This window comes from Anser anser (assembly GCF_964211835.1).
Source record: "Anser anser genome assembly, chromosome: 3".
NCBI lineage: Eukaryota > Metazoa > Chordata > Aves > Anseriformes > Anatidae > Anser > Anser anser.
In genome coordinates, this window is record NC_139722.1 from 100,598,910 (window position 1) to 100,670,998 (window position 72,089).

General features: G+C 38.2%; 1 protein-coding gene across 4 annotated transcripts; it reads right to left on the minus strand.

The window, feature by feature from the left end:
- Positions 1-13,990: 13,990 nt before the first annotated feature.
- Positions 13,991-40,602, minus strand: LYPLAL1 (lysophospholipase like 1). Of its 4 annotated transcripts, none has more exons than XM_083829446.1 (5): positions 40,548-40,602; positions 36,469-36,568; positions 26,447-26,616; positions 15,674-15,789; positions 13,991-15,071 (listed from the first exon to the last, which is right to left on the minus strand). In XM_083829446.1, the coding sequence occupies exons 2-5, from the start codon at positions 36,513-36,515 to the stop codon at positions 14,832-14,834; spliced, it is 573 nt and encodes a 190-aa protein (XP_083685572.1). In that variant the 5' UTR covers positions 36,516-36,568; positions 40,548-40,602; the 3' UTR covers positions 13,991-14,831. The 4 variants fall into 4 exon arrangements, with proteins under 4 accessions (XP_083685572.1, XP_083685573.1, XP_083685574.1 ...); XM_083829447.1 differs by lacking the exon at positions 40,548-40,602 and adding an exon at positions 40,205-40,531; XM_083829448.1 differs by lacking the exon at positions 40,548-40,602 and adding an exon at positions 40,200-40,531.
- Between the last annotated feature and the right edge of the window lie 31,487 nt (positions 40,603-72,089).

Consider the following 72,089-nt stretch of genomic DNA (forward strand, 5'->3'; position numbering starts at 1 on the left):
AAATAGCTGGAAATCTGTTTCTCTCACTCTATTACCAGGATTTTTTATTTTTTATACATATTGGATTGTAATTCTGTTAAAATGAATTCAGATTCAAAGAAAAAATTAGGTTGGAAGGGACCTCAGGAGGCCACCTAGTCCAAACTCTTTGGAGCAGTGCCAGCTTCAGAGTAATACCAAGTTGTTTGAGGTCTGCTCCATCTGAGGTTTTCAAAAAACTTGGAGGTTTTCAAGCCACCTTGGGTGCCTCACCACCCCCTGAGCGAAGTATTTCTTCCTCATCTCTAATATAAATCTACCCTCTTTTAGTTTAAAACCATTCCCCCTTGTCCTGTCATTATCTGTCCAAGTAAAAAGTCACTCTCTGCCTTTTTTATAGGCCCCTTTAGAGTACTGAAAAGCTGCAACGAGGTCTCCCCAGAGCTTTCTCTTCTCATGGGCAGGGATACCACCCACTATATTAGGTTGTCCAGGGCGTCATCCAACCTGACCCTGAACACCTTCAGGGATGAGGCATCCATAACTTCTCCCGGCAATCTGTTCCAGTGCCTCACCAACCTCCGAGTGAAGAATTTCCTCCTAACTTCTAATCTAACTCTCCCCTCTTTTACTTTAAAACTATTCCACTTTGTCCTATCATTATCTGCCTGAGCAAAAATTTGTTCTTCTTATTTTTCAAAAACTCCCTTTAAAGTATTGAAAAGCTGCAATGAGGTCTCTCCAGAGCCTTCTCCAAGCTGAACAGCCCCAGCTCTCTCAGCCTTTCTTCACACGAGAGGTGCTCCAGCCCTCTGATCATCTTTGTGGCCCTCCTCAGGACCCACTCTAACAGCTCCACATCCTTCTTGTGATGCAGGCCCCAGACCTGGATGCAGGACTCCGAGTGGCAGAGCAGTGGTGAACAATCACCTCCCTCGACATGCTGGCCACCCCTCTGTTGACGCAGCTCAAGATGCAGTTGGCCTCCTGAGATGCAGGTGCGTGCTCCTGACTCATGCTGAGCTTTTTGTCTACCAGAACCCCCAAGTCGTTGTTTGCAGGGCTGCTCTCAGTGAGTTCTTCTCCCAGTCACAGCCCAAGGAAATGTACCTGCTGGCCATGTAGCACTGCCAAAGTCCCAGCAACCTTGACAACTTGAAGAGTTCTCACAGAGCTGAGGAACAAAAGTCTGGACAAAGTGGTTAAATATGAACCAGCAAGGAAAATATCATAGCCCTCAGTTGTTCATACCAGGAACCTCCACAGGTGCATGAGGATGTAATAACAACAACAATAACAAACAAACAAACAAAAAATCATCTTCAAGGAGGCACCCAAAACACCAAAGCAAGGGTACATTGCTTTGGTTATGCCCTTTCATAATCTTTCATAGTCTTTAAGAACAACACCATGGGGGCCAAATGAGTCACACTGAAAATCTTGCAGACTAAGGGCTGAACCAACTGCATACATCTTTTGCACTGAAGTAATTTAGAAAATGGTTATAAATAACCCACATGTTGGTCTTTGGCTTCCTGTAGCCAGTGGCAGTATGAGAAATGACTCCAGGAATAATTCCAGAAAAAAGCCCTGTCCACTTGGTGACAGCCATTCTGCCTTTTGCTTTCACATCACTTTGAGATAAAATAGCTCCTGGTTGGAATATCCCAGTGTACTGAAATGCTACAAGAAATTACAATGCTACTCTATTTCTCCTGCCTTAGGAAAGGAAAACAATCTTAATATTTTCTTCTTAGAGTACCTTTGCATATGCTTTTTTTCAGTGGGTTTGGATGTAGTGTGGAAGAATATTTCCATTCTGCAGACTAACATTGTAGGGACCCTTATCATTTCACATTTTGTGAGCCCCATAGCCTCTGTTCCAGCCCCATTGGCTGAATATTTCATCCATACAGCAAAACTGTAACTTTCTTCATGCCAACATAACATTTCCTAGCATCCTCTGCCCTGGTAAACAACACTTTGAGTATCTTCATTAGTAAATCTATTGGCTGAATTAAATGAACTGCCTAGTCAATAGGAAAAAGTCCAATGGCAACATAGGAAGTCAGGAAACACTGGGCAGATCCAGCAAAAATTACTGGGGGGAAAATCAAATGCCTGTACGGAAAGTGTTGTAATTTAGTTTTATTCCAGGTCTAAAAGTGGAAAAACTTAAAGCTTCATTCTACTTTACAGCGGCGCCGTTCAGGGTCTGCCAATGTTTCCATTATGAACTGCAATTTTCAGGGGTTTATAACTCAGCCATAAAAATTTGCTTTGGGATGAAACTAGAAATAAAAGCTTTCCAGCCAAAAACTAATCCCTCCCCCATCCCCCCCCCCCCGTTTTTTTTTTAAAGAAGATAGTTAAATAGAATTTATTTTTAAGCCCATTCAGTTTAAAATAATAATAATAGTAATAACAACTTTGACAGTTTTTGTACTAAGTCAAAACACATTAATTTAGAAGGATCTGGGGTTATACTGGATGACAAACCAAACACATGTCAATACTACTGCACTGCAAGAAGGTAAAAGTCTTTTTGGTTTGTGTTAAAAAATTGAGCATCATTCCTAAGAGACAGGCAGTAGTTACTCTATGAAATTTTGCAATGGCAAGACCTCATCCAGAGCACTCTACCCAATTTGAGCATCATGTGTTAAAAAGGAGTAAGCCGCAGAAGAACAATAAAAATGATACAGACCTACAAAACATGACATATGAGGAAAGACCAAAGAACTTACATTTCAACTAGAAACAGAACAGCAAGGAATAAGTGGTAACAGTTTCCCGATACACAAAAAAATGTACTAAGGAGGATGGTGATGAGATGCTTTCCAGGTTCATTTCATATACAGTAATAAAAATGTAAGTTTATCTGCAAGAAAGAAGTTTTAAGTTACACGTCTGTATTTTATTTTTTTTTCCTAAATACATGGTAGTGAAGTCATACAGTGGAATCAGCCTCATCTTGACCTGGTCATATTACTTAGCAAATATTTCTCTTGAGATTGGATAATCATTTTGAAGCTGGTGGTGAAACATAGCACTCAAATATAGTTCACTCAAATATATACTCCTAAATTGTAAGACCAGCTTAAATATATATCATTTGGTATTTTTTCCCCTTTCCTTTGTATTTCTAGAGTTTTTAGAGAACATGTCCAAAGTTTCCCCACAACTGTAAAGACTGAAAACTGGACCATACTAATAAGCGAAATTCTTGCATAATCACAAGTCTATAGGAGTTACAGCTTTATGAAATACAGCATAAAACCATGAAACTTGAAAAACAAACAAACAAACAAAAACCCAAGAGTTTCTAGCTCTGCATGTATCCCATTATATAGTTGTTTTACTTTTAACAATTTATTTAGTACAGAGAAACTAGACAGAACAGTTTCTCTCTCTCTTTTTTTTTTTTTTAGAGCTTGACTTTTGTTTCACTCTGTTATGTTAAATTAATATAATTTCAAAGATCTTTCAGCTAGTAATCTTCCAATCTTGACCTAAAAAATTATTTGGTGTATAACCAAAACTCCAGAATCCTCCCAGATTAATCTACACTGAACAGAATTTTGGAAACAGAATTTGGGAAACGTTTTTTCAGTCTTTTGGTAGAGAATTAGGAGTTTGTTCTCAGATTATTAGCAAGAAATATTTGCTGGCTTCTAGTCCTTTCTGTGGTAGCTTATTACAAAGTCTGTAGTTAATGGCAATCTCAATGCAGTGTAAAAACATTGATTTACAATTTAAAAGATTATGAAGCTTTGAAAAGCTTCTGACTAGGTTTTATATTTGGCAGAAGGATCAGCGGACAAAGCTTTTTATTTTATGCACATCACGTAAATTTTAAATTTTGCTGATTCTTTCCTAAGCAGAAGCTTATCTCCAAGTGGTGGTTGGGGAACATATAACCTTCTGCCCTTCTCAAAGTCTTGTGACATTGTCTAATCCCCCTTTGGCCCCTGTAAGTATTACGTCTTCTCTCAGCTGATGTTACAGGCCCCAGGGTCTTTCCTCTGCAGGTTATTCACTGTCTTTTCTGTCCTCCCTCACCCTCTCCAACCATGTCCCATTGAAGTGAACCATGCCTGTACCTCTGATATTTGCTTCGCAAGTATTGACTGTCAAAACTGAACACTATTCCGGCTCAAAATATTCAGACTGCTTTTGATTAAAGAAACAACACAAAACAAAACAAGCAAACAAACAAAAAACATAAATCCCTGAATTTTCATTAATGACAAAAAAAGAAGGATAATGTCATTTTTTTCCGTTCCCATGCATGCTGCTATGACAGCAACTCACTCAGTACACCTTTGTTTGCACCGCGGGATCCAAACATCCTCAAGACTGTGATGTTTTGTCTCTCCAGGCACGAGCCACGGTTTCCATGTGGAACCACAGGCCTACAAATAAGATTGCAGACAGACTTGGTGCACTCATCTGGCAAAAACATGCCCTAAATTTTTGTGTCACCAAACATGTGAGGATGGAATTTGGATTTACGCAAAACCACACAGATACGTATTACTGCTATGACCTGTTGGCTCTTGGAGGCCAGAAGTAATGCCCTGCACCACTATGAGGAGCATGCAGCCTCCAAGGGGGCCCTGAACCCCTTCACAACAGAGCCTTTTGCCAACAAGTCACCTCTCACCCTTGTGCTGGCTTCCTAGAGGAAGAATGCCCTGCTCTTGGTACTACGTGGTAGAAGTACAGCACACGAGACTCAATCCCCAGACTGCTTTACCTCCTCATTCCATCCTCACCAAGTTTTTAACAAAACACCTAATTCCTTTAGCTGTACAGAACTCTTAATTTTTCGGCACTTGAGGTTCCGTAGACCACATCTCACCTTTAACTAAGAGATTTTCAGGAGAAATAACAAAATGAATCAACACTGTTATAAGCAGTCCTTGGGTGGGTTACAAGTCAAGCTGCTGATGGCTGAGTAAGTTTAATCACCTACAGAATGCAGTAACCTCCCTGAAATAGCCCCAAATGTTATGAAATGGAATTTGTACACAGAAAGCAAGGAAAACAGACCTTTTAATTTACTGGACTTACAGCTACAGTTATGACGATAATGGTGGGTCAGAATGTTCCCGTTACATCAGTGTCTCTATAATTAGCCCCTAGTTTTTGTTTTTGAGAGAGCAAGAACATCCTCCAGCTTGCCACTGGCTGCTACATTAATCACAACACAAGTGCCCCTCTCTGTCTGCCAGCTTCTTGCTACCTTTTCACCTACAGTTTCTCAGGCCTTAGAAATCACCCCACTGGACTGCCTCTTTGACATCCTCTTCTACATGATGTATGATGCAGGAGAGCTGGCTCCTCAGCCGGCTCGGCGTCGAACCCCCAGCAGCTCCACTAACGCCAGCTCCTTGGCTGATGCACATTTGCACAGTTCAGCTGATCCCAAAGGAGCTACACCAGTTTACAGAAGGAACTGGCACAGATAATGCTGCTCTACTCCGTATAGCGTTAACAGGTCCTCTAATTATTTATTGAAAGAACATTTTATTTTTCTGCTGTGCTCTAAAGCCAAGTCCTTCCCAGGTGGTCTCAGTCCAGTGCCTGGAGCTGGATGCTGAGCTATTTTTGAATGCTCGTAAGTCCTGCGTGCCACAGTCAGGTAGTGTTACCAGGTTTGGCTAGCTGGCCAGAAGTTAAAACGTTCAAAGTTCTGAATGTGATGCTGGGCACAAATACGGGAACACGACTTGCACTGTTTAATGGTCTCAGTAAACCAAAACACAATTTTGGCTACATGAGACATCAGCGCACGCAGATGTTATACATGTAAAGCATTATACCATACTCACTTGTGGTTATAGCACAGGAGGGAGTTGACATAGTAAAATGAGGCCCATCACTCTTAGCACCACTTCAACATTTAAGTACAAAGGGAAGGTTTTAAAGAAATTGCAGTGAGGTAAGTTAAAGTTAAGTGACTAAAGTTAATTACAGTACAGTGATTTCTAAAGCCCACCTTAAAGCAGTGACTGCTATGGAGGAACAATATGCAAAACTCTGACGTGTATCTGTTTCATTACAAGAAGGGAACAACACTGATTTCAAATACTGCTACACAAGTAGTACGTGTATGTATGCAACGAAATGTCTGGTAGGGAAGGATCTATGCTATTACTTCATCTGTATGTGTAATGTAACCTACTGTGTTATCCCATTAAAATTCTGTGGTTGAAAAGGTGATGGCTGAAGCAAAGTGATTGGGAAGCAAAACTTTCTCAATATTGCTTCCTTTCAAAGAACACAGATTGTGATAATTAAGGAAAAAAAAAAAAAGCAGTGCTTTCTGAAAAAGTATTTCTTCAGAAATAGTAATTCCTACAGTAATAATTTAAACATTGGAAAAAAAAAATCCTTGCCTTTTCTTCAGTTTTTCTCCCTCCTTTTCAATCAGTTTCCACTGGTAAAAAGGAAAGAAATAGAAGGGAAATGGAGACAAAATCCTCAAAGGAATGAAAAAAACTTCATGGATTTTGAAGATAAAGCAAAACTCTTTTCCAGATGGAAAGTGCAGAGAAATGAGAGAATAAAAGCTTTAGTCGAGTAAAATTTTTATGAAAAATAATTAAGAAAAAAAAAAAGATTGTTGCACTGAAAAAAAAGTCTTTTTTTTTTCTTTTTTTTTTCTCTCTCTCTCATTTTTTTTTTTTCTTTTTTCCCATCAATACTATTTGTAGCATTTCAAAACCTCATACAATAAGAGCAGCCAGCCTGCAAGTCTGGAAGGGAATTCAGCACATTATTGGTGGATGATTTCAACATAGCCACAAGGGGAATGCATTTAAAGATCCATATGTTTGGTTGGCACCAAATCAAGTTCCATTAAATAACACTGTATTCGGCTACACAACAAATTTACTTACCATACATTTCACATGAGAACTAATTTGTTTGATAGGAATATTGCTGATGTTTATATTGGTTTACTGTAATGAAAACAGTATTTTCCAAACTATGAACAAATGCATACCAGTAGTTTTACAGTGGCTTAACCAAAGTACTGGTAGTGCTTCAAGAAGGGAGTTTATACAATACGTATGTTTCTCAGTGCTGCTCATGCCAAATGTAGTATGGGGTTCTGCTATGAAGAGGGAACCTTCTTGTAATACCAGCAGAGCAGACGTGATTTGCATGCTCATGGTGGGGATAGCTGCTAACGCCAAATTCAAGAGCTTGCTGTAACCATGTTCAGAAATACCAAACAGGTACATCTAGTCTTGGTAGAGTGGAAGCACAATACAATCCTCTCCTTCCTCATGAGGCTCTACAGAAATTATGAAGGCACTGTTTTAGCTGAGCATCAACATCCTAAATTTTAGATATGAAACAAAGGCCTTTACATGAAAACACAGAATTCACATACTGTTTCCTATCTGGTCAACAAAGCTGCCAAATATTTTCACATACAGAAAAACACTGGTGATGGAGTTGTGCTATAAAAACAATAGAACATCTTGAGGATTTCACTTAATAATTCCATGTGGTCTGGCATTAATCAATTGGACATCTTCAGAAAAAACATATTTCCTTAGTGGGAAAAAAACAGTTCTTCCAAGAAAGTCACCTTCAGTGTTTCACATGTTTATATTTTTGCTTAGAGAAGCATCATTTAAAGAAAACAATTGAGAAGGAGCCAAGGATGATTTAATGGTGCTCTTACTGAAACCTCTGCAAATTGTCTTTTTTGTCAGCTTTCGATATACAAAATCTGCCTTGGCACTTGTAATCTTAATATCACATTCTTTTCTCTTCACCAGGACAGTTCTGGCTTCTGGTTATGAGTCATGCTAAATTATAAATACAAACAGAAGCATGGACCACATTGTTTCCAAATAATATGTCAACATATTATTAAAAATACAGGCAGCACCATCCTTCATTTTTGATCTGGTTCATCACTGAGAAAATTATTTAAAATTAGTTCATGGCATTCCACATCATCTTCATATACGCTGCAAGTGATGTCTCAGTATAAAAACCTTTCCCTGTAATGAAAAATCTGCATGGTTTTCTGAATGTAAATCTGACGTACTGTGTCATGGGACCAATTATTCCTCCACAGGTTGCCTGGTCAATAGGACAGGGAATCTACTTATAAACAAGCTTTGTCTTCCTTCCCAAACCAATGGGGAAGGAAAGATGACAGTCCAACAGGCACTTGCAAAACCTAACTAAAAAAATACATAAAAAATGCATAACAAGAAAGGATACCTCCAATTTCCAAACCCTGAGCTCCTCATTGGTTGTTTATTTAGACTGTAAACTTTTCAATACTAGAAAGCATTCATTTTTCTCAAAGGTGCAGGACCAAGGCTTAAGTCAAGATAAGTCTATGGTTAGAACCTGATTTAATTTCTGCGTATTTGGAAAAAAATTATTGATGGCAGTGCTGTTCTCACCCAGAAGGTCATCAGTCAGCCATTACTATTTCCGCGCTGTAAACATAAGGAAGGGAAGCTTAATTTTAAGTATAAATTAAGTTTTCTGCCAGAATGATGCATCACATTAACCTGCAAATTGGTCTACCCTAAACTTCAGGAAAAAGTAAACCTAAAGGAGAGACCTTTCTCGGATATAGGCTTACCTTAACTGGGCTGAAGATTAGCAATTAAAAATTGCTAACTGAAATTAGCATGAAATTCAGCCATGAAAGGGATGGATGGTCGAGCATTCAACCATTCTTACTGCGCTGGAAGTATTAAATCACTGCCTTTGCATTTTTGGCATAGTACCGTGACCAAGATTCATAATTATTTTGGCTGCCCCCCACAAGACCTTGGCTACATTAAGAATTTCACCCTAAACCTTCCAAGCTAAAACAAAACAAACTCCATCTTTGAAGTCAGACTTGCTACTCAGATCCATCAGTGGGAACCATAGGCTCTAAGGCAGCAGAGGTTGTTCACATGCTAGAATACTAGTATTTGGCTGAAACACACTCCAGAGAGGATTTTTAAATTTAAGATCAACTATGACAGCAGGTAAGCCTAGCAGTCTGATTTAGTTCTGTGTAGTTCAAAGGTCATGAACCAGCAGAAGTTGTATTTTATAAATTCCTTACTGTATACATGACAGTAGCATCTCACAGAATCATAGAATATCCCAAGTTGGAAGGGACCCATAAGGATCATCAAGTCCAACTTCTGGATGGACTTGATGGCCTATTTAATTCAAACTACAATACGATGTTTGATGTCTACTGTATATGTTCTGACAAACACCTTCAACTACATCAAGAGAGCACAAGCAATCTATTAACAAATCTTCTGCAGTTTTCTTCTGAGTATCAGTATCAGAGTATTAGATTATTACTCCTTCATGTTGCATTTAATTTAAAACAATAAGCGCTTTGCAGAATCCTGTGCAACATATCCTCCAACCACAAAATACCGGCCCCATGAAGTAGTGGAAAAGTTGTAAGTGTACTCTGGCCTATTTTGACTGTCTTCACTATGTTTTAAGGCCTAGGTCACAAAGTCTCATTGGCTTTGTTCTCAGGCATCTAACTTCCTCATTGCTAGCAATTCACGATCCAACAATAATGTGTAACACTCAATACACAACTTTTTTTGAGAACCTAAATTAATAAGGAACAAGCAACCTTTGCTTGCATTTTCAAAGGAACCTATGGATTTACAGAAAGAAGCCACAAATAAATAAATAAATAAAAATCATGTGCCTCCACACCAAGGCAGCATCTACAGCCCTCACATACATAACAGAAGAGTGCAATTTCTGTACCTCAAATCACTCACAAAAGCTATCTTAATCACCCTTAGGTAAGCTAAGGTAGTCAGTCAGCTACACCCTGGGGAGTAAGGGGCCTTACTAGATCCAAACCATAGGCACTGCTAACACTTATTTTTTTTTAAATCCAGAGAAGATTTTTTTAAAAATCTGCCCGAGAGGGGGCAGGTCAGTATCCCACATGCACAAGAGTTTATTCAAACTCAAAGAGTTTATTCAGTAGTCTGAGGCAATATACTCTGTCTCCTCTACTTCAACTGTAACAGTTAACTACTCTCTTAAAAGAGAGATGGAGAATAAGCAGAACTCATTCGCAGCTACTCACCTAAGCAAAGAAAATCTGTGATACCTTCTCTCTTCCAGTGAATACAATCTTCCACTGAATACAATCAATACTAAACAGATGTTTGATAAATGGACTATATAGGTAACATGTTAAGGCCTGGCACACAGGTGAACATGCACAGATGGGCATGGGAATTAAATCCAGGCATATCACATCTCTAGTTAAAACTAGCCATTGTAATACAGAATGGGGGTGGGGACCCACTGACTTTTCCTTCTGGCTCTCATTTGTAAAGACAAATATTCTCACTCACCACTCTGTACAGGAAAAACACTTGTCTCCCACATTCTGGGTGAGTGCTACTGATCAGCCGGTAACTAAGACATGAACAGGATGCAGTGAAGTCCCATGGCAGAGCACAGAGACACATTTGAGCATGCAATCTGATCCTGAAAATAGAACTGCCAGCTGTTTCTTCTACATAGTGATATCAGATTCCCCCAATGGAAGGGGGTAAAAAAATATTAAGAAAGTAGGAAACGGAATGAATTTGTAATAGCATTACTTCCGTTCTCTGGAGTACCTTTAACTATCTGCATCACAAAGATTGACTCAAGTCAGAACAGTCACGGAATAGGTTTGTCTTCTAAGTTTTCTCAACCTTCTTAGCTGTCCCAGAACGTGTGCTAACTGGAAAGTAAACTCCCATTGCTTTCCTCCATCTATGTCTTAACAAATTTTATTCTGTCATAGCCCACTAGGTTCCCATTTCCATGTTTTGCCATCTGGATCTCATCTTTATAAATACAAGTTACATTCACCCACTTGGCTCACTTCATCTGTAGAGACTTGTTAAATAGCTTTAAAGATGATTTACTAAAAAAACTAGAGCTAAAGGTTTAACAGGAGAAGAGATTAAGTAGAGAACTTCTTACTTTAATGTCAAAGTTATGTTACCAATGACTTTTGGCTTCCCACATTGATCAGCTGATTACTGCCTCCTTTACATTTGTTCTCTGGCTCCGCATGCTTGTTCTAGCGCACTAATTACTCAAAAGGTACTCACAGCAATAATTGAGACACAGATTTCAAACATTTGAAATACAACTGTGTGATATCAGAAAATTAAGAAGAGTCCAAATACTGGGGCTTTGTTTCTGAAGCAGTACAGAACACCCTCACTGAGCCCAAGAGAGTTAAATTTTCATTTAAACTAGTACTCTTTAGCTCACTAAATTGCTTTTCAACAAAACAGTACCAAGATCCAACAAGATAATATCAATCTGAATAGTTTTACTCAGTCAGTTATTTCAGTTATATTTTTAAATTAAGTGTTCATGCGAAAATGCCAAATTCTAAGTTTTTTTAAAAATGGCCTTGGAAGAGTTCCGCTATGGCCATGAACAGCATGCCAACTAATCGCTCCTGCCTTCTCCAGATCAGCACAGAGCCATCTTCTTCCTAGTTAATGTTCTTGTATCTTCAGTAATTCAAGCGACATGGATCCATGCTTGGCACTGAATTTTTTCCCATTTATTCCTCAAAATGATGTACAGGACCGTATCACTAAAAATGTTTTTTCTCCTTCAATCTGAAAGAAAGAAATGGGAGAAAGGAGGACTTGGGGGTGTACGAGAATGAAAAACTGAACATGAGCTGTGCTTGCAGCCCACAAAGCCAGTTGTATCATGGGCTGCATCAAAAGTATGGCCAGCAGGTCAAGGGAAGCGATTCTCCTGCTCTACTCCACTCTTGTGAGACCTGGCCTGGAGCACTGCAGTCAGCCCTGGAGCCCCCAGCACAAGAAACATGTGGACCTGTTGGAGTGGGTCCAGAGGAGGGCCACAAAGATGATCAAGGGGCTGGAGCTGCCTGTGAAGAGAGGCTGAGAGAGTTGGGGTTGTTCAGCCAAGAGAAGGTTCCAGGGAGACCTTGTAGCAGCCTCCTAGTACTTAAAGAGGGCCTACAAGAAAGATGGGGAGGCTCTTCATCAGGAAGTATAGCAATAGGGCAAGGCATAATTGTTTTAAACTAAAGTGAGGTAGATTTAGATTAGATAAGGAAAAAAAAAATCTTTACTCAGTGTGGTAAGACTCTGGAATAAGTTGTCCAGAGAAACTGTGGATGCCCCATCCCTGGAAGTGTTTAAGACCAGGTTGGATGGGGCCTCGAGCAACCTGATCTAGTGGGTGGCATCCCTGCCTAACATACAACCAGTTCCAGTTAGTCAAAAGGGAACACTTCCCGATCTTTAAGCATTGTACCAAGTATCTCAAAGTCCGCCCAGCAATCAACAGGTACACTCCACAGCTGTAGTGCCATAAGCTTTGTTGAGATGCCCATTTGGGTAATGAACCACTGCCTTGTGCTCCACTATCGATCTGAAAATGGAATTTTAAAACTGTAGTGAAAATGGGCCAGGCCAAAAAGGAAAGCCCAGACAGTGAAAAACCTATCCAGATCACCTCTGTAACATTCTGTCAAGCAGCTGGGCTAACATTGGCTATTAAAGTTTTCATTTGACTAGAGATTTAACAGCAGGCCCACTGTGTTCAAGGACTAATATTGCCTCTGGCTGGTTCTCAATACCAACTGGCAGTCCAACTTCTGGGCTAAGTTTTAATCTGTTTGTCCATCTTAGCAAGGTATCATCTGGGACACAAAACCACACCATCCTCAGCAAATGGGCCAGACAAATTGCACTGTCCTCACCGTAGCTATCTGCACACTGAAGGAAAATACTATTGTTCTCTACCTTCCAAAAATGTTGAATTCAGACTCTGAGATTTGGGATCCCCTTACAGTATAGGCCTAACAGACTTCCAGTCTTGTGTCGCGATGCATCTCCTGCATTGCTGGAGTTTCAGTCACAGACCAAGGAAGATGGAAGGAAACAGAGACAAACTAGGGACCTCACTGTTTTCTAAGAATGTCATGAATGTACACAGGCCTTTGTAATTGCTCTCAGTCTACAGCAAGAGAACAAAACCAAACTCTGTATCGACTGTATTTGCAATTATTGAGAATGAAAAAAACATAAAACAAACAACAACAACAACCTGCCAAAAGAACAGGGTTTGACTTGCTAATAATTTCTCAACTGTTCTGTGTTATTCTCCAGCCTCATTAAAAGCCACCTTGCCAGGAGCCTGCCACTTTCCCATCCAGCTGTGCTTGCCACCAAAATGAATTACCACCTTGCACTAGTGGTTCAAACAGCCTCCTGATAGGAACTGCAGGAAGAGCAGAAAATAGTGCAAAACTCAAAATGATGTATTATCACTCAAATGTTAAAACTCTACTTGTCAAAGACTGTAATTAGAGCTGGACTAAAGCAATGTTAGCTCAGCTGCCTCTGAACACACCTGTTTCAATTTAATTTGTAATAATTAGGATGCCTAGGGAACCAGGAAAAAACACTTTTCAGTTACTGTTTCAAATAGAGTTTTCATGTGCCATTTAAAGTCCTGTTTTTCAGAACAGACTGCTGACTTGCTAATGCTAGCAAAATGAAATAAAGCAAAATATTTTTAGCAGCAGGAAGTTGTTACTTGCTACTGCCAATTACATGCCTTGTACTTGAACAGTGACATTTTTTCCCCTTTGCTTATTCTTCAAGATAGGTAAAAGCTGGCTTAGGTCTCAGTGCATGAGAATTTGAACAAAACTCAGTCCCCTGGAGCTGGCCGACACTTCTGGAGTCATAGCCAGTACTGGCAAGAATCTGCTGTGACAGAGCAAACAACAGTGTCCTAGATCCACTCTTCAGAAAAGGGGGAAGGAGAAGATTAAGCAAGAGACGTGGATCTGTGGACTTTGGCAAAAGGCTGGATACCTTGTCATGCTAATAAAATTACTGAATTTGGGGAGGAGAAAATTGGGCAGAGGAGGGGGAAATAAAAGCAAAGCATGAAAATTACAGAAAAATAGATATTTATACTCTGAGTTAATTTATCAAACTGACACAGAGATGAATCATCCACGATTAAAATGGATACAAGGTTTCTTTATACCACAACCATTATTTACAACTCTTTTAAATGTTCATGGAGAAGTCAAGTATCCTCATCTTTTAATTTAAAAATGTGATCTTGAAAGCCAAAGTGAAACTACTGGCAAAAATAAGTTTCTACAGGAACAGTGCCCAAAGAATGATTTCTTCAAAAACAGTATCTTAACAATAATCATGGCTTTTTTTTTTTTAAACTACATGGTAAGCCACACAGACCTCAGTTAGCTCACATAGAACTCGATCTGTAAACACCACAATGATAGCAGGTAATACCAAGAGTCAGTGGTATAGCTAGACACTTCTACTTGTGACTTTTAAAAATATAACACAAGCACATACCATTCTAAGTTAACTAATGCAAATTGTATTTTGACAGGTAAAGGTCCATTATTTTAATGACTGTCCTTTGGTCCGCTGTCTTGCCAGTGAAGACAACCATACCACTGCACATTTTTCCACTTCAGAACACAAAAAAAGAACTGCAGAAATGCAGAGGGTTACTTCCTGAATATTGTTTTATTATTTAAGAATGTTTTTAATATTATCAGTCATTATGTCCCATAGACTGACATGGACGCGTCTTCAAAAACCGGGCAAAACAGAAAGAGAAACCCATATGATAAAGTGAGTTTTAATAGTCAGCACCATCATGTCATTACTTAAGTGAAGTGTATGGAATGTAAGTGTTTACCTGAAGGTGTGCTTATAGTATATATGATATTAAACCCAGAAACATCAGAAAGTATATGAAAGCTGCATCTTTTATTCATTTGTCTCTGCTTCTTCAATGGGCAATTTCTTTAGAATCCAGGTTTTTAGTTTTTCTATTTCAGTTCTGTTTAACTCATGGTTAAGGTTTGGAAAAGTATGAAGGGATGTTGATACTCCCAGTGACTTTAACATCTTGTTGGTTTCTTCACCCCAAGAGTAGAGAACTAATTCATCCGCAGTTCCATGACACTGAAATAATTCTGGAAGGACGCTTTCATTTCTTTTCAAAGTCTAGATGGAGAAGAAACACTGTTAGACACATCACTACAATTTTTCAAAGAGTAGTTACAATTACATGGTGACAATTCACATAGCATTTCATTTACTTATCTGCCTTTTAGTGTGCATATACTGTCTACAAAAGCAAACAAGGAGATATAATTGGAAAAAACTGCACTTCAAATTCCCATGTGTTACCTCTTGACAAATTATAAGGTTTACATTTAGGGCTATGTCCCTCTCCAAATAAGAGAAACAGAAAAAATTCAAGACAGCAGGTGGAGCCCATGAGTGTTTTAATTCACCACAAATTTTCAAAGTATATTTACATCTACAGGGACTGTAATACCTAATGACAACGTGCAAAGCATTTAATTTGTTAATCTGTCTTCTACACTGACTTACTCTGAACACAGTAGTTGTTCTGTCTGTGCAAAAAGCAACATCAAGGATAATTTTAAAGCCTTGTCTCCCTAATACCCTTATCTACTTCCAGGAAATGTTTTAAGTTTAGAATATTAATCTATTGCCTCAGATGAAAAACACTATTTTTTAATTATCATGCTTTTCTTTTAGCTAAGCGATATTTCTGTAAAAGCTTTTCACATACTCACCTGGTAAACAGCAGAGTCTTTATTGAGAAAACTAGACAGCGCAAAGACTCCTGCCAGATCTTGATGAAACCTATATGCTAAATGCATTGCCATTCCACCTCCCATTGAAAAGCCTCCTACAATGCAACAAAAGAAACAAAGATTAGATTTTACTATGTATTTATAACCCAGTGTCCAGTTTGATTATTTTTATCTTCAGACTTTTATCTTTTATACACAATGCAACTGAAAACCATTTTGAATAACAGGAAGATTATTACAATCTTAATCAAAACATGATTCAATTAAGAATTGAGTGGGCAGCTAAAGAACTGCTAAAGAGTCATTACTAGGAAAAAAATCGGCCAAAACACTACTTTAGAAGGTGTTTTCTGTATGGTCCCCACCAGGTACTTGAGTGCCATGGCTATATATTCTGTGATGTTAACATAGCAAAATCTTTAAACAGAATTCTCCGTTTTTTAATGCAACTTATTTTCCCCTTAGGCTAATATCATTAATGCATGAAAGATCTTTTACTATTGTACATAACTGATAAACATTCACATCACTAGACTATCACACAGAGTTTGAAGTCTTTTTTTATTGTTACTCCTTAGGATAGATAATAGGGAAAATTAGCAACATACCCCACCCGAGTTCTAACAAGATCTCTGAATTAACGGCCTTCTGTGTTCCATTGGTCTCTTAAGCTGCACCAATTCCTCATGTGAGGATTCCTCAGGGATGTTTTTTTACATGACAAACGTTTACTCATTAGGAAAGGAAAGAAATCCAGACCAGTGCGTTACTTCACAAGGACACAGTACGTAGGATATTATATTGACTATATCCAGATAATTACTGGCAGGAAGAATGACTGGCTTGCTAAAACATCTTCAGAATACAGATGACAATTGGCAGAACAGCTGTGACTGCAACTCAGAGCAAGCTGTAACATACAAGTATTGGTGATATAATTGGTTTGTGCCAGGCTGTTAACTGGTGTTAATCAGTTGCAAAATTCTGTGCACAGACCTTTTCACACACAAGACATGAATTTAGAGATTGAAAGATACATACAAAAGTAGCAGACAAAATATCCAACCATTTTGGCTTGTTACCCTTCTGGAGTGATCAAAAGGAGACTTCAAAATGAGCACAGCTCATTTGAAACGACTGTGCAAACTCCCATGGGTTGACTTAGTGCTGTCCTATGCAGAAGTTTCACACGGCTGCTAGACAAAAGCCCAGCCAAAGGAATCAGTGCCTATGCAGCACTGAAATTGAGCCCACTGACACCAAGCAACTTGGACACTTCACTGGATCCTGGGATCACACAGCAAGTCCCTGGTGCAGGTTCAGAGGCAGAAAATGCTGCACTCTGCAATTACTAGTGTGGTAAAGGCAAGACAGTCCCTAATAGGTAATCTTCCAGCATGTTTAACTCCAGGTCCCACCAGGTCTGAGACCCTTCAAGCTCACAGTCCATCCTGCACCATGACTGGAAGATTTAGCTTGACTTATGTAAGAATTTTTCCTACAATCATTAGACTAATCCAGACAAAGCGATTTTTCTCCCACACAACAGTATTTTTTCATTGCTGATCATTTTGTTATCAGAATTTCTATTGAATTTTTGTTTCTGCTGTCACCTTGTAGTCTTCAAAATGAACATTGCCACAACTGTAACTGAATTTTCATGACTTACAGAACCTGAATCTTAGGGAGAAAGTAGAATACACAGCTGGGAAAACTGTAGTCTAGCCTTCCTTTGTAAACACAGTCCTCAAATCGATTCGGAGAGCTGTATCCTCAAACCAGGTGATACACTCTGTAGCTATGCACTGGAGAGCTAATAACACCGATATAACACCGATATTTATCTTTGGTAAATAAAGACAGACCTGCTGTTTATTCTTTGAATCAATCTTTAGTTTAAAGTTAAAAGCAATGTGTCTAAGTGCCCAATGGCAGTTCAGAAACATAGGTTGTTAAGGAAAAGAAGGAACAAGCATGAATAAACAAATGCAAAGCACGCTTTAGAAACCTCGCATAGCCCTCATCACCTGAAATTTTGGAGAAACCCGTCTTCACAAAAAGATCAAATATACTACTGCAAGCCTTTCACCTGCATCATCATTTCCTACCAGATATGTTCTGTCACATGTATAAGAATTTGACAGTGAAAATGAAAAAACAATTGCACAAGACTCAGAGTAACCACAAAAATTACACCATTGACCCCGCATTCAGAGAGAAAAACACAGATTCCGAGAAAGTATATAAAAACAAAGCAAGTTACACAGTTATTACATAAATAACCTGTCCTGAGCTGAATTTTTCTTTATCCTCTTCTGTGGAATCCAGTCTTTTACTTGTTCATTTCCTTTTGATCATTCTGAATAATGCTGTACCTTTCCCACCCAGGCACTTACACTGTAAGAGATCCTTTTGCATTTGTTTACAAATATTCTCCATACATAAATAAAACCCATTTTAAGTGTTTCAGAATACAATAAAGAAAAAGTTTGTATTGAAAACTCATTACTAGTTTGTAAATGATTTAATCTAAAATTTTGTACCCAGTTAGTCACAATCTGGCAACTCTATCTGCAATTACTCACCAGCAGTCTTTGACAATGCAGTCACCTTCTGTTTAGAAAAATATTAGGTAATGGTGCTTTCATGTGGCTTATACTACTATGAGAAAATGTAATACATAGGAATAGCTCTTTGAATTTGGTTTTCTAGGGGAAAACCTGAATTTTATCACTTGACACAACAATCTCTGAGCAGACGCCATATTGTAAATACTTCAGAAACAACAATTTGGATAAGCATTTGCAGTTGGAGGCAAAATCTTTCATTTACAAGAAGCACTACAGTGTAAGTTTGACATAACACAAAAAAAGCATGTTCATTCGGTTACTTCTACAGAATTCAAATTTCAGATTAAGATAAAAACAGTACAGATACTACATGAAATAATGTATGAAGTGACAGAACATAAGCAACACAAAAGTACAAATGTACTTATGTACACTGATGGTTTCAGTATAATAAATACTGAAACCTTACAGCATTGCTAAGCAGACTGTAATAAGTTCAGATCAAAAATGACACTACATTTCAAATGGGAATTGGCAAAACGCAGCAAGACCCTTCAAGGCAAACCTATATGCTAAGAGAACAAAGGCTGTACACAAAGTTCAGAATTTACAAGTGTTTCACACAAAAACTGTGCGTATTTTCCATTTTTCCACCCCTTATCTATTTTTAAAGAGGTCTGTGATTATTGCTTAGGAGTTAAAATAAAGATTGGATCTATAATGTGCAGGAGCAGTGATCTAATAGTATTATTTCTCCTTCCATTTCAGGAAAGCAATTAGCCATTTGCATTAACTTTCCTGCATTACAAAGGAGGTTTATGCACAGGCTAAAACATAAGTGCATACAAAATGGACTCAATTCAGTAAAATCATTTCATGGTTCCTGCAGCCAAGGCTGCCCTTGAGCTTCACATTCCCCACCAGCCTGTTCTTGTTGGTGATAATGAGGTCCAAGATAGCACCTCTCCTCACTGACTTCTCTATCATTTGGAAAAGGAAGCTATCATCAACACCTTCCAGGATGCCTTAGTCACTTAATTACAAATAATGATTATGGATTTATGAAACACCAAACCATGTCACTTTTCAGGTCTTTCCAGCATAATTTTTAAAAAAAGTAATCACAGCTGTTTTTCAACAGTAGAAATCACAGTGGCAGGAAGCAATCTTCATTATTAATCATATTTAGTGCATGAATTCTGCCACCTGCATAGGGTACAGATCTTCTGCTTGCAGAGACAAAACTTGAAATCTTGCATGAGTTACTTTTGCAGAGGCAGAAACTGCTTTGTTACAGCACAGAATCACAGAATTGTTGAGGTTGGAAGGGACCCCTGAAGAGGAGTAACCCCCCACCAAGCAGGATCACTTCGAGCACATTGCACAGCACCGCATCGAGAGGAAGAGGAATAGCTATGCCTCAGGCTTTTATAAGATAAGGATACAGGCTTGTGTGTAGGGGGTTCATCTTGGAGTGTTTATTTTAAGCAACATTTCTTCCTTTGTTTCTCTCCAATAGTTGTCTTTCATCTTCCCTGAATTTCTCCAAATTTGTCAGTACAGCTTTGGTAACAAAGTGGCAAGAGTTGGATGCCACAGAGCCTGTGCCAGCACAGTGCAAGCAGAGAAAGTTAACTTCTGTTCTGAGGCTACACCAGCAGTTAGAAATTGCCTTTGCCCATTCTTTTATCACAATACATTACATACTCTTACCTAACTTTCTTTCCATTTTCCCACCATTTTTCATTCTCAATTTCTCCTTTCTTTTTTTGAGATTTTAACTTAGAGTTGCTTTAATCAGTTTATTATCACGAATTTTTTCCTAAAGCTACATTTCAGTTTACTTTCTGCTCTCCCTAGGGACTTTCTGTGATTTACCTTCTATTAATGGTAACAGCAAAACCTTGTTCTACACATCATCTGCAAAGAAGCTTTCTGTTCTGACCTTCCTTTTTCGCATGTGAATGGAAGTATTATATACATTTAACAGTGCTCATATATGAATAACAGAAGAGTAAAAAAAATGCCAGTGGAACATCAAATTCCCTTCTCTACAGAACTCCCAGAACACTGCTCCTGTGTAAGTGCTTCAACATGTACTTTGTCTCAAGTGAATTTCCTCAGAGCAGCAATTTTCTCCTTTTAACCTATCTGTGAAACTTTACCAAACCTTACACACTAGCAGAACTGAAATGAATGGTTTAACCCCTGCTAGAAGTGTTACTCTGTTTGTTACTCGGTGTCTTTACAACAACAAAGGCAACTTCCCTTGACTGCATCAGCCACTTCCTCTTGTTAGGAACATGAATAAATTTGCTATGCAACCTTCTCCCCAGAAAACAGAACAAGCTTTTAAATGTGTGTTTAAGTGGCACAAGTTTTACTGCTTTCTTGTAAAAAGTATACAATAGTTTCTAATGCATCATTTCACAATAAAACTACAATCCAATTATGCATTTTTTCAACTGAAACAGGTGGTAGAGGGAAATTCAATACGTGTACCTAAAAATGATAATTTTTTTTAGCAACGGAAAAAAATAGGAATCGTGAAGAGTCTCAAATTAATTTTTACATATATTACTCTATCAAAGTATTGCTCTTACTGCTCTATCTACACCTCATGTGTGTTCATGATTGTTTCTAAGAATGACAGAGTCCTGCTGCAATACTTACCTGACATTTTTATGGGCACTTTTAATATTGAGCATGAGTTCTGAAATATCTACAAGTGCAGACCCCCATAGCCCTTATGCCGTTTTATGGTGCTCTGCTGTGAGTACCTCTTCTTTTGGCAGTCAGGCTATAACCAGCAGGATGGAGAAAGACGCATGACAATACTCCAAAACCAAATTTGCTCCCAAGACGAGAAGTCCTAACTTAGTATGCATGAGGTACAGAAGAGGAGTACATCTGGGGGCAAGTCAAAATGAAAGAAGAGAGGAAAAAGTTAGGTGTGAGCACAGCAAGGAAAAGATATTCACCACCTTTTAAGTATAAACATGGTCTAACATCAGTGCCAGTCACTGAAGAGAAAATCTAATAAGATCAAACAAGCCATTCTGTTAAACAAAAGTTTCCCCATTGTTAAACTTACATTAAAAAATAAACTTAGAAAACTTCCTTTGCAACACCTCCTGTCATTTATGCCTCAGCTTTGCTCACTACTTCCTTCCATATTTTCATCTCATACCTTTTCTTCTTCCATGCAATCTGATGCACTAACAAACTCATCCTGAATACTAATCCTCCCTCTTTTCAACTCCTTCCTTAAAACTAGAACATTTACTGTTTCTTTGCAGGAAGTACCACCTATGATTCAAATAACCAAATCTCTAGCAACTATTTGCTGCATTGCTTGCACCTAAAATGTTTATATTTTGTAAAACAGGGGAAATGAGTAAAGGTATAAAATGGATAGGATAACTACATTCAGAGGGGAGATAGTGATGGTGTCACAATGAAAAGTGTCAAGAACCACCCTATTATATTTGCAAATGACATCAAGCTGAGAAATGTACAACCAATACTGGAGACAATGAGAATCTTATATGGCACTGAAGAAATGAAAAAATGCCTGAAGGATATGCAGAAGTGCAAAGTACCACTTCTGGGCAAACTGCAAGGTTATCTACACAACTACATAAACCTCCAATTGACTTCTTTTCCTTAAAAATAAGTCAACTGGAGATTCTACTGCATCACAAGTCTTACATATAAGATGTCAGAGTGCTAGGAAAAAAAGGACTGAACTAAGCAAGAAACCATTTCCAGTCATCTCAGCCTTAAAAGACCTTGGATGAAACTCTGCATCTGATCTATGGTGGTATTTCTAGGAAGGTATAGATATGCTGAAAACGGCCCAAAGGAGACAAAGAAGAATGACTAGAGCAGTAGGAAATATGGTCTACTAGGAAAGGTTTAAAACTGAAAAGCAAGCAGGGTGATTGTAACAACCTGTAACTGTGTAACATGGAAAGAGGACGAAAACAGCCTATTCTTTGTGCTCACAGTACAAGAAGTATTCATGTTTTTAAACTGATCACAGAACAGAAACTATGTCATTCATATGTGAAATGTCATTCACACTGCATATCAAAATTGATATGTTGCCACCTTTCAAAGCCTCCCATTTTTAGGTGCATCAATAAGCAATGCAAATTTACTCTGAAGCACTGAAAATTAATGTTAAGTTTTCTGATATTATGGGTGAGATAGACTAACAGTACTGCATTGAGCCCAGGACCTCATCAGCATAATGTAGGTAAGCCACAAAGCCATGTAATGGGTGGTACAGAAAGAAATCTCATTTGAACTGTAGTGACAAATGCTAATGCGAAACCAAAAATTTACTCTATGAGAGCAAGGTATTAAGTCCCTCTAAATGAAAGACAACATTTCCCTAATAAAGACAGAAGATACAAGATGAGATGACACCCAAAGCTTTCGAGGCCAAAATCATAAAATACCAAGATTGTAGGTGAAGTAGTTTGCCCAGTGTTTTAATGATTCACTGTTGAATTTTCATCTTCCCACCATATTTACAGTATCCTCTTTCTCTGGGATGTCAAAGCCAAGTTATTTCCTCCCCATCCCATTCTCACACACACACACAGATGGAAACGCTAATATTTACACACACAGAGGCACAGAACTTTCATGTTACTTCCACCATGGTTCAGTAGCTATGTAAGAAGTCTAGCAATAAACAAAAGTGGTTGTGTGTCTTGTGTTATTGTTACAGTACAAGGGGTTAGGAATCATGCATGTGATTTTTGGCATACAGTCAAATCTACAGGACTGTTGCTGAAAGTTTATTTTCACTGGCTGCTTACACAAGTGACTACAGGTGGCAAAGCCCAACATGCTTGGATCAGCATTTCTACACTATACAAAAAGTGACCTGTAAAAGAAGGAAAGAAGTACTAAAACAAGAACAGAGAACAAAAGGACGGCCTTTCACTGAAATATAGTTGACCGAATTGAGCAGAATCAGTATGCTCCAAATGAGAAGTGGCTATTTCTGTATTTTTACACACTATCACAATGGAAGTGGTAAAAAAAGAAAAGAAATAGACAAAAAGACCCATCACCCCCCAAAAAACAACTCAGCTTTAAGTAGAAAATGAAATGATTATCCCACATTTCAAAATGTGTTTATTTGCTTAACTAATTTAGTAATGAATTTAGACATTTATATAGAACTACATTCCGTTTTTAATAAGGTCCAAGTGTCATAATTTGACAAACTTCATCATATTCTTATCTCCAAAGTCAATATAAACTACTTAGAGTTATTTGCAAGTGCTTTAGCCAGGAAGACCACTAAGAGTAACATCAAAGGAAGTGACAAGGGAAGTGACTTCCATTATCAAATTCAGAGGATATTATTTTTGAATAATTAATACTTCAGTAACAGTTTTCCTTCCTTCCCCCTACAAGGTCAGGGGAATAAAAACCTCAATGAACCAGAAGTCCACTTCTATCCAAAGACCTCTGTATTAGGGGGAAAGCAACACAAACTGTCAGGAAAAAAGAAGGGGTAGATGAGCCACATGCCACTATAAGCTGGTTGGTACAGTGAATTTACTTGCAGGTTTTAATACTACTTTATCTCCAGTGCATTAATTCTTTAGAAGCAGATTCACAGTACAGCTGTTAAAAACAAGGTTGCTGCAATGTTTTTATTGATATAGAAAATGAGGGGCATGACACAACCAGACTCCATCCTCAGGTTTAGGGTTCAGCTCTACAGGCAGCTGCTTCTGGATTTCAGAGCTAACTGTGCTACCCAAACAGCACAGGCTGTAATTTTTCTCAGAACACATGATCTTACTGTACCCATAGTCTTCAGCCTGGTGGAAAGTTTGAATGACTCCAGAAGGACAATCATCCCCCAGAACACCAGGTGCTGGGCTTCTCATTTTCCACTGCTCAAGTGCCTGCCCCTGCTTCCCCTCTCATCCCACTCGCTCTCCTTTACGCAGTGCTCCCTCAGATCTTGCCTTCTTATCCCACACCTCAGAGCTGTCAGCAGCTGCCCACCTTCCTGCTTGCCCAACACCTAGCTCGCCCTCATCTAACAATATCTTACACTCATCCTCAGCCTGTAATTTCTAGTCCACTATTCCATATAAAACCATAACCTTCAATCTTGTTACCCTCCTCATACTTACTTTGTTTTCTTTCCACTCATTAAAACTCCCACATATTGCAAAATAGCCTGTCCTACAACCCAGTTCTCCTTAACCATTTAACAACCATCTCATTCTCTGTGGCTCCCTGCTTATGCAACTGTTCTCAGATTCTGTGACTTACCTGAAAAGGACCCCCACTGCTCTTCACAGACTTTTGTCCGTGTCCTCCAGTCCCCTTCTAAGCTATTTTGTTTGTACCTTCTGTAAGACATGTATCATTATGGGCTTTATAATTTGGTGCAGAGGGACTGAATACATCTTCATAAACAGTGGCCTCACATTCTCTGTTGATGAAAAATGTTATAAGGCTGCTGGGTGCCTTTACAGGAATTGATTTCCTCTAAGAAACAATGCCAGAATCTGGGAAACTATTTACATAATAGTCCCACCTAAAACAACCAAGGATGTCACATTATGCTGACTCTGATATTTAAACCAACCTTTATGCACAGAAACCTCACAGGATCTGTTCAGCTTCATTCTCCATTGGATCCCATGATGGCTAATCATTAAAACCAGCACAGAGAAAGTACAAAGTTCCCACTGAAGAGCACAATCTTGTGCAGCCATGTGACAACTCATTTTCCACTAAACAATTTTTTTTTTTAAACAGATTCCTTTCTGCACTTTGGCTGGAGCTAATTCAGGACTGCCTTATTTTGTTTGTTACATAAAAATAAGATTCAACTGTATGGAAGCAACATCTGTAACAGAGGCAAGGAAACAGTACCTTACTCTAGAAGCCTGAAACCAATGTTCTTAAGAACAAAGAAGGTATCAATACTTTTTTTTTCCTCACAGAGGAGGCATGCAAGTATGCAGAGAGAGGGACTTCCAAAGACATGCTGAAACAACTGGCGCATATCAGCTTCCTTACTCTGTTTACAACTTGCAAAAAAAACCTTTCATACTCTGCAGTCTCAATACTACTGATTTTGAGGGCTACAGAGAAAGGAGAAAAGCCTAGTAGCAAATTGGATCTGTAAACAGAACATCTCCCAGCTCACCCTACAAAAAAGCACCTGTGCTTCTTCAGCTGTTTCCAAGCCATCAGGTATAATACAGGAAAGACAGATCAAAGAGAGTGTGCTGACAGTCATCCAAAACAATGCATTCAGCAGCCAGGGCAACAAGCCAGAAAGGGAAAGTAAACAGAGGCCTTCAAAGAGCAACATAGGGCTGGACCAAGAAAACACGTAGGCTGAATGGTAGTGGCTCCACCATGCAGGAGCTTGATGGCATGACTCAGTTGACCATAAATTTAAAAGTTCCCACATTAAGAGTTTTTTCCCTAACCTGAAATAGTTTGTGGTCTAGGAATGGGATACTGAGCCAAAGACTCCTGAATTCTCATTCCCTCTCTCACGCACGCTACTTCTTTGGCCTCAACACTCCACTACCTATTTCATAGAACTACTGTGAAGGCTGCTGGAAACCTGTGGAAATTAAGAGGGGCAGGAAGACAGACATGAAATATGACAGCTAACACATCATTTGTTATCAAGTGTTAATCTTTAGTGGTGTAACATGAGACTTGTTTCCCCATGAATTAGCTTAAACCAAAATGTTTAGAGCAGTAAGAAAAAGTCCATGATTATTTATATGCTACTTCTGCATTCTCCAAAATACAAGCTGCTTTGGGAAAGTATGCTTTTCCATCCTTGAAGAGGGCAAAAGGTAAGAGGTATACATTTTTCACTGTTTCAAGTAAAGCACTGCTCACTCTATGTTTTAAATCACGACGACAAATTATAATTTACAATAAAAACAGTTTCAAGTTACATTTTTGAGGGTACTGCTTGCAGTTAGCCTCATTCACCATCTGATACAAGTTTAAATAACTATTTAATATCCTTGAGGACTGGCTGCTGAAGGGGTTGTTCAACAGAAGCAAGACATGCTCATGTGAGTTCAGAGCAGAATAATTTCAAAGTAGATGATCTCAATTAGAAGGATTAAAATAAACACTTTCTAAAAAACAGTCTTACCTATTAGTATCCTATTCTTTGCGATGCCATTTTTAATCTCATCATTGATCAAGTCTGTAAGTCCCCGACACATAGAGTCAATGCTTTCAATGTGTTCTGGACAGTCATTAGAGATCTTATACCTGTCAAACCACACAGTGGAAAACGCTCCTTTCATGGGTGTATATGGCCTAGAGTGGTGGAAGGAAAAGAAACAAATGATTAACAAAGCGCAAGATCAAAGTGGTCCACATAACTGATAAATAAAAACAATTCACTATCCGCCCAACAAAGGAGAGAAGGAACCTCTTTCAGCTCTAATTCAATCACTTCATATTTTCCTGCACTCAAAACACTATCATCCTTCAAGAGTGAAGACGACATTTGGCAACTATAAGATGCAAGTTTCAGTCAGTTCAATGTCAAGGTTCATTAGTTGAGCTAAACACTTTCAATCATAATCCTGTCAAGAGGTTCCTAATCCTAAACAAAGCTTGGGTTGAAATTTACCTGGGAACAGGACAGACTGAAATAACTGCTCAACAAGACAATTTTGAAGGATCTAGCTTTATGTGATCCAGTTGTCTTATTTTTGTTGAAATTAACAGGAGAGGGCTACTTTCTGTAAATACACGGAGGGTGAACCTCCATGTATTTACAGAAAAATTCTTCCTTCTGTTAATTTTTTTTCTTAAATAAATACAGCCATCCCCACCTTCATGAGGCAACTATCTCAAAAGTAACTGAAATAAATGCCATGGAGGTATTGCTTGGTGTGCAGACAAATTAAAGGCACAATATTTTTTCCTTCCATAATACTGTGTTGTCAGATTGGTATTTTAGATTCTTTAACTTGCTGCCCAAACCTCAGATAACCATGAAAGGTACAATTTAAAGCAGCCTTTTCTTTGTTTTTAAATAAAGAAGATTAATTGAGCTCTGAAATCCCAGGAAAGGTGATCTAATTGCCTTGCAACAGTTCCACAATTTAATACCAAACACAGTGCTTTGAGTTCGATGCTTCAGCTCAAAACCAAGCCCCCTAAAATCCTTAATTGCAATGTTTAATCAGCTGGCACATTTTTTTTTTACTTAAGCTCAGATGAGTTCAGATCAGATTACAGATCAGATTTGCCTAAAAACAGACAGCCTTTGATAAATTTGTCTGGATGAGAACCCACTGAAAAGCTAACATTGACTTCTGTGCTCTCTTGCTTTTTTTCAGTATTAGGATTAAACAAAACCACAACTAGCCTAAAATGAGAAAGCCACTATTTCAATTATTCCTAATGAAGGAACAAATTCTGCTTTTATTAATACCAGAGAGGTTTCATATATGGAAATGTCTATTCCAAACACACAAATGCTTCCACTAGCAGAAGCGTACAAGAGGTTGATGACTTTTTGTATTGCTCAGTCACACAGGTCTAAAATGAGAATGCAGATTTTCTTCTGCCAGGTGCTATGAACATGTAATATGTAAGATTCATGACAAAAGCTGATGAACCAAGCATAAAGAAAGAGGCAATGAACAGCAGACAGGTACACACACTACACTGTTTCATCTATTTGAACACAGTCTCAGTGAAAAGTACGTAAAAACTGAAACAATCCACTGTTACTCAAAATGGCACACATGTATGTGGTCAACTTTAGTACAGAGCACACCTTAAGTTGTCCCTCATTCGCTTAATTTGAAACTAAACATTTACTTAAGCACTAGAATTAACACGTACTTTTTAAATTATCCCTTACTTCTCCACTAAAAAAGGTAACTATTAAAGTAAAGGAAATTCAGTGGAAATATTTCATACACCCAACAAGCTGAAGATAAATGAAAAAACTGTTTTACTTTCCTAGCATTAAGACTGTATCTAGGACTCTTCCCAAATGAATTCATCAACACCTAAGAAACAAGATTACAAGTTTCTGATTACAAGTTTCTAATTTACCTAAGTTTATCAGTTTCTAAGAGGAGCCGTTCCAGCCAAAATTACCAACAGTAGAGTCCATGGAGTTTCTGAAAGTCACTTGGATGATCTGATGTACAACAGACTAAGCACTTCAGCAAACAGCACTTAATTCATGGTTTAGGTTTCTCAAACACTTTTACATCAGTCCTGGTAAAAACACTTAGCAGCTAGAGCCAGAATGCTTTATTTTCTTGTAAAACCAGAGTAACTTACATATATGTTAGAAGAGATGTGTAAGGTTTTAGTATTAGTACAGAAGGTCAACCCATGATTTCCATATAATTGATACATATTTTGCCTTAAATAAAGGAAATAGACTACAAAAATATTAAAATGTACTTCCCCATAACTGAAAGACAATTTAGAATCAGGACAAAGTCCACGATGAGATTATAACACTTGATCAGAAGTCAAAACTCAGGACTTTTACCTTTCTGTCTTTGCAAATTCTTCAAAGACTAATGTGTCTTAATCCCACAGGAAAAGACCCCCAAGCAAACAGGCAAGACTCTTTCAGCTGTCTCAAAAACATCCTTGCAACCACTCTTGATTTCTCAGAAATGCATTAAAAATAACTTTTACATAAAGCTGAGAAGTAAGATTCTTTTAATGGTTCACCCAACTGGCACATCTGTTTTAGTCATTCACCTTGTTCCTTAAATAAATCCCTTTATTAGTTGGCACACTACAACTCAGACATTACCACGGTAAACAAATATGTTTGGCATGGAACCATCTGTACAGCTCCAAGAATACAGCACAAAATTTCTTCATACAATTAAACCACAAAAGAAAAAAATTCCCTATGTAACACTGACACAAGAGGCTGGACTAAAACACACTAATGCAAAGAAATAAGCCTGGAGTGAAGTCTCCAATTAAGCACAGCATGGTCAGTTATGTCAGTTATAGACAGTATCAGGCCAAATGGTCATTTTAAGTTTGGATTTTTTATTTTTATTTTTTTTTTTACTTTCCTAATTTCAATCGAAACTTGAAACACTAGTCCTAATGCATTTTTTTGTGTGCCTCACTTATTCTCTTTTTAAATGGTATTGAAAAATAAAGCTCTGTGCCCCTAAACCACATGCTTTGGAAACTCTGAATACAAATATATAGCCCTGCCCACACCCCAGACTTTGTTCATTTTTTTGAAGGATGTGTTTTTCCCTTGCTTATTAGGCCCCTGGAGCACACAAAGGATTCAAGATATCAGAAAACAAAAATCACGAGTCCTTCTTCCAGATATATCCAACTTCCCAAACTGTTCCCAATTTTAAGAGATGTTTAAAACAACTTCCTAGAAGTTGCACTAACTCTCTAACTGAGATAAGATGATGGAAGGGAGACACGGCTAACAGCATTTAGAAACTGCAGGCAGGTTCCCTCTGGAAAAGAATCTTTAAAATGCTTCCTAACACTTGCTCCAGGCCATTTTTTCTTACTACTTCACAGGTCTTTTTCAAGGGTGTGTAAGCATTTTAAAGGGTTAGTAAGCACCTATAATGCTTGCCTTATGAGTACACTTCTTGAAGGACTGAACATGAGAATGCAGTTTCAGGAAGATCCTACATACCTAACATCTGAATGTCTTAAAAGGAAAACATATGCTATAAAACTCTGTATTTGTCAACCTTTTAATCTTTTAAGCATATATTCAAATACAGAGGTGATCTTCACTGTTGGTTTCACTGCAAAGTTCCTAAGTAACACAAATCATTCATGTTTTCACAAATTAAAGATAGGTAAGCTTCTGCTAATGTAAGTTATGTACCAATGATGAAAATGTAATGAAAGCAAGCAGGAATGCCTCCATCTTCTTCCACTTACGTGAAACACAGAGGCCTAACCATGTTTAGAATTGTGTCAAATAATTTGAAGTAATCTTAACAGAAGTGGACAGGAACCAAGTAACGCCACACAAGGTTCAAATTCAGATCTAAAGGCATACAAAACTCCATCTCCAAAATGTTATTAACATAGCAATTCAAATAAAACTAAATGTGTTTTGTTAACCAATAAATCACTGTCCCTGTCAAACATTAAGACCTAAAAAGATACAACAGCAAGAAAACTAGCTGCTTTGAATAAGAAACATGAGACAGCACCTTGATAAACAGTAAGTATTCTTCCCCCAACTCTTCCTCCTAATGAAAAAATATATCACTGCCTTTACATTCAGCACTACGATCACCCTACTAATACAAACCCCAAACCACCGGTGATGGCTTACAACTTTCTTGAAGTTCCAGACAGAACTTCCTGAGATGTCAGACAGAATTGGGAATTTATCATGAAGTTAGGCTTCAAGATTCACATAAAGGAAGACATGTTAAAATTTCTGAAATCTTTAATTTTGCTTCCTTCCCAAATCCATCTCCTTTCAGTTAGGAAGCACAGAGTCACATAAGACTTTGTAATGTTGTCTTTTAGAAGTCTACACATGCCTTCAAGAAAATCTACAGAGCACATTGCCAGGTTACTCAAGTTCTAGAAGCAAGTCTTGACTCTGTTAAAACTGATGGCAGTTTTTCCAATGAAAGCAAGTTTACTCCCCAGTCTGCAACAGAAAACCTGGTTCATAATTCTGCTTTTGATTCCCACTGTCTACTTGAATCAAAAAATGAATTAGAAAAAGATAGGGGGAAGGCAGAGAATCCACTTATTCAAATCAGAAGCATTATGCAAAGATCTAATCCAAATTGTACTTTACGCTAAATCTGAGGCTCAGCACAGCTTACCAGTGAAACTTTGTGGTATGGTAATCCCAGCATATGTATCAGATTTTTTTCCCCAGGTGTAGGGGTGGTCACTTGTGGATTTGTACATATCAGAGAAACAGCAATAACATTGTGGTTGAGTACGCCATAAATTACCTTTCCCACATTACCTGTGGCTGCTTCATAAATTCACTGAAAGAAAATTGCAAGAGGCAAACCAAGGCTCTGATCTGATTCAGTTCTCCATTAAGGGGTTTGAAAGATATTTTAGTTTTCAGAACAGTATCCCTTCACAAGCTCGTGGCAAAGAACACTGAAGATGGATGTATGACATTAGCTAAGCACAAGATGCTTAAAACTCTAAAAAGACTGTAAAGCAATAGTACAGGGTGACAACTTAGAATCCCACAACTGCTTGATGGAGGGCCTATATGTAAAAGACTATCTCCAGTTCTTCAGCATTGGAAAGTGGTTGAGGGAAGAAAAGCAAAAGGATGTTTAAGAGTGTGATGTAGTTAAAAGGATTAATAATCCTAGATTATTGCCAGTAGGTTTTCCCTTGTCTCCCTCAAGCACTATTAAAGCATCTCTGACAAGAGCTTATTGCATTCCACATAGTATTTAGTATATACACGTTTTCCTCAGCTAATGGAAGAGGAGCAATAAAAGGAAAATATGAAGTTTATCCATGCATGCTTTCATCATTATTATACAGAATATGATAAATTTCTGCTTAGGAGGAGAAGAAAGAACTACCCCATAATACAAACCAAAACCCTTTTCACTTGTCCCTCAAAATTCCACTTCTAAAAAGACGTCTTTGTGTTAAATTTATGAATGAGGTTAGGGCTCACAAAAGTGAAGGATTAATAACATTTGCTTGAGCCAAACATACTATGATAGGCACCATGCACGCTCCCCATTGCGGCTCTGCCAATCCATCTCAAGTCTGACCTGCAGTACCCCTGCTGCTTTTCCAATCCTAGGCCTCTCACAAGGAGAGACTGCCAATGCAGCTGAATGGTGCCAAACTGTCTGGTGGTTTTGCAATATAGCCAAATGGGGACTGTGATGAGATGAAACTCATTTCCACCCGTGAGCAGAGCAAAGATGCGAACCTAGGTAAAAGGATGGAGACCAATGCATACAATACGGAGAAGCTCAGAGCAGCTACATAGTTACAGACAACGGAAATTAGAATATATTGAAAAAATAGACAAACTCTGCAGAGACATATTGGCCATAGAAAGGTATGTTGAGTGAATGTCAAAAAGATCCACAAAATAGCCTGAGCAGTATTTATAGTTTACTCTCTGACTTGCAGAAGAGGACTGTCAGAATGGAATGCTAGACAACGCAAAGAATCTTTGACCTAGATTTTTTAAGGGAATTATAGAAGGTAAGGTATACTTATTAAAACAAATGGAGCCTAAATGGTTTTAACTTTACCACATTAGCTCCTGCAATGCCAATTTAAACTATCACTTTCTATTAAAAAAAGGGTAAATTGGGTGGTATTCAGTTCTGATTTAGAAACTCAATAGAAACCTAATGTTTAAGTCACAGGCATAGCAGCTGAAACAGTATTTAAAGCTGTAACCATCCTGACCCAAATAAAAAAAGGAAAAAGGAAACCCTTTCCTTTAAAACTGTGACTGTAGACGTGGCTTTAAGGATTGCATCAGATACTAGGTCTACAAGTTGAGATTCTGCTTTTTAATTAGGAGATATGCACTAGCATTACAAGGGAGAGGAAATACCAATTCTGTTGTCTTTAGCACATTGCACCGGCGTGTTAGTACTGGTCTTGAAAGAAAGCTAAAGCTGAAAGAGCAATCTACTAAAATAAAAACTTCTCATTTTCAGTATCCCAGTTGCCTATATTACAGAGAAAGTAAAAACCCTCTCTAAGAAGAATAATCTTAAAATTCAAGTTTGTAAAGCAAGACATTTGAACAAAATCTGCATGTACCACCTTCAGGTATTTAATTTCCAAACATACTGCACTTTCAGGTGCTGCTACTCTTGCTGCATCACACTGAGTCTTCAGATCTGTGTATTATTCAAGCATGCTCTTAACCGCAAGAATTTATTTTACTGTGATTTGCTATTAAAACAGCTGCACAGTTTCTAACTACATTGTTATTTTCAGTCAGGAAACAGGCAAGTTTGAGACACTTAAAACACTCCAAAGTGATGGAGAAAGCGTGAAAATGCTGCACACATTTTACCTGTTTGGGGGAGTGCTTATTCTCTACATAGACCCTGTATATTATATAAGTGATTGATCAAATAAAAGCAAGCTTTTATAAAAAGGTCTAGAGCATTTTACAGAGACCTACGGAGAACAGTACAAAATATTTTTTTATAAAATGTAGTTCAGAACTGTTCTAGTGCTTGTACCCATATAAGGAAAGTACCCTCTACAGTGTTTGCTGAAATCAATGCTAATCAAGCAGAAAACATGTTTTAGAATTCTTCTAGATTACATGCTGGGATGGTTTTCCAAAATAATTTTCAAATGTATTGACTTTTGAATCAAAACACGCCTGAACATCTGATGCTGTAGTAATAAATGAAAAACACATGTATCAGCACTGGAGATAAAATCTACATAAATTGAAACAAAATCAATCCACCCTCCACAAAGAACAAAAAAATATAATGCTTCATTGAAAAATTTGAATTCCACTGCTTTTCAGAACTCTTTTTTATGTGCTGAAGAGCATATAAGGCCAAGTCTACAGATCTACCTATCAGCAGAATTGTATCAGTAAGAATTGTGAAGAGGTATTTCTGACCCGCACTTTATCCTGTGAGAGCCTGTAACACTGCAGTTGTATCATCAAACCTGCTTTTACTGGCATAGATACTTTGAGAGTGTTCAACATGTATGTGGTAAGCTATGCTGGAAAAGACAGGAGCTTACAGGCTATGAACTACATCCACATAAGCAGCATTTTGCCAGAAGATCCTATTAGCCAAGCAATCCCACATCTTGCTTAACTTCAAGCTTCTCTTTGATTTCATCATGAGTGTAAAAACCTGCTGGCAAGTTTTGCACTGTGCTCCTAAAATTGACAATGCAGTGGCAGGTTTACCATCCCCCTCATCCCTGTAGCTTTTTACCAGCACCACTCTATTTCCACATGTTCAAAGGCTGGATTAGAACTTTCTTCAGCATTATCTGCACACCTGTGGGTATCATTATCAAGGACACTTAATTCTCCTGTGATGCCAGAAGCATTTAGCATTCTTGTCAAAACATATATGTTTTGTGTATGTGCATGTGTATATATATTTACACATACACACAAAATCAGAGCATATATTCAAGTGGCTAATGCAGATAAAATTATTTTACTGGTTGCTATTCAAGTTTGGATGTTCTAGGCCTTGTTTTTCTTTTCTGTGGACAGAAGGAGAGCAAACATTGCTAACATTCCAAAAAGCATAGTGTGTTTTGAACTTGAATACCAAAACAACATTGAAAGGGTCTGCAAAGGCTTGTTACTTCTGTTTCCACCAGTAATCCATACCTTCACAAATTTCACTTCATTGCTGTGAACAGTGGCAAACATTATCATATTAAGGATTTCTGTTTTATTTCACTATGTCAGATAACAGTGCTTATCAGCAACAGAGGGTTCTACATCAATATTCCTAAGCATACTTCATATTGCCAAACTGTGTGTGTACTTTTTTCTTTGAATACAAAACTGCTCACAGTTTTGCTATGAAACACTTCTGAATCAAATCCTAAACAACTTCAATCTGCTCTAGAAATGAGTAAGAATGGCCTCAGATTAAAAAAAGAAAGTTAACTATTACTCAGATCTTGCAATTACAACCATATATTTCTTCCCATCCCTTTACCAAATTAAATAAAACCAAAGCCTTATGATAAAAACAAATTCCCCCAAATGCCATTCATTTGACTCTGATCTTACTGGTTATTAATACATACTTTATATACGTGGTTATCCAAAAAACAGAAAAATACTGGACCTCAAAATTGCAGTGGGATGGAAAAGTGAAGCACTGGCCTAACAGACACGGTCTGAGATGCTTTGGCTACACATAGCATGTGAAGAAAGAATTTCATAAGGAAGCAAAGCCTCAGCATTTCTCCTGTACTTGCTGTTGATTGGGAAGAAGCGGAGCCCATCAGCATGTTTGATACAATACTGAAAACTCTAGCCATCACTTTAGCCTGTCAATGAGCTAATGATCACATTATTTACAGACAGTCATATCTACTACCTACTAACCCCAGATACACTGGTTCAAAAACTTCTCATGGGCTTGATTTTTGTTACAGCGAGTATATTCACACAGTCTCTCAATGGCTTTTCCTGCCTAAGTAGATCACAAAAATACATGGTCAAGGAAAGGCTTTTAACATATTAGTGAGTGCCAGACAAAATCTACTATTATACTTGTTTATACCCTCCAAGATTTTTTTTTCTTTCAAACCTCTGTACCTTGAAAGTCCATGTAGAATGTCACAATTTCCCTTCCCTTTCAGCATCCAACCACACTTCAGAACAAATTCAGATTGAAACTTAAGTCCTGTTATCTTTAAAGGAGACATAACCTTGGCCCAAAGACACCTTAAAAAATGGACTGATACTAAGAAAAATTAAACACCCTTGAAATATAAAGGCAAGTCTTTAGGTTGCTAAATATGAAGGTAGGTACCCAAATTCTGGCCTTTTCTGGTTAACCTCCTTAGCTTCCAAATTGACAGGAGTATATATTTTTATCTCTATTTCTAGTATACCACTATGACAAATGTCACCTAACAAGATTTTACCTACAGCGACCATTGAACACAATTCTCTTTTAAAAAGTTGCGTCTGACGCAAAGTAAAGGAAACGTGTAATTTTAAATTCCCAGTCCTTCCTCCAGTAGCTGAAGATCTTTCATATCGTACTTGTCACAAAGATCAACCACCAATAAGGACTGAAGCTTGGCATTAAATACAAAAAAGTATTTTAGTGGTTAATTTACGGAAGTTAAAATAGGTAGGACAGTGACCCAGAATACAGCTCTGTAATACCATTACAACACACACTGGAGTATCTTCTACATGCACCAAGGATGTGGAAAGAGGCTACGAGGACAACATTTGAAAGTGAATTAGAAACTGTGACTTATGTGAAGTCTTAACCATTCAGCATTACCGATGCAGGACAGCAATGCACTGTTGAGCGCTGATTTTTGTCAAAAAGCATAGACTAAGAAAGAAGGAAATATTACCACAATCTGTACCAATATTTAAAAGCATATTTTACAGTACTGGACTACAGTAATTTAATCATACTGTTAAAATATACTGTGCAATACCTGGGAGGAGCTGTTGGATAAATTACTTTTATATGCTGGAAAGCCATGTCTTGATTCAAAATTTGTTTTATCCATGTTCTTGCTCCTTGGCCAGTATCACCTGTATCACAATGAAGCATACAATAAGAATTATCCTGTGCATTTAGAAGAAAAACTATAACAATTTGAAGGATTAACTTTGTGATTTAAAAATCAGATCTAATTTAGAAATGTAGTGTAAATATATTTGACATTGTATATTTATATATATATATTCTTTAATAACCTCTATTGCTTTCACAATGAAGATGGACTCAAAGATTCCCAGAAACAGACTCTTTAGGAGTCTCAACAGCTTAAGCTTAATAAATACTTTACTACATCCAGTGTATACCAGTCCAGTGTACCTCCTAATCAGGCCACAAGGCTTTATGTCTTACTTGCAACTTACCTTATTTGCTGGTAACAGAAACAAACAAAACATACCAGTGAACATTTTAAGAAGTGAGTTAGAAAACCTGCTGCTTCCCTTAGAAAAAATGGATCATTTTTTACTACAGCATTTTATATTAACCCACTTCAAAATTTAGTCAAGCAATAAGGAAGACCTTCACATTTAATTATGCTAGTATTATACATAAGCTTTAAGCAAAGTATCAGACATTCATATCTTGAACACTTTTATGAATAGTTGGGAGTTTGAATTAAAATATCTTGCAGGCTGCTCAAAAACATTAATCCAACAGTTCCATTTGAAGACTAGTTGAGATCTGATTCTCAGCGTGCTTTTTTCCTGGTCTTATCAACTCAGCATATAGACAAAACCCCTATTGACTGAAGGGCAATGAACAGATATACAAGAACTCAAATGCTGCACGTGTTCCTTGTGAACAAATATACATCAGAGTTAGTCTGCTCCATTACTTTATCTCAGATTGGTCAGGTTGACTTTAAAACTCACTGTATTCAATAACACACCCACGGCACAAGAAAAAGTATTGTCCTAATCCAGGCTTACTGCCACCTTGCATGGTTTATTCCAAACAATGACACATGAATATACCAATTTATTCCTAAAGTGATTAAAATTCCCCAGTGAAGGTTTTCTCTTGCTTTACCATTCACAGAAAATTTAGAGACTTATTTACATTTACAATACATTTTCAGAAATAAAAAAAAGGAAAGCAAGAAGGATCTAAGCCCAGCATTTTTTTTCGGTTGAGCACAAACAGCCTACGAAACTCTGTTTGACCTAAATATTCCAAGTGGCAATTAAACAATAGGGTCTGCAAACCAACACAGATCTTACTCTATGCTATTTTAAACTGTAAAAATCAAATTTAAATCTCTAACTGGATGCTCCTGAACACAAGCACTTTCCTCACACGAGTTGTAAGGTCTGAAGTCCCAATACAACCTCTCAGAAGACACTGTTGAAACCCAAATGTTTCTCTTAAGAAGGCATCAATAAAATTTTTTTACACTCTTTTTTCCCCTCCAACTACAAAGAAAATCTACACATTTCAAGCACTTGCACAGGACCAACCCTCATGAAAGTAAACCTAAGCAACTATGCAAACAGTTGCAGGATTAGGACTTAGGTCTTTGTAAACTCCTTAATGATGCAGAACACATCTTTTATTATTTACTCGCATTTCTTAAGCTTCGCCAACTTCAGCACAAGCATCTACAGTTCTTGAGCTAGTTTGTCAACGAAAAGTTAACAAAGTTCAGTTAGTAATAGAAAAATTGATTACGGCATTGTGTGTGCCAAGAGTCCCCATAGTCCAAGGGCTTTGCAATCTGCAAGCACTTGTATGCAGAGGTAAAGCATTTTGATTCAGTAATAACATGATTTTGAGGAGAGGGAGACAGCAACAGACTTCCAAAGAACTTGTCTTTCAAGTTGTTCGTAGATTTCAACACTATGTTCCTTCGACCTTTACTGGTAACAGGCAATTAACACAGTCAGATCTGTTGCAAACCTGAAATAAACGAATGGTAACACTATCTTTTTCTCCCCTCTGAAGTAAAACATGAATTACTTTCCTTCAAAATATAGCTTGAATTTTCAAATTTTGTCTCTGTAAATTTTGTCAAGTAAAGTTGTAAACTTATACGTAAGTGCATGTTACAACATGCAAAGTTATACACTGAAGTCTATAAAGTTACTGTACATCTAGTACAGTAGAAGATTGATTTATTTGCTTTCCTTGCCATGCTATGAAACGGATGGATCCTTTATTTAAAATTAGACGTACAGCACTGGGAATTTTCTAGTGTCTTTCTCTACCATTTTGCATTTCCATTCTCCACTTGTTACATTTTGTCTGCAGAAAGCATTATGGATTCATGCCATCTGACTGCCACTTTCCATCACCAGTACTGTACAGAAAGCACCAATTCCTGCTTCATACGCCAGCCCACAGCAGCGGCACTGTGGCCACCTCTGTTTTAAATTCTATTCTGCGGAATTGCTAAACCAAACCAAAAAAAAAGCATCCTTGTACTTCTCCCTCGCAAATACTATGACTGAAATCATATCAAAAATGAAAAATTGTAGAGTACTTTAGCCACATGTGGCATCAGCCTCTAACCATAATCTTTCCTTACTCTTCCAACATGAGAGGAAATTATTTCCTCAAGCATAAAAGCATTAGTGTTAACAAGAGGGCTGAACACATCTTACCAAGCCTTTCACTTTCATTTTTTAACATACAAGATTTGAGAAAAACGTAAATAATCTGTATTATAGAAATAAAATTAATAAGCACCTACATCTTCGTTAAACTAGATATAATTACTAGCAAAAAGCAAAGGTTAGAGATAGACGGAAGGAATTAAGCACTTTGACACGTGCACAAAGGCCAACAGAACAAATTTCCAAGGCCTTGTATCTACTAATCTGTGACCTATGACCACTTTTTCTGTTACGTAGACTTTTTGCTCTATTTAACGGTTCTGTTAACCCTTCGGTTAACCCTGTGGGTCCTGCCCGCAGGCTGCTCACCGATGTGGCTGAGGCAGGGGCCAGAAGGCACTGGCCGGCAACCTGCTGACGAGGCACTGTGCACAGCAGAAACACACATTAAAAGAAACTAGTGATACTCTGCCATCAACCTTAGAAGAACCTAGCGATACTCTGCCATCAGCCCGAGCCCCCATCCTTCGCAGGAGGCCGAATGACCAGGCGCAGCAGAGCAGGGGGCACGCCACCTCTGCGGGCCGGCCCGGCGTGCTGGCTCCCTGCGGGGAAGGCGAGGCCACAGCCGCGGGGACACGAGCGCCCGGAACGGTTCTTCCTCGCCCTTCGGCCCCGCCGTGACCAGGCCCGCCCGCCGAGCCCCTGCCCCGCCGCAGAGGGAAGGTGGGAGGGGAGAGGGAAGGAGGGAGGCAGCCACCTGAGCCGTGCAGGAAGATGAGGGAGGCGCTGTGCCGGCCCGCGGGGAGCACCACGCTCCGCTGCAGCACGCCGGGCGCCGCCATGCCCGGAGCTCTCCGCCTCCTTCTCCCTCCCTCGGCCCGGCCCAGAGGCGGCCCCGGGCTGGCCCTGGCCCTGCCCAGCAGCTGCTGCCTGCCCCTGCCGGCGCCTCGTAGCGCCCGGCCGGCCGACAGGGGAACTTTCCTCGCCCCTCTGGCACAGTCGGGTTGTGTAGCGATAGCTCTCACGCTACTCGGTCGCTGCAGCCGGGCCTGAAAGGCTGGGGGCTTTACGTTGAGAAAATAAAAATAAATAAATATTAGGGGTTTGCCTCACCGCAGCTGTGCCCAGAGCCCCCAGCTCCAGGCACTGTCACTCCAGGGGAAGCAGCTTGTTACTTGTTCTTGTCCAGGCCATAGAGAAAAACTGCAGCGTTACTGGGTTGTTCTCACTGATTTTTTTCATCTTCGTCTGTACTTCTTCAGCCTTTCAAGCAGCATTGTCTTAGGTTTAAAATTAGGTTTCTATAGGTACCTATAAATCTGCCCTTTTTTTACTAGGCCAAGTAAAAATCTTGCCATGCTCTCTGAGTTAGGCCTGGCTCTGAAGTTCTCACTCCATTCAATTCCATATTCTATCACTGCCATCTATTTATAGAAGACACTATATCTGTACAGACCCTATATTTAGAAATACCATATGGTGGGCAAACCAGGGATCAAACAGCAAAGGGAGAGGAGTGGAGGACGTCCCTTTTATGTAGCTTAGGTGGTTGGAAATGCGATTAGGCTTCAGTCTCACCAGGTGCACATTTGTGAGAATAAAGGCCCCATTGGCAAATGAACTGAGGAGAGGCAGGTGGCAAAGGGCCCTTTGATGGCTCCTTCAGACCCCATTTCAGAAAGTGAAAGGTCTGCAAGGACCAGAATAAAAAAGGCCCAGTGACCATTTGCAAGCTTATCTGACCTTAATTAATTTCTGAGCATAGTGACCCTGATGTTCTTGGTAGGTTGTACTGTGCTGCTATATGGGAATAAAAAGTAGGAGTATTCTTTTGCACGTTTACTTTTTTTTTTTTTTTAATATGTTAAATATGCACTTTCATCAGGGTCATAAGACTTCTTTCTAGTAATGTGTAGATTAACCACCTGCCTTGATGCTTTGAGGTTTGCAGCACTGGAACAGAGATGACCAAGCATAAACTCCGTTATTGCCATTTCACTAGCCAGGTGCAGTGTGATCCAGGGGGTGAGCAGCAAGTTTACAGATTAGTTTTGCAGTTCATCATGAAGTATTTTGGCAAGCCACAGGGGCACACCTGTTAGTCCTTAAAAATGTAATGAAACCCTAGCCTCTTGAGGTAGCATGTTATTACCTTAAGAATGGCCTGTGGGTTAAGTAGATGAAACATTGGTGTGTGTGTAATATGAAGAGCATGCTGTACTTGTATTTCTGTATTACTGTTCTGCCTACTATTTTCTTAAATGTTTAGGCCATGAAATCTTAGGGCACCAGTTAAAACTGAAGTGCCACACCAGCATGTTATGATGTCCCTACAAAAATGTGAGCAGCTGTCTTTTTAGTATAGCTAGGAGCATTCTGCAGATGGTCAATGAAGTAAATAGAAGAAGGAAAAAATCTGATAGTTGTGGAAAATGAGAAAATTGCATGTTGGGGAGGGATGAAATATCCCTCTTGATATATCCAAGATTTTCTACAGTCTCGTTTGCCCAATTCAAGAACGAAATCTCAGCAAAGTGGTATCACCCAGGCAGTCAGTCAGTATTGTTAGTGTCTGATAGCTGAGACATACCTTACTTTTTGTTTGACTTTCAAAATACAAAAATAATTATATTTGAGACATCAAGGTTCTATTAAAAAAAAAAAAAGAGTTTAGCAGGAAAGTTTTTAAATCATGATTATAGGACATAGCCATTCACTTCATCATACTTATTTATAATAATTTAATACATCATGTTCTCTTTCATGGGCATTATAGTTTTGTGAGGGCTATTGTATGTCAGGGATGACTGAACAAAGTACGACAGTGATGGGTGGCTTTGGACAAACTCTTCTGCACAGTTATGGCAACAAACCATCGTCAAGCCTTTTTAAAACTATGGTTTTTCATTCCCTGCCTTGGTGAGTTAGAAGGCTGGAGGTACAACATTTCTTTGTGCCAGTAAATAAAGCTTGATGCCAGGAACAAAACAAAGGATAAAATATCAGACCATGCAAAAATAGTATGCTAGGATTAGAGGATTTTGTGTGTTGTTGTTTTTGAAGAGAAACAGTCAAGTTCTAAAATCTAGTTTCTTTTCCCTTGGAAAACAAGCAAAGAGCTATCTTTGTCTTTCACTGAATGAAGAGGGCTTCAGGGAAAAGACCACTAATTTTCAAAAATTAAACACAAGTTAGCCAACAGTGTAGAAACTTTTGGAGAGGGTAAGAGCTGTGAAAAAACATAAATGGAAAAGAGCTGAATTACAGTTCTGGTGACAACAAACTTACTGTAATAACTTGTTATTACAGACCAGAGGAAAATCCATTGTTTAGGATTTTTAAATTGCATTAATTATATTAAATTTTAATTATATTTGAAAATACTTTAATGTCTTTAAAAACAAAAACAAACAACAAACAACACTTTCTAACCGTGATAGAGCTGAAATCAGTGCTCAGAAATGGTCGAGATATTTTTTTTCAATTCTGGGAGTTTTCTGTTGCTAGATAATGTCTCCTCCCTTGCCAGTTTTGCCTTCTATCCTAAGAAGGAGGGGAATGAGGGAATATGCTTGGTGTAAGAAGTAGAAAAGGATTATAGTTATTTCACTGGGTTATGAAGCAGACAGAAAACCCGTGAAAATCGTGGCTGCTGCTAAAACTGGAAGGACTATCCTGAATGAATTAACAGTATGTTAATAGCTCTAGAAAATTTTAGACAGTATGAAAATAGCTTGCAAATTTATTTTTTTTAAACCAGCATAAGCTTAAGTTCTGATGCTTATGTTTTTTTACTAGTCTTTCACTGCTGACATGTAACATCTCTAAAAGGAATTTACTACATTTCACAACCTCAATAAAATGTCTTCTCACACCCTTAAAAGCCTATTGTGTTGCAATTGCTTCTCTTTTAAAAAATTTCCTGGCCTTAAATAAATTGATTCAATTTTGACTTAAATACTGCATAAAAAATTGAAATATGTGTCCACACATTTAAGTTTTCTAACAAATTTAAATGTGAAGTGTGAACTGTGTTTTGTTCCGTATGATAGGCTGTTGTTCACAGGGCTTTCTGTTTGGACTGTGTCCTCTCATACTGACTGAATTCAGAAGAAACCAGAAGAGTTCAATTTACTTGCAACTGTTTTGATATTTTTCTCGTTTAAAATGGCTTTAAACTTCAAAATTAATTTTAGCTGAGAACAGTAAGTTGCAGAGTAATGTTTATGTACACCATGTCTACGTAGGTAACATCAAGAAATACTGTTATAATTGTATATGCAGAATTAATACCTTTGAATCCCACACTGAAAAATAGTTTGTAGATATTGTATGGTTACTGTGGTGGTCTTTTTTTTTTTTCTCCTTGTTTTTTGTTTTTTAAAGGTGTGATGAGTTGAATCATCATAGAAGATTACAAAGAAGTATATCTGAATTCTGCTTGAATTTAGGTGATTTTGACAGAAGCAGGAAATAAAAATATCAAGTATTGGATCTTTCCACATACGCTCTATATTTCTTTCTCAATAACACGGCATTGTCACTGTGTCAGAAGATTGCATCACTTATATTTAGTCTTTATTACTTGAGTGACAGCCATCATACACTTCCTTTCTTCTAATGAAAGCAAAAATTAAAGGCATTCAAGTTGTATGCTGAATTTCTTTGACTTTTTTTGTACATTCCATCCATCTTATACTTCCTCTTATATCTTTCTCCCATATTTTTGCATGCTGAAAGATCTGTCCACTCTGTCTGTTAAGACCATCATGCCAGTTACTGTGATATGATAAAATAAGTTAGTTCCTTAGAACAGGTTGCAGGTGGTTTCACTCACAGGAGATGAATTGCAGCAATTTGACAAAATTTATCTGGCACGTTTTATTTTTAGACACTCTTTGAGTGTCTATCTTGGCATAGCTAATTCTAAAAAAAAATTCTTCCAAATAGTTCTCTGCTAAAGTGCCACGGTAGAGGTAGGAAGTGCTGTAGTGGTTGCTATTCAAATGCACGGTTTAGTGCCCCATTTATCATGCTAAATGATTCATGCCTTCACCAATCCAAACAAAAAATGTATTTACATTGATTTTTTTTTTAATAAAAAGTTTTAGTTTTTAGCAAATGATCAACATTCGAAATATGTGGATTTTGAAAAGTTGTTTTTCTGTCCAGTGAGAAATATATTTTGGTCCCTGGTTCTTCTGTTCCTTACTAGGAAAAAAAAGCTCCTCTGTAGCTCCCAGGCTACATCCCTTATATTGTGCATTACAGATATTATTTACCATCCAGTTTGGTGGGCAAAATTAGTCTGTAAAGAGAAAATCAAGTACTGTTCTGCATCTGAATACAGTCTGGCACAATGGGATCTTGACCCAGTGTTTCTAGTTACCACAGCAAGGTAAACAAGTAATAAATAAACAAATGGTGTTCTTTTTGGCCCAATGTATAATTAGTATTTAGGGTCTTGTGAGATAATTTTGCTAGCAGAAGCCAGATATTTACTGCATGCCATCCAATTAGTTTAAAAACAAATGAGGGCACAGTCCCAGGGACAACAGGAGGCAGTTCCCTTCTTTAGAAATCTGAGTCTGCAGCTAGCCAACACCCTGCCAAAACAAATCCAGTCTTGGCTACATTACTAGGGCCTGTGTGTTTCTTCTGCTTGTTCTTTGTAGCGGGTTTGCTGCTTCTGAGTCATTTGGACGTCCACTCGGCTGCTGCATCTGCAGTCATCTCCCAGGCAAGCTCCTTGGCCCATCTTGTTCAGCTTAGAGCCCGCTGGAGCCTGGAGGGATGTTCCTCATGCAGAATTCCCCAAGGAATCCCACAGACATGCTCAGGGCTTACCAAAACCACGTTAACAGTGTTTTCAGCAAATAGCGAAGCTGCTTTCTATTAATGCAGGGACTGGTGCTGTCTGCCTTTTTTTAATACGTTACTAATTAGAGTTACGGCTGCTAACTGGTATGGCTGGTTTTACATTGACTTGACAGCTGCTGGCCGAGCTGCTTTAAATTGCAAACAGTATTTCAGAGATGCTTACCCTGGGTAAGCATCCCATTACCCTGGGTAAGCATCACCATACTCACCTTGGCCAGGGGAGATGTGAGTTCAGGATGTTTTGGAGGAGGCTAAAGTGCTCTGGGAGGGTTTGACTCCGTTGGAGGATCGCCTGTGGAAGTATGGCTGTCCTGGGAACACAACATTATCCCAATCTTTGGAAAATTTTGGATCTCAGAATGAAGGATCCTTTGTCCATTTATACTTTGTTACTCCTGGTTTCCTTGCATTTTTTGGTATTTTTCTCTTGAAGACCACTTCTTGCACATAATATGACTGAATATGAACCTCAGGTTGTTATTAGTTTAAAAGGACATAATCATTCCTGAATTAAGGAAAAAGCTTTGAAAACATGAACCTAAAATCCAGACATACAAGAAAAAAATCCCCAAGATTCTTGTTTTTAGATTCTCATAATTTTGACTCCATTTTTTTGAGTTCTGGTTTATGAACTAGGAATTCTGGATATTAATGGGAGCTTTCTAGTGAGATTACTGCACTGGAGTTCGTAAATGGGTGTGCTCAGCTCTATGCTGCCCTGTTCTGTGTTCACAGGTATGGGAATTGGGAGTGTTAAACATATCACGCTCTCAAATAACATAACTGTGCTAGCAAGCTCTCCTATTTTCTCCACAGAAATGTAATCTATCCAACCAAAGGATCTCGTGTTGATGTGAAGTACTTTTGCCAGTATAAATTGGAAGTCTGAAAGAGGGCTTTGCTCATAAATATATTGGCAAGTCTTTATACAGTCACAACAATATCTAAATTTGCTTTCTTAATGCTAAAATCTGGTTTTGGTTACATTACTGTCAATCTGGAGTAACTCCTCTGGTTGACCCAAAGATATGTTGGACCCAAATAAAGAGTCTTTTGGACTCATGACCTTGTCATGACATTGGAACATGGAAATAGCAGAAATCACTTTTTAAATCTGCAAGTAGAAACTATCTTTTTTCACATTTTTATTGTTTTTGATTAATTTACCCCTTCTGAGCCTCAGCAGGTAAAATATACACATTTTTATTAACTCAGGAAGTGTATCATATGGAACAGTCTGACAGACCTATTTGTTGTTTTCCTCCCGCTTTCATACCAGTGGGACTTCATTCCTATGGCTTCCACATTTTGGCATTTATTTGTTAAGACTGGGGCGTAGGTGCAAACATTTATTTATTTTTTTTTTTGTGCCAATTTACGTGATGCCATAAAGCAGCATTTTGCATTTTTCAACACTTATTAGCTCAGCTTCTCAGCTGTGCAGCACCACACCCTGGTGTGAGACTTATAGAGGCATAATTCTGACAGGTTTATATTGGCTTAAATTTGTAGCGTTTCATTTGGGAAAATGAGTATCTTGTTCACATTTCCAGCACAATTTTGTGGCTATTTGACAGGATCAACCACCAAGAACTCTGGAACACTGGAAATCTGAGAGAATCCTAAAGACATATAGTTCCACTTTCAGACAATGGATTAATGGAAACCCAATTTATTTAAATGGAATGTGTCATATTTTTATTTTAAATTATTTTAATGTCAGTGCTACAAATTCTTTTAAAAGAGTGTCCAACATGTACGTACATACATGTATAATATTAACACTGAGGTAAATGGTGTGGTGTAATACTGTACTTTGAGCTTTTAAGATAACACCTGTAATGCCTGAAGATAAAACTATGTGGTATATCTTTTTCATTATAGACCAGATATGGTATAAGTGCATACGATACATCTATAAAATTTTCTTGCATAGAAATTTATTATTGAATATAAAGACAATATGCAGAGTGAATATCATATACACATTTATTAAGTTATGGGGTTTGTTTTGTGTTTAAATGGATTATGTCCCAAAAGAGTTGATCTATAATTTTTGCTAATAAATTCTGGATATACCATTTTTTTCTGTGTGCTAAGAATCATAAAAACTGTGGTTGTTCCTTACTGTTCACAAATAATTGGAGTTTAAGTTATCCTTTTCTGTTTCAGTAATACTTTTTTTCTGTAGTCAAGAGAGACACTGGTCTATTTATGGATGGCAGCAGGTGCCTATGGCAATTAGCACACTTATGGTCACCTGAAGTCAGGATGTCTAAAGTGAGATTTAACACACCCTAAGCTTCTACCTTGGTTTTGTGTTTTTGGATTCCAGATCAATGCCATGCAACTACTAGCAGATAACTGAAAATCATGCCTCTCAGCAGTCTAAGTCAATCCCAGTTTGGATCTCTAAACTCTCATAGTTGGAAGATGACGGCTGTGGCTATTATCCAGTTATGCCATATCTGAAATGTACCTGCATTTTTAAAACCAGCTCCATCACGCTAGCAATAACAAGGATTTGTTTTGTTTTCTGCAACAGAGGAACTATGGAATTAGAGTATGGAAATTATGAACAGGTCACTGTAAAAAAGTTACCCACTGGGGTGTTGTATTTGCTCTAAGTCTAGCTGTAGAGCAGTTCTTCCGTTATATACCTGGATGAATTCTCATGCTTGTGAAAACTGAAAAACTGGATGACTCCATTCTGAGTCAATTAACACAGAGAGAATTACGTAGAAGATTAAATAGATTTTCAGACAAACATAATCAGTGGTTTTGGAAGCACTTGCAGAGTGGCCTAGGCACATGGTATGTGAACAAATCTGGCCTGAAGAGTTATGTATTATGTAGGTGCAAATTGCTCACTGTTGTCTGGAAATGTGACCTTTATTAAATGCCTGTGAATTAGAATAAAATACGCTAAGTTTATGACATTAGAAACATATCTCTTTAAAGGGGCTGACACTAAAATATTTAAGTGTTTGGATTATGAAAATCCTTGCCTGGATTTCTGTGCTTTCCATTATGCAACATTTAGCCACAATTTTCAAAAGAATTGTATATTCTTTCAGATTCAAAGGGAATTACTTAGTTGACTGAACCCTGCTTGAAGCGGGGCCCATCCAAATGAAAGCCAGTATTACGTGAGAGCAATTACTTTTCATGGTCCCTAGCATAAACCATGTGATGTTGGGGAGTTCTGAATGTTTGAATATGCTAATTATTCTTTTCTTTGCTCTGTGGTAGATGCTGTTTTGCTATATAAATTGGCTCAGGAATCTGCATGTTTTTGTGATGTGCTAGTTGCCATCTGCTTTGGAGATATTCCCATGCACTTTTGTTGATGCAACAGCTATAGTGTTTTCAAATGTTGATACTATAGAAATGTAATGTGATTGGACTTGGACAGGTGCCTTAAACAGACCACCCATCATATTTATTTTGCTGCCAGTCAGATCAGGCAAACTCTTGGGTAAAATGTTGAAGTGCTTTGAACTTTCCAGATAGATGCTGAATAATTTACAGTTCCTTTTAAAAGAGATTTTGACAGTCCTGAAGGAAGTCCTGCTTAATTAACTAAAAGCAACCATTACGATCCAAATTTTCAAAGTTTACAATGCAATTTAATTTTATTTTTAAGTTTTTTAATTCTTTTCAGAAATCAGCTTAGGTCAAATACATTATTTTGGTAGTAGAGAAAAAATCTTGCCAAAGGGTAAGCTGTAACAGTGTGTTTATTATTATTATTACTCTAAGTCAAATGAGAGCAAGCAGCTATATTTGCTTATGTTTATAAAGTGACTGGATTTGGTGCACGGGGTACATCAAAGATTCTGTACATATACAATGCAAAGAATGTTTAATGTGGACATAGACACTTAGAGATGATGTGGACACTGTAGCTTAGATATGCTTGTGTCACGAACATCATTGGGAATCACTGGTCTTATATCCATCCAGTAGGAATGTTTTATCTCTGTCAGTAAGAGAAAAATAACAAAGTCGGGGGTCAAACCACTAAAACAAACTACGTACGCAATAATGTACACTAGAGCTTGTGTTAAGCTATTTGATGTCTTGGTTTTACCTCAACAGTAAGCTGAGGTAAAACTTGGACTTGAAACCTTAACCTTTTCAAGTGTTAAGGACTGAAAGCGATCGATACAAAGTTCCTGGGTAGAACACTGATGGTTAAAGTAGATTGCAGTATAGGTGATAACAGTAAAACAGAGTGTTGTCATCACAGATCCAGAGAATTATCTAATACTGGACCAAAGAAATTGTATTTCAGGAAAAGAATGCTTCTTGTGGTGGAAGATATCACAGTTACAAACACAGAATAGTGCAGAGGGAAAAAAAAGTCTGAGTGAAATATAACAAAGCAGACAGTCAGGATCTTGTTCTTCTGAAAGGTTAGATGCAATTAAGAGCAATTCACTGAAATTATGGCCCAGGAAGACTGGCATAAATAAGAGAACTTTTCATATGGTCACTCAAGCAAGATTAGGGGACTCAGGAGTTTAGGTTTGAATTGACCTTTAAGAAAACAGAGCTTGTTTTCACATAATTGTTCAATAATCATTCTTTAAAAAGTATGTGCTATAGAAAAGGAATTCTCCATGAAGATTTTCATAAGGAGCAAATGAATATTAAATGATCTTTATAACCGTAAGCCACATTTTAGATTTTAAATTGGCTGTTATGCCAGAGGGGAAGAGAGGACTTAGGTGTGGTTGGTTCTTTCCGAAAAAGAGATAGTGTTGACAATTCTTAATAAGAAAAAATAAAGTCTCAGGAGAGGATGGCCTAATGGCAGAGACATCCAAAAAGATGGTCTCACATCCTTGCTGAAATGTTCAAATTACATGAGAACACAGTGTGTTTTCCCAGATGGGTGAAAGAGAAACATAATCATCTCTGCCTTTAAAAATGATGACAGAAATCGCTGAGAAAATTATACCTCAATTATCTTGATCAATCTCGTAATAAACTCTGCACACAATCTATGTGTCTTTGCTAGGAAAGAGGTCAGGAAGAGAATATAGGCCTTTTTTAAGAGGAGGACCAAGAGGAACTTTGGGTGAAGTTTTTTCAAATTAGTGTATTATTAATTAGAGATACTCTGGAAGCAAGAATCACTGCTATCTAAGTTTTGTTCAAGTTAAGCCAAAGTTCAGTACAGATTCAGTAAGAGATTTCTGTCATGGTTAGTTTTTATAGTGAACAAAATCAGTATTTTTACTGAAGGTTCTCATCCAAAATTGTTAAGATCTTGAACAAGCAAATGCCAATTTGCAAGTACACACACAGCAGTTTAAATATGCAAATATATGAGTTTAGCTCTAGTTACTAATGATGCTATGGCTTTTGTATCACATATTTTGCTATTCAGATACACAGAATGAAAAGCTACTGAGGTCCATAATGTGATGCAAGCATTTGTCATCTATCACATGTACGTATAGTTGTGTAGGCAAGACTGGTGCAACTCAGTTTCTGGTGTATTTTTTATATAAACATAATACCTTTGTGTATCTTCTTACAGTGATTATCAGTGAAAATCGTTCCTGTATTTTACGTTAAGAAACGTTGCAGGTTTTGAAGCCTTATATTTTTATCAAAGGTGATTGTCCTTGAAGTGTAAAATGTTCTTACCACAACATTGAATTAAAAAACTCTTTCAGAAAGGTACACAAGAAATTGTATATGCTGAAAAGATTTTGCAAACCAGGTCAAAGTTGCAGAAAAATAATGAATTGCTCTGTTTTATCTCATTTAAATTGATGTTACAAGCAGGGAGCTTGAGAAGATGCACTTGCATAGCACTGCAAAGTGAAAAATAAACGCCTTTGTCACAATATGATATACCTTTTCTTTCATTCCATAAGATCATATATGAACTTAGCTCTGCTGACTGAATGCAGAAATTGAAGATTTAAAAGGAATCTCACATTTTTGCTAATAGAATGGACCGTGAGAGATATCTGCAGAAAAGTGCTGGCCTTCATTTGATTAGTTCAGAGTACTGAAATAAGATTGTATTGTCCTGAAATGGATTACTGAGAGATACATGACTGGTATCTCAAAGTACATGAAATTGTTATGTATCTGATGCCAGTGCTTAGGAATACAGAGTTTTATTCTTTCTAATTAAAACAACAAATAAAATCCTATAGAATAGATTTTGGGGTGAAATTCTTTTCTACCCCTGTCTGACCTGGTGACTGCCATTCCATGTGGCCTGTTTGAAATACTAAATGGGGTTGTTCAGGTAAAGTTTTTTTTGCTGATTCTTTGCATTGTGTGACCATTTGTAATTCTGAATCTCAGCTTTAGAAAAGCTCCAAAAATCTGAGCCACCACGAGACTTTTGACTTACCTGAGGTGATTTAATAGTAGAGCCTTTGTAGTGGTAACGTAGAAGAATTATGGGTTTAGACACCCTGCCTTCTGAGTTTTACCAGGAGCTTTCACTCTTGCTAGATGAGGATGGGGTTCGTAAATCTATTGCATCTTCCAATATTACTCTATTTTATTAAGAGAGAAGCAAGAAAACTGAGTGACACACAAATTGTCCAGTGCCTTATCTTAACAAAAAGCATAAGGATGAAGGAGTAAGGCAAAATTGTAGATTTTCATATAATTTAAGGGGCTTACAAGTATAACTCCTTTTGATATTTTTTGTTGTTTGTTTTGTGATGGTGTAGAAAACATCTGCAAAAACTTAATTTTGAAGCAGAACTTGTTAGTTCAACAAATGAAAGTTCTGCCCTAATATCTTAGCAGAAAAGGAAACATGTACTGTGCATGTCATCCATGTGTCAGCGTTTGATAACATTACAAAAGGGTCTGGCTTACCAAGCTGGTTCTGATATAAAAAAGCTATGGCTTCGAATTATTTCCCCCTTTTGAAATTCCTAGTAATTCTTTTTCTCTCAATACTAGTGTTGTTATATTTGTTTCCTAAGGGCATCCAGGTGTTTTCACTGGAATAATGCAATTTCAATACATTTCTGCGTGCCAAATTCATTGAATTAATCATCATCCGTGAATGTGGCTCGGCACTGTCCAGAGGCAGTAATGAGATGCAGCTTCTCAGTGGCCAGCTCCCAAGGCAGCAGAGAGCAATGAGGAGTGAGGACTGACAGCCTTCTCCAGCCTTCTCCATCTTCTGCTGCTCTAGCTGTGGGACGTGGGGCGGGAGCTGCAGCATGCTGAGGCTGAGACATCACAAAAGCCTACATCCAGAGCGGGCAGTAATTAGCAGTCATCGAGGCAACGCAGTAACGAAACCATGTTGCTTCTGGCCCCGAGGCACCATCTGTCAAGAACAACACAAAAAGCAGCTTGTGAGGACTGAGAAGAGAAACTTGGACTGAGAGTTGTCCTGTGTATAAACAGAGGGTTGTCATCCAGTGTGTTTGGGTAGTATTATCTGAGCATGTGAGCATTCCACCTCAGGGCAAAAATTTGCAGAACTGAGAGAGAGTAGAGCTGTTGAAGAAGAAATTTAATTTACTTCCATATTTTTAACATTATTACTGTTTTAACACTACTTTCAAAAGCTGTGTCAAAACGTATATAAGCATAGGATATATGATGTATTTTTTCACCTCAGTCTTTAGGAAATGAACACAGCTACACACTCAGCAAGTGTAAATTGTTGTGGCACCCATAAGGCTATTAAGAAGGAGGACCAGGAAAGGGTCCAAGTTTCAGATTTAGGGGCAAAACTACACCTTTGAGGTTTTAGATTTGGAGTTTGGATTCAGACTTAGCTTGAAATGGAGCTAATCAGTTTGAGAGGCCAGGAGGGTGTTTTTCAAAGAAGAACATACTCTTGGTAACAGTGGTCGTAACCTCTGAAAGGTTGGCATCTTTCCTGAGTGGTCGGGCATAATATGTCAGTGCCAACATCCTGAACAGTGATAGCTCAAAGTAAGAAAACAGGATTTGTTCTTGTGAGGCTAGTAAGTAAATGCATAAAGTTCTACTCTAAGTATCTGGCTTTGATTTCGTATACGTTTGGCTTCATACAAATAAATAATGATAACTAATAATAATAAACAGTTGTTCTTTTACAGTCACTTTTATTTCATCTGCGGCCTGTATATGGATGTGTCCAAGTGTCTTCTTTCTATTTTCGTTCTATTTATATCATTCCTGCTTTCCAGTGTTTCATATTTTTATTTGCAGCAGCATGAAAATACTTAAATCACTGTTGCAATTTGTTTTTATTGCCCAGTGTGACCACTTATTCCAGGTGTTTATATCTCTTAGTGAAAAAGGCTCTTACTGTGTTTTTTTTTGATGTTTATGTTTAGAGTGCTTCTGCCACATTTCATGGCTGTTGAGCCTCTTGGATGGGAGGATGTTTTGCCATGTGCATCATTATCACTTCCTTCATTATTTTGTACACATCCATTAGGTCATCCTAAATGTTTTTCATCATCGTTGAAAATAAGTCTAACACATACCAGGTGTGGAGCCAGATGGGGAGAGAAAACTTGAAGGAAAAATACTAGTATATCCACTGCAGTGCAGTGCAGAGGGCTCTCTCCATCAAACAGCATGAGCATACATTAATGCCAAGGGGGTATAGTCTTCTTAGTCCACTGCCTCTCTAAATCCTCCTCTGCATGAGTGCCTTGCTTTGGAGGCCCATGGGACTGAGAGCAAAGTAAAGCAAATCTTTGCTGTCCAAAAATCCCAGGCCACTGGCCACCTGATTGGCATTCATAGCATTTTACAATCTGTTCCATTATACTGAGATTTGATATTTTCTTGAAATAACCATTTTCCCTTTCATGGACACAAGGTATAAACAAAATAGGTAGGAGGTTAATCTATGTGTTACTAGGCTGCCTTGGGATTTCTCTAAAGAAGAGGGTGCTGAAGCGTAATGGCTTTATAGCACCCTGCTCTCTGGCATCAGCTTGGGGCTTTATTTAGTAAGTGATTAGGAAACAGTTGATCCCAGTGACTCCCAAATATCGGAAAGGTGTCTCCAGGATCACTGCAGCCAGGTGAAATGTGCAGGAATTTCATGCCTCCCCTCCATCCCCTACAACCTGAACTACCCTCCTAGTCACCCCAAGGTGGGGGAATGGGGGGAAAAGGTGGACAAAGTGTCCACTTTTTCCTGCCTTTTCTGTTTTCGCCTCCACCTGGCATAGTTGAAGATCTGTCCCTAAAGGAGTAAAGAGATGCATTTCAGTTCCTGTAGGACTGGGCTCTAAATCAGGAACAGTAATGTAATCCTTGTTTTTTCCCTTGCTTCTCTATACTATTATTAGACCATTTCCTTTGTCCCTGTTTCTCATTTTTTTTCTGGTGCATTTTTAGGAGACCACTATTATATTTTCCTTTTTCTTTAATATGAGTATGTCTAAAGAGCCCATTGTTGTCAGTTGAAATATTTATGTAGTTTAGCATTCAGTAATTCCATTTGCTCCTTTAATTTGATCCTTTAACTTACTTCTGCTTATTTTTACATACAGTGCCTCAAAATCCTCTGCACCAGATTTGTTTATCTTTTTTAAAAGCTTTCAGCTCTCTGCTTGTAAAACTCTTTGCATTTCATTCCTTACCTAACCACAATGGCCTATGTTGCACTTTTCCCTGTTTAGATTGAAGTGGGAAGAATTTCAACTGCACTCTTTCCAACAGTTGCTTAAACATTTCCCACTTTTCCCCTAGTAGCTTTCCCACAGTTAGTAGAAATCCAATCAAAAGTACTTTCCACTTTTTCGAAGTCAGCTACTTTATTTCTCTTATGCTTTACGGTAATATTTTGTACTCACCCTTGAAATTTCTCATCCGTCTTATATATTTTGAGGCAAGCTTATATATGTGTGTGTGTGTGTAAATATACACATGAATGCACACACAGAACTGTATTTAGCCTTTTTTGCTTACATCCTACTCTTTCTTCTGACCATTGCACTGAGATTTTCCTTGTGTAGCAAAACTAGTAGTGGAATAGAGAGTCGTCAGATAGGAGGCATATGTCCTGTCCTTGGGGACATCCTGACTGATTGGACATCTTGGTGTGAGTTCTGGCACAGGCCTCCAGCCCAGATGTTTTGGTGGTATGTGGGACAGTGAGAAAGGAGTGATGTTAGGCTGAGGACAGAGAGTCTGTGAACAGAAAAAGTTGGATTCTTTTTCCCTAAACTGGTGAGTTCAGGGCTAAAACTGAGCCTCAGAGCAGAAGTCTCAGAGAGTTACGGAAGGCTACCCGGTGGGTGGACTGCCTTGTTCCCTTGTTCCCTGTCATTGTCACACCGCAGCTCTCTGTCAACCCCACAGTCCAAGTTTCCTGAAGTCAAAGAAGTCTCTGAGACAGAGATGAATTTGCTGCTTTAAATGAACAAGAACTGAAAAAGCATTAGCTAATTCAACCCTTTCAAAATCCTTGGGCTTAATTGAGCCGTGTGTGGCTCCAGTTTTATGTTGGTTTGGGTCCAACAATTTCACTGGCATAAAAGAGGATGAATCAGGCACTTTAAGCATTGTTTAATAAACTGGTTGTATAGAAAGGCCAACTGGAGCAGAGGCACTAGGTGGCTTGAGTCAAGATTTTCTACTCTTGTGCTCATTCTTCAAGGCCATGCTTCCACATCAAGGGCATGTACTGGGTTGTGCAATTCCATCAAAGCCAAAAGCTGTGGGCTGTGGGCTAACTCTTCAGCTGGTTTTAACTGGCAGAGATCCTGTGAAGCCAAGTCTTAATTCATGGAGCAATTCCAGCTTATACCCGCCAGGAAACCAGACCACTGGCTGTAGCTCCCAAACTTGTATGATATTTGTTTATTTTCTCCACCCAGGTAGTGCCTCCAACCCAGTTTTATTTCCACATGACTACTTTGCTGCACATTTCTATTTGAAATCCAGCCTCCAATGGTATTTCTCTGCAATGAGTTCTTCCTCACAAGTTTATCTGCTTTAGCAACCAAAATGAAACACCAGAAAGATGCTCAGGCCAAATAAGTAAGAGAACAAGCCCCAGTACATGAAGCGTGCATTAATTCACATGCTAGCATAAAGGCAAACATAGATTGTTTTATTTTCGGACTTCTTTTGATAAAGCAACTAGTCAAAATATGGTAGTGAAACAGTGTGTTTAAAGAGTAAGTATATGCATGGCACATTTTATTTGTCATGTAGCTTTTATTGCTATGTGCTAAAAGAATTGTCTTGCAACTAGATAGGATGACTAGAGCCTTTGAGCAAGAGACATTTTGAAAGAGCTGCTTTGTAAAGTATGCAATAATAACAACATCCAAGCTGATTAGGGATGTCATAATATTATCAGTAGGTATTTAAAATCCCCAATGATTTGTTTGTTTATTTGAAGTTCTGGGTTTTATTTTTCCTCCTTTTAAAAGTAGCGCAGCACTACGCTTCTTTTGTAAGAGAAATAATGTCAACAGAAGGCTGAAGAGCACATGCCTGGAGAACATCTGCTATAAGAAGCCACTTGAAAAATAACCGCTCAGTAGCATGATAAGAAAACATCTGTGAAGCACTAGGAAGAGTATTAGCAATGGGAGGAGGTAAGGAGGGACAAATGAAGTTGGACCCAGATCAGGGACAGATATTTACCAAGTGCCAATGGCAGCACCTCTGTTATGTCTTTCATCTGCATTTATAATTAAGGGTTTCTCCATGGTGGGGAGGGATGCGGTGAGGGTAAAAATGAGGAGGTTCCCAGTTATCAGTATGAGGCTGAACCCCAGCTCAGCACCCTGACCCAGACAGCTGGGGCATTGGGCTGGAGGGAGGGAGAGCATTGCTGGCCGGGCATGGGGCAGGCGTTGGAGCACTTAGCATAATCAGAGCCTGGTATGTGTGTGTGTATAGCCCGCTCCATGTTTTCCTTTGTTGTGCTGTACATGTTGGATGAATCACACAAGATTTTATTAGAAAAACATTGTTCCTATTAAAATCGCATATAAACAAGCCATCTGCCTTCACACATCTATTTGAAGATTTTTTTTTTTTTTTAAGCTGGCAATTTGATTACAAGGCACTTATGGAACACTTCTTTGCTGAATATTGGGAGGATGACACATAGCTCTGTCTTAACCATTAAGCAGACATTTGGCTTTAATTGATGTAGTGATTACACTCCCTTTTAAAAGTGGGATAGTTAGTGTTTATTCAATTACACCAAGGCAGCTCCACAGCAACTTTTAACAAAGAACACATACTACTGAGACATTTCCCACAACATACCGTGGCCTCAAAATCCCATTGGTTTGCTATAGAATAAACAGTCAGGAATTCCTGGAAATTAAAAAACAAAAACCACATGGACGGTAGGAGAAAATTAAATTAGTGACCTTAGGTAGAAACAAGTAAGATTTTCAGGCATCTACTCTGTTTCCAATCTTATTTATTCCTTTTCTGGTATTAATCAACCTCTTAGATTTCCCTTTGGATCTGACTTTTTCCATTACAAATTTAACGATATTTTAGAATGACAACCTCAATATACTAGGGGTTGTATGTTATCCTTCTGAATAATGCGTGCAGAAATTGATACATATTCATAAAGTGTACAAATATTTATGTGTATATGAGAAATGGCTAAGTATAAATAGACAGACAAGTATGTATCTGTATTTGGAGAGGAAGAGAGATGCTTGCCAATGGGTGCATCAGTTCATTATGAGATGCTTGGTTTAAAGAAAAAAAAAACACAAACCCAGTTTTTTATTGCTGGTTATAGATCCTATTTCATGTAATAGATAATTAAATGAAAGAAAGAAGAAACTATGACTAAGAGCCAGGCATAGGAGTCAGGATGTTTTGTCACCCTGAACAAATCAAATTTGCTCATATTCCAAAAAAATTGAGCAAATAATTTTGGCTTATTCCAGGTGCTCTGAATCTCACTAGTCAGGAAATCCCACCGGGAAAATATTAAGCACATCATTATTTCAGTGGACTTAAGCATAGTCCATCCTGACAATGGACAGTTTCATGAACCACAAGTGGAACGCTGCATTGTATTATGGAAGGCTAATGGTAGCAACATTTTAAAAAGAAGGGTATGTTTACCATTTATTGAAAATGAGGCCTCTTTCAGATGTCTCCAGCTGGGAGAGCAAATGATAGGACTGTAAAACTAGGCCCTTTGGAAAAAAACAATCTCATATTTCTCTGGAAAATAAGTTTTGATCATTTGTTGTTTGGAGAGGTTGAAAGTCACAATGTTATTCCTAAAATTTCTGACTCTGATATACACAACATACCAAGTATGCGTTTAAGTCTCTGTTTGTGATCTTATCTACACAGGCAGACCTTTCTGTACTAGGGAACTACCGGTTAATTGGGCCATATGATGGGAGGAGGTTCCCAGCAAGGAGCAGATTTAGCCTTCAACTAAGCTGAAGATGTAAACTCCATCATCTTCCAGGCAAAGAGCTTTTCCAGTTTCAGATGTTCTCCTCCACAGCCTCCAGAAGTTTTCATCTGCTTCTGCAGCTGAATTGTGAAGATGATGTTCTGGAGGTAGGCTGGGAGGATTTAGCTGTTTATCAGGTACTGCTTAGCTAGAATAATATGTGCCTTTAAGTTTAACTTAAAATTTAACTTGAGTTTGATATAACCTACCCCTTACAAAGCCGTATTTAAATACTTAGCTTGGTCAATATCTTTGTCAATTCAGTCTGTTGTACAAGTTAAATGAGATTTGGGAATAGCCAAACAATGATCTGTACCAGTTTAAATAAGTTGATTTTTAAAAATATCATAGAATCACAGAATCATAAAATGGCTCAGGCTGGAAGGGACCTTAAAGATCATCTAATTTTAAATCCCCTGCCATGGGCAGGTATGCCACCCATTAGATCAGGTTGGCCAGGGCCTCATTCAACCTGGTCTTGAACACCTCCAGGGATGGGGCATCCACAACTTCTCTGGGCAAACTGTTCCAGTGCCTCTGTAACCTCTGAGTGAAAGATTTCCTCCTAACCTCTAATCTAAATCTCCCCTCACTTAGTTTAAAACCATCCCCCCTTGTACTGTCATTATCTGATTGAGCAAAGTATTAAAATATATATATTTCAGCTGAGTAACATTTTATTTAGAATTAAGAACATGAATGGTAAGATATAATGTATGGACTTTGTGACCCTATCCTTACTTTCAATATTTCCTGTGTTTCGTTTTGTCCATTCATCTAATATGTCAAGAATACTCCTGACATCTCCTGACACAGCGGGGAGCAGGTGTTCATTCAGCTTCTTGGTACTAACAGAAAGTATAGACTTTAAGTAATAAAGGGGTAAAAAAATCTATAAATCAGCATTTTTGTGGTATTTTTACTTTAGCTGTTAAAAAATGAGTTATTCAGGAATAAAAAGTATCCCAAAGTTTACCAAACTTATTGAAATCTATTGAATCTATTGAAAGTTTGATTTTCCCCGAACTCATTGCCTACTCTTTGTTGATGACAAAAATTTTCTTCACCTGCAACATTCTTTATTCTTCACAGCGATACAGAAGGGAAAAAAAGACTCTAATGCTAATAAACTTTCAAACCATTTACTTGAATAGTTAGTAATCACAGTATAACGATTTACAAAAATTGCACATCCTCTGTTTAACTAAGGTTTTGCCTGTGATCATCATAATCAGTTCTGCCTGTTTGAAGAAACGCATGCTTGCACAGCTTGAAACATTTAAAACCTTTTAAGTTGGGCTTTGGCACCTCTGATGGTATGTACTGTGCTTATGACAGTTAATCATGTGAACTGAAGTTTTTTCTCTTCCCTTTAAACTCAGTAGATTTAAGATTATCTTTTTTTTTCTTTTTCTTTTTTTTTTTTTTTCCCTCATATTATTTGTACAAAGTTAAATTTCCAGTGCATGAAACTACTTGACCTGGAAAATAAACACAGCACCACATATTAGCACTGTGGGATAGCAAAAGAGATCTGAGCCTTGTAACTAAAAAAAGAGACACGTAAGACAATGAAGGCCTAATTTTCTATGGAGTTTTAGTAACAGTTTTAGGGTAGGTAAATGGATCAATGTGTCTGCAATTGTCTCAATGATTAATACCTTCCATAAAGGAGTTTCAAAAATCCAGTCCTTGAATCTTCAGTGACCTACCTTTAATTTCCTCATGCTAATGAAAATTGACATCTCTCATAGACTTCAGCGGAAACAACTGAAGTTTACTCCCTCTAGAAAATCAGGCCCTACACACCAGTCTCTGCTGATGTAATGTGACAGGACCCCTGTCACAGTAGTGGAATTGTATACTTTTACACCTGTGGAGTCCTCTTAGTCAAATTGCAAAGTCAAAGTTGCTCAGGATCTTGTCCAATTGAATTTTGGGTATCTCCAGCAATGGAGATTTCACAGCCCCTCTGCGCACTTATTCCAGTCCTGCAGTGTGATTTTTTTTTCTTTTTTTTTTTTTTCTCAGAAGTCCAGCCAGACCTTTCCTTCCTATCACCTGTGATTGTTGCTTCTTCTTTTGTTGTGCAACTGGAGAAGGCTGGAAGGTACAACAGAAACTGAAGAACAAACAAGTCCTTTGTAAATGTTTGGAAATCTTGTTTGTGTGGCTTCTAATTGCTATTGTAAGGCATAAATCTATGGAATAGACAGTTTATGCAAGAGCGAATCAACAATTTAAGCACAAGCTTAGTTTCCTAAAGGACTCTCAAATGATGCCCGGTTCTTTAGACTGCCTCAAAGTGTATGCTACCATTTAGATTCATAATGTAAACATACACAGAATTTTTGCATCAATATATCTTACTTTGTCAGACAAAATATTGACGTAATAGAATAGAGAACTCACTACTTCCTTTTTCACTTTAAAAGAAATCTGTCTATCCCCCCTTTTAGGCATCAGGCTAAAAAGATATAAATATATAAAAGAGATATAGCAGCAAAGGACAGAATAGATTGCCCACCTTAACTATAGACATTCATTGATTCCACATAGGCATTTTCTCATGCTGCTTCTCTCATCCTGGCTGCACTATTCTCTTTATGCCCTTATGGCACCTTGTCTTAGCTTGATAGCATTTTTTTATTTTCTCTTGTCTTTGAATAGTACCTTGTATTGGGTCAGACTTTGATGGGCAATTCCATGTATGACAACAATGCAAATGCAATCGTGAACATACCTGGCTACTGCTAGTACATGGTTCCATTACATATTTGTGAATTTTTTCAGTGTTTCAACAGACAAGGCAAGTTAGAAATGTTGAGTGTTCAAGCGTGTTGATTGTGGTGTTCAAGAAAGTCATTGCTTCTAACACGACTAGATACAGTTATGTTTTTCCATTCTGCTTGTATTGGGCCTATTTTATAGGCATCAAAACAGCATCAAAAGGTAACATTGACTATTGAATACATGTTTATTTATAATTATCCCTGGTCTCATGCAGGATCTTCAAAGTTTATGCTGAAGTGATCCCTGTGGTTATGGCTTGTCACTGCATTTTTATATTGACATATTTTACTTTTTCACTTGATTTTGGAGTACTAAATAGGAATCACAAATAGATTTTCTTTGGAACGGTTGTATGTTTTGCATTATGAGTTACTCACAGAGTTCAAACGCATTATGTATACTGGATTTCTATCCTTAAATATGTTTTATAATACAATTCATCATGCTGCCATCCCAGAATTTTGGCTGTACAGGAAAGAGAGACAAGATCATATTTTTAAAAATATAAGGAAGCATAAGGCTCTTCATAAGATAATTTTGGCAAGCTAAAGTTTTTTCACTTCTAATTTTTATGAAAACATTAACAGTCACATTTTCCTTTATCACTTAAACATGCATGGCTTTGGGTGTTTTCTTTTGCATGTTCCATTAAAATAGCAGATTTTTTCTATTATAGAGATATAATATGGGTTGTATAAGTTTTAGCGAGATACTTGGAGTGGCAGTCAAAGCAACCCAATCAAGTTATGGGTTGATGTGCATAAAAGTGGGCTGTCTTGCAACAGAATGTTCATGTCACCAAAATAATGACAGTGTGTTAGTTGCAGTCAGGTTTGTTCCAGCCTTTCCTGATGGTGAGACATGTTTCCAGATGACAGAACAACATTTTTGGCAATCAAGATTAAATGCTTACAAATGTCCTTCCTAGTAGTTCACCAGCAGAGTTATCATGAACTGGACTTGTCATTTTAGATGAAATTTTGTTTATGTACTCTTTAGAAAAAGGGAAAGGAAGTAGAAAGATTGTGACCAAAAAAGGGAACAAGAGCAATGACTTTGCAGTGAGATGTCATCCCGGATGACAATTTGGAAGAGAAATGTGGGTGTTTTTTCAGAAAGGTCTTTACAGAACGATGACCTGTTTCCCAGTCTGACTAAGCACTATGGCACATTGAGAGCATTCGGGCATTTCTAAAGATAAATTAACATGATTTGTGAGAATTTATAAGGAATTGGATAAATTAAGATATGTTGGCATCTTGTCTAGTAGCATTGTTATGATTTTACCTCATTTAGCATTCCACTTTGGTAAAATCTCACACAATATTTACAAAATAAATCTTTTTAAAGATGTGTGATGTTTCTTGATAAGAGTTGAAGAACAGCACTGTGCCCTCTAATATAACATTGCAGCACTGCCTGGCATCCTACCACTTTGTCACAACGTTATCTCATTGTTTGTCATGCACACTTAAGACACAAGTAGACCACCTTTGTTCAACAGAAACTAATGGTAGAGCAAACTGTCTGATTTAATAATCTCTGGAACCTAAAGCGCTATATTTCGTGGACCAAATTTCCCTCTTTAGGTTTGTTTACAGTTTATGTTGTTCACACATATTAAGTAACTTCTGGCAGTTTTGGCTGAGAATTCAGTTAGGAGACTGATCTCATATATATTCAGCATTTCTTCATCACACTGAAATGCACTGTTCGTAATGTAAGTGACACTTGACTCACACTTAAGAACCTAATTATTTTCTTCCAAGGATGTGTATTAATCCATACCCAGAATACGAGTGTGTTTGCTGCTTATGTACAACAGAACAAGACCCCTTTGGTTTTCAGTTGTAAAAAACATCAGCATTTTGAAGAAAAAAATCATCATTTTGTCATACTTTACAAATCTGTGAACTCTGCATCTCAAATAAATTCTTAGGACTTTTTTTAAATGTATGTCTGTAAGTAAATAGTGAGCCACCTAAGTGCTAGGTAGAGGTGGCTTTGGGGCCTGAACTAGCTTCTATTATGTAAAACTATGGCTGGCCTTCACTGGTGAAGAAAATCCCACTCATTCCAAAAAGTGAGGGTGTAGACTTTGGTGGAGTACTCACTTGTGGAGCATTCGTTCTTCACTAAATCTCCCAAAGGGTTCACAGCTGGAGTCCTGGGCGATATTTATGACTTTACAGATAACCAATGATTCCAATAGTCTTGAGCTAAAACAAACAGAGCATTCTGTTTGCAATGCAAACAATGCAAAGATCCACACACCACCTCTTCCTCTTAAACAGCTTGTTACTAGCAGCTAGTGCTGACCCATCTATTTAGCTTTCGGTCTTCTCTGAGGAATCATCTTGGTGATGGTATTTTTCTCAGTGAGTGATGCAGAATCCTTTTGCATGCAAAGATCTATAGCAGTGTTTTTTACCTAAAAAAATATTTCAGCTAGGAAGTATCCTTAAACCTTCTGTTTTGGGCTCAGTGTGTTATTAATTCTCAGTCTGGCTGCACAGCTATGATGGCCAGCCATTGTCAGGATTTTCTTGGCTAACACTGCTTCAGAAATAAGGCAAACACTAGGTCACATCTGAAAGGAGAAAATCTCAAACCAAACAAGGTACTTGATATTTTTGTACATGTTATTGCTAGATGTGATGGATAGATGTTTGTATATGGACTGGATTCATCCCTTTCAAAGATTTGCATGTCTCACTCCCATGGTTCATGTATAGTTTAGATTTAGAGGTAACTGGTAATATCCACATCAACAGGTTATTATCGAAGTAGTATTAAATGGATATAAATCTGAGTGATCACTCTGGAAGGTGATCTGAAAATTCACTCTGGAGCTCTGAGGCTGAAGGATTCTGGTCTTTTACCTGTTAGCACTTAAATGACACCATCTTAAAGTTACCTTAAATGTCAAAGTACCCCTTCTTTGTTTACATGGTCTTACCTGTAAATATATAGAGAATAGTGCTGGCTATCTTTTAACAGGAGACATTATGTAGCTGCAGCTCTTTACAATTGCCTGGGCTTACCGATGTGAGTCCTGGATTCCCTTTACCATGGCCACTTGCCTGTCTTCCCCTGGTCTTTCCCCTTGGCCCCTCTGGTGCGTAGGTTCACTGCAGTTGTACCACCTGCATGCGTGATGGCTTTGCCACAGGTTTGGAAATTGAGCTCTTCTGTTACCTAATAACCTGACAGAAGTGTTGGTTTCAAGCTTCAGAATGATCTGCATCCATCCTGGATTTCTTCTCTTTTCCTTATGCTGCACTTTGATTTTCAGGAGATTGTCCCAGGAGAAAGGCTTTCAGGTAGCTGGGGATCACCATTGCCCTCGATGGGTTCCCAGACAAATTGCCCACGTTACTTACCAGTAGTAGCAGCACTCCAGCACTCTGCTTCGTCTTCTCTCCTCTGTTACACTGAATAAAAATACCTCATACTGTTCCGGGACTTCCAGACATGTTTAAAGAGGATTCTGTAATATTGTTAAAACCATTGCAATTGATGATAGTTTCTTAGATGAGTTCTATAAGATTAAATCTTAGAAACTGGGTTCCAGAGTACATAGCACTCCAGCCTGTCGTTTTTGCAAATTCCTTCCATTGCCTTTATTTGCTAATGAATAAGCTAATTATGATACATAAACCTGAACCAATAGTCTGGATTTACGTTCAGGAATACTTGCAGTCACTTGCATACTTTTCAGACTGTATCTCCCTTAGTATACAGGGAATGACTTCATATTTCTTGCCATCTGTAGTGTATGTCATGACACAGTCTTACAGAATAAAAAGCAGGACTGGAAGTAGTAATAGCAGAGAAATAGTAACATAAAAAGATAGAAGGTTAAAGTTGATTGTATTGCCTACCAACTCTGACAGCCATTATTTGATTTTCTCATCTCTTTGAAGAGCTATCAAAATCTAAGGATGATAATTAAATTTTGGCTGAGCAGTATTTAGATTTCCTAGTAGTTCTGCAATTTGCTTTGAAAACTAAGGAGACTTAAAACTAAGATTCATCCACTTTAGACTCATGACTAATGCCCGGAGAGAAGCCTTCCCTCTGAGCGTCATTTTCAGGCAGCAGGAAGTGCTGTAGGATGAATTTGGCTGAGGGGAGGAGAGTGCAGTTTCGTTTCAGTTATGCTTCAGTGTTTTGTAAAGGGCCAGCTGGGATATTTGGAACTGAACCCTTCAGTCCTACTGTAATAGGAGTTTAGCCAGAGTCTACACTGCATCTTCAGACCCTTCTATGTTTTAATCTGCTACTGTGTGACACTGGCATGTCACTAGGTTTTTCAGAAAAACAACCAGCAGTGTTCTCTAAAAATACAGAACAGACTGCATCTCAGCAGTGACCTGCCATCATGTTTACATGTGTACATCTCTCCTTTAAATGCTTGTAGCCTGAGATAAGGCTAGGATTGTTCATAGGATCAGAATGGTGCTTACAAAAATATGTCTGAAACCTAATTCCTTATAGAAGTACTTTGTGCTAAAGTGACTTGGAGGTCTCTCTTCCAAGGATCAACCACAAATCGTGGCAGTTTTTTTCTGTAACATGTACAGTACTTCATTATTGCCACAGGGGGTACTGTTGGCTTAATTTTGTACTTGAGTCACTGTTGCTGAAATTATTAACTTAATGATTTATGCTCATATGATACAACAATCTCTAGTGTTTTAATTGGTTACTATGTTTTGTTTACTGTTTATAACTACCACAGTTGTTTTAAGTGCCACTAAAACTACTTGCCAGCTTGTATGGTTTATTTCTCCCCATGGATTTTTACAAACCACTGATGGATATAGGGAAAAAAACATATAGTGATTTATGCTTGAAAAAAATCCCAAGAGCTGTGAATTAACCACTGTTCTGCTATATTGGAAGAAATAACACTCTAGTGACATCGAACAATGGATGTCAAAACATACTTATTCTAGCACTTGCTTCTGTTTTTATCATAGTGGAAAATTTGAGGGCTTTTTTCTTTCTTTTTCTTTGAGTACTATGACTTCATCAGTTCTGGACTATGAGCTCACTAGTTTTTCCCCAGAGTTCCTTCTCATTGTACCATGTTAAGTACTTGATTCACTTAAACAGACTAATGTTTGCAAAAGTGGAAAAAATGTCCCAGAGTTTGTTACTTGACAGAAGGTTAGGTCATTTTAGCTCCCAGTACACAAAGAAAATTTGGGAGGCTGACCTGCAACCTCAAGGAAATCATCTGATAACAATGTAGGGTAGAGCTCTGTAGCTTTGAGGCTATAGAGAAAAAGAACATTTACTTTTATTTTTTTTTTCCCACTGGAAAAAGCATAGAGCAGTGAGAACAAAGTGTGTAGGGCAGGATGAGGAGAATTCATAAGTGTGTTATATCAGTTACAAGACAACATGACACCAGCTGCTTTCCTTTCACTCCACTGGGTGAAATTAGGGCCGCAGCAAAGCATAAAAATCTGCTTCTGACATCACATCTTAGACCCCCTTCTCAGCAGTACTAATGCCCATTTTGCATTTGTCTCCTTTTATGTTCCCCATGAGCCACCACATCCACATATACTTAGCCAATTTCTTACTGGGGAGTTTGTGATCAAAACTAGGGATACAAGTTAAATCAGTATATGGCAGTGTGTAAAACATACAGGAAAACTCCTATAGACAGCTAGAGTCATGAATTCCACAGACTAGGTCCATTTCCATAGATACACAGACTATGGATCAACGTCTGAACTCTCATTATGCTGAGAGGTCAGGAGCATGTGTTGCTGATCCACCCCTTGCCTTCAGTGGTTCAGCCACTGGCCCAGTTCCCAGCAACTTCAGGCTGTTCAGACAGCCAAAAATTGATGGAGTTGATTAGGTGATGCTATAGGAGCCATCCCAGCAGCAATGCACTACCAGAACCCCCCTCACTCTCCAAGACATGGGCTGGGGTTTTCCCACTGGTGAGATCTCTTAAATCTAACACTTATCATCAGACTAGTTGAAATTATTGTTGCAGTAGGGAACGCTGAGTCTGATAGTTTCAAGTGGAGGGAAGGTGCTGGCAATGTAGAAAATCAGGCACAAGTATTTTAAGAAAATAAATTATCGGCTATCACTACTATACTGCTTTTTAATGTGAAACCAAGGAATTTTAGCTAATAGGGCTCCAATCTTTCTGTGCCAGATTTCCCAAACTGAGGAGTGGCACAGATCCTATACACAAAAGTATCTATGGGTTTGGGTCTATCTGACTTACTACATCAAATAATACATCCACCTGGTGATCTGCACATACACTTGCCTGGGGCTGCTGGACATCTGGCAGCCAGACAGCTACCTTTTCTCTGGGCTGACATATCCAGACAAATGGGAAAAATTATCTTTTACTACCCAGAGAACATTTCCAGGCAGAAAGAGGGGATATATTCTGGGAAACCCCAACCATATGGTACCCCAAGCTAGTGACACAACCTGGTAAGTGTGGCTTTTCACAAATTCATGCTACAGTTTCATTAAGTGACAGTGAGTAAGCAAATATGGAAAGGCAGAAGAGAAGAGCCTTGAGCTCTACACTAAATTAATGTAGGCTGAAGTTAAGTTTTAGGTATGTTTTCACATGCCTACCACGATCATTCTCTGTATCCAGTCCAACCTTGTCAACAAATACTGCAAAAAGAACAAACGCATTTCATGAAATATGGGAGAATTTCTGGTGTAAAGAAAACCTCCGATGTGTGAGCGAGAAGAACATGAACTCAGGGAGGGGATGTGAGGAGAATGGAGGAAGGGTTAGCTTCCAGAAGATAGCTTTCAGAAAGTGCACCCAATCACTGCAAATTTTTCATAGCATGTGTTGGGAGAGGAGAGAGGTGTGAATACAGAATCCTCCAGAGCTTCACTGCCTGTCAAAAGACATGCAGACTGTGAACTGTAATTGCTCAGCTCCAAAGTGATTCCACACACCCTCAGCTTACGCAAATCCATGAGTGTCTTCGTGGGAGGTTAACATTTGCATCCAGCATCAGATGCCCATGGGCACTGCTGTCTGGCCTCTTTTTAGTGAATACAGCAGGGTGCAGAAGAAACTGACAGAGGAAAATACATGTAATCCTTCTTGCTTCAGCAGGTATATTTTTAGGCTAAACACCTAGCCAGAAGTGAGCTACTCTTTACGAGTACTTTCAGAAATATTCCTTGTGAATTTTTCCAGGGCTGGAATGCTTTACATATGATAATTCCCATAATAAAGCATCGAGGAATTATTTTTCAACGAGTTGTATAAATATGGGAGTCCACCATACAAGGGAGGTCGTTTAGAGAAGATGTGGGAACTTATTAGTAGGATTAGCCTGCAACTTTATTTCATATGTCTTGGACCTTTTTTTTTTTCCCTAGATTATAAAATAACACTAATATGTGTATTAATGTGTGGTCTGTGAAAGGTGTGTGAAAGGTCTCCTTGGCCCTCTGAAAGGAAAAGGCTCATCTCCTCTGATTTAGATGACTCAAAAGATTCACTAGGTGGAAATTAACTCATATAGGAAAATATCCGTGGCAAGAAAAACATGAAAAAATTCTGTCATCAGGAAAACCTTTTCCTTAGGATGCCGAGGTACTACAACCATGGGAAAATAAAGGAAGGTGATAAACCTAAACCACGAGCAATCTGGAAACAGCTCCCACACGCACAATACACACAAACACACACCTCCGAATGGTTTTTAGAAGACTGAATGAAAGATCTCAAACAGACCAACTAGCAAGGAGACAAACCTTATCCGTGTTTTCATTTTCTTTCACTTAAGGTCTAGTGTGAAATATTGGTAGAGAAAAAAAAAAAAAGCATCAAAACAGCATACACAAGAGAAACTGCATGCTCCTCAAGTCAACATTGTGCTCCTAAAACAAAAGGAAAAAATTCTGTGTTCACAAGTTAACTGTAATTTTTCAATGTTTTTAATGTATCACTGCTGATCAGCCAGAAGAGTCTCCAGTGAGGTATGAGACATTTCACTATTTTTACTAAGCAGTTAAATTGCATAGTAAGCGGGCAATATAAAACTGTGCATTTTTTATAATTCAAACCCACCTTTTTTAAAGCATGGTTTAATCCTGAATGTAAAATCTGCTGTTAGATGAATGACTATATAATTATACTTCCAGCTTTTAACTGTTACAGAAGGGGCCAGTGTTCTTTACAGTTTTTGCTTTATCATAAAATATAAATATTAGATTTTCAAATATGATATTAACAGCTTTTATTTAAATAATGTTGTAACATTCTGCTATGATATTTCCAAACCTCTTCCCATTAACTTTGGAATTATTCTTTACTGCTGGATTTGATATGCCCTACATTCATGAACTTCACATAAAAAACAGATGTCTTAGAGGACCCTAAAGATTTCCTTCCTATTGGGAACCAAAATCCAAGAAAGAATGTCATTTGCTTGGCACTTTCTATTTACACTAAAGTTGGTGGGACTTGAGTTTACTGTTTAGAGTGAATTTGATTTAGACAAAATCTGTTCAGCCCTTGATTCTTTATTTTGGAGTTGTGATCTTCATACAAGCTGAGAATCAGACCCATCGTTTTTGAGGGGAATGAAGGAAAATATTTTCTACATTTTCATTTCACTGGTATTCACAGTACTGAAATGCCTTTGCCACATACCAAGCCAGAGGTCCATCCTCTCTCTCTGTGTCTCCACTCCCTTTCTGCCCTCCCAGTCCATCTAGCTTGGTTTCTCTGTTTCTTTGCTTCCCACCTTCAGGTACTGTATCACAAGTTTTTGGTGCTTTGAAGACAAAGCTCCCATGCTGCCCAAGGCCATTCATACGTATGTTATATTGACCTTCTGAGCACGCTACCTCTCCCTATTCTGATCTCTTCACTCCTGCTAACACCTTCTGTTTTCTGTCCATGAGCCAGCTTCAAAGCTTACAGTATTTGTAGTCTTCTCTCATTTTCTTTAGTAAGGGTTTTCTGAGAACTTCTTTATACTGTCTTTGTGCAGAGTTGTACAAGAGGCAGCCGTCCACAGGTAGTCATCCTCCCTCCTAGCTCCTCTTGTACTGTGCGTAATGGAAACCTCTGTGCTTGGGACAGCACCTGTTCTTCTGCTGGGGTTTAAACAGGAAAAGTGTTCATTTTGGTGGGCCTCTGTCTGTGCCCTGATACTCATGCAGTGAAACAAACCATCTCCCATCAGAAAGCAGAATGTATTGAAGAGGAGGCTGGGTCCTTGTCCCCTTCTCCTTGCATCATTTCCTGGTGGTGACTGTGTGGGAAGAGGAGGAGATGGAAGGCGGATGTTCTTACACTCTGTCCTCAGATGAGGAGGCTAAAGGGTGGCACTGCCTCCAGAACCCTCTGCAGAAGTGCATCCTTCTCATGGAGCCAAGATTATAATCCAGGCCTGTCATTGTGGTTTAAACTGCATGTTTTATACTGCAGAACAAAAAATTGAGTTAATTTTAATGTCCATAATAGGAAAACAAATGTAAATGCTACTTCAAGAATGGAGTGACAACTATCAGTAAACAGTTAAAACTTCTGTACAGAGGAAAGCAGGTTACATCAAGTTACCAAATGTTTTCTATAATACTATATTCCTCTCCTGTGCACAATTAGAAAGACTGTTCTGTATTGGAGAACTAGTGTTGACAGCACAGAGCAATGGACATTTCAGTGAAAAAGTTGCTGTTCTCTTTTTCCTGAGATCCAATAAAGATTTTATACATCAGACTTTACCTTGTTTCACTTCCACTCTGATGTTAAATACAGAATGGTTATATTTATTTATGTTACACTGTCTGTTTGCATGAATACATAACTATAAACAGGTACTTTCATTTTCAATGGAAGCCATGTAACTAATATTTTCCAGTGACTGCTCACAGTGATTTTAAACGATGTACCAGGTGATTTTTAAAAGGGGCTTGAACAATAGTTATATGGCATAGCACCAAGTTTTAACTGCATTTGGTAATCTGTCATACGTAAGAAAATCAATCCTCATTTTCCAAAGGAATACTAATAAGTGCCTTATTAGACTGCAAAATCACTAAGTCAAGTTTTTCTGGTCTTTTCACCTCTGGATCTCTATTCACGTAAAGCATTCTCACTGCAGAGCGTCTATGCCTCTCTTGGTATTATCTTCAAAGCCTGACTACTGTCCTCTGTGACAATTATGTGTGTGATCTCATTTTCAGTCACGGGCGTCAAGCATTTCTCTGTCTGCTAGTTCCTGAGTTCTGTATCTGTCACTATCATCACTGTCAGGAAAGTACAATTTTTAGTACTGTAGTTGTTCCTTCTCAGTTCTGTCCTGCCCAGCTTTCCCCATTGGGTGCTCCACTTCAGCTAATGACTGAGTTTGTAGTTAGCAAGTGAGGAAGCAGTAAAGTGTTTGTTTTTCTGACCTGTTTAGAGGACTCAGGTTGATCATGGGCTTTGGATGATGTCTAGATAAACATAAGGACCTTGAAGGAGTTATCCAAGTGGGACATACAAGCTTGTGGAGAGACAGATGTCATTGATTTAGTATTACAGCAAATCTGTGGGACCTTCCTGAGAGTAAAGAACCTATACCAAGAAGCCTGTTATCTTCACACAACCAAACCACCTTCCAGCAGGTGAGCTGCCCTGCCTCAGGAAGGATCCATCACACAGCTCTGATCCTGGCCAATAGAGGGCAATGGTGCATACACCCAAAACAGCAGGTCAAAATTAGGCATTTTACATAGTCAAGTCCATTAGACATTAAACACAGTTTAAAAATCCATTTCTGCCTCTTATTAGAGATTTCCCTTTCCTCAGCTGAAAAAGGGCCACAGAAGCATTGCAAGCAAAGATTTCCCCCCTGGGATATGAGAGTGACATCAAGTAGCTAAGGG

Bases quoted from the DNA above. Each gene is read 5' to 3' on its own strand.
- LYPLAL1 (XM_083829445.1), bottom strand. From the start codon at position 39,933: ATGGCGGCGCCCGGCGTGCTGCAGCGGAGCGTGGTGCTCCCCGCGGGC. The intron at 36,569-39,848 runs GTGGCTGCCTCC...ATTGTGATACAG, and splicing joins CATCTTCCTGCACGGCTCAG to GTGATACTGGCCAAGGAGCA. The intron at 15,072-15,673 runs GTGAGTATGTGA...TTCTCCATCTAG, and splicing joins AAGACTCTGCTGTTTACCAG to ACTTTGAAAAGAAATGAAAG.